Here is a 72089-nt window from a genome sequence, read left to right on the forward strand (position 1 = left end):
CTGCAAATGTAAACAATTATTTCCAAACTGATTTATTCCAAAGTTCCTGTGACATCAAGGTCTTCCTTCTCAAGGCTTTCCGTTTTATATTGAGACTTGTGATCTAAAGGGTCTTTTAGTGTTGAGGTCGAATGGACATCATTCAGCTTAATGGGGGAAAGGAGGATGTGGAGTGGGAAGCCAAGAATAACTGAGTCTAAGTTTCCCACTACTCTCTACAGATTTGTCCTGATGGACATCAATATATGAGACTAAAACTTTCATTGCTGTCCAAATTTAGTCAGTTGTTTCCAGATCAATTTTCTCCTTATGAATTTGGTTCCAAATTTCATTTGTTACTGGATCTATCAGAGGCCCAGAAATGAGTATATAAAAGAATAGTCATATCTCCATTCAGTACCTTTGGTAGAGGCCACAGCAGCCACTGAGAAGAGCCCCCTTTACTTTGTATAGAAAAATTTCAAGGGGGGAGAAGCTGCAAAATTTACTGTGAAATGTGCCTTCACTTTGAAGTTTGAGGAGAGAGATCCACAAGTTGTGAGTTTCTGTTAGGTAAATGGCTCCTATCAGAAGGTTAAGGTCAGAAATCTGTGATCTAGAGTTACATCTGAGAAAGTAGCTACTGACTATTACAGGGATGAAACTCATGTCTGTCATGCTGCTCTCAACAGGCTGGGTATCATTTTACTCTTTGCCTTAAATTATCTGCCTGGTTGGCTCCATCATTTTCTTCAAGAACTTGCTCAAACGTCACTTTATCAGAGCAGCTTTCCTCCCTACATAAAATAGCAAATATACCCCTTGTCTAGTCCCCTACTCCAGAACTCTCTCTTCCCCATCACTTCTTAGTTTTATACACCTTCAAGGTACTTATCATACCTGATATATGTTTGTTTTTCATTTATGTTCAAACTGGAACATAAACACTTTGATGGTAGGAGCTTTATTATGTTTATCTTATATTTCCAGATCCTATAACAATAACTAGTGTTGTAGGAGGTTTTCAAGAAATTCTTATTAAGTAAACTTTTTAGTGACTTGATAACTAGACTGGAAGATGATGCCCAAATGTGGGATATGCATCTTACAGAAGCCAAAATTTTATGATTTTATGAATACTTAAGAAACATGTTATGAAAGATTTTTAAAAGAGGGCAGATAAAACAGGAAGGACTTTAACTTAACTTGGGAAAGTATTTTCTAGGGGCTTCATCTAGTTTTGTGCTAAGAAAAAAATATTTAAAATCTGGGTGAGGCCACAGAACTTTACTACCTTAATCTCCTATCTCACAGAGATCATAAATTCAATGGGGGAAGTTTGAGCACTGGCAAAAATGGTTTATGCTATCCCTTTCATCAAAGAACTATATATCTAATGGAGGCATCTCTCAGTTTCCGTTTTAAATTTTAATTCCATCTGTGTGGCCCAATTATAGCAGTTAGCAAGTGCACTTACACAGATTGTGGAGGTATATAGTTACTCCTCCTAGGTAAAAGCAACCTGTTACCCTAATTCCTACTTCCTCTTCCTCCTAGGAATGGCTCAGGGAATGTACGTTTCAGAAGGATTTGGGGACTTTCAGACAATAACGAAGTGACACATAAGTATTGATACAAGGTCTCGTCTTCATTTTGGATTACAACCAAGACGTCTACCAAGTCTAGGGGATCATTAGGGACCCATCCTTTCCCTGGGTACCTCTTGTGTACCTTGCAATATTCACTTTTTTCCTCAATTTTTCCATTATGCTCAGTCAAGAGAAGTGCAGATTTTAATCTTCTGTGAGAGGAACAATGGCTCTTCCTCTATTCTTTCAGAATGAGAAAGGAAAAAAAGCAGCCCCTGCGATCCAGGAACTTGTCTGATACTCTCTGCTGGGCCATGTTGTTCTCCTCTTGTACATAATTTCACAGAACACCAACCTCAGACAAAGTGACTCTGAGACCACGATAAAGTGAGACAAAAACAAGGTCTCTGGGCAGCCACAAATTACCAAACATCCCTCTCTCTTGTCTAAGGTAACTGCTGCTTTTTTTAGAAAAACCATTACACCTTTAGTCAGCCCTCCTTATAGATGAGATTTACTGAGATAATCATAGAATTGCCTTTGCGTCTTGACAGCATCCAATCCAGAACAAAGCCTTATTTCCTCAGACCCTCCCCAAATTTATCCACCCAAAGCCCAAATCCTATAATAGGTTCTTTTTAACACCCTTTTACTGCATGCTCTCAGCTGCCTGGGGTGTGAGGTTTTTCCCTGAGCTGAAATGAGAAATAAATCCAACTTGTTCTACTACAGGATGTTCCTGGCGGTCTTTGGCTGGAGGGCATTAATAACATCATCTGTTATCCCTGAGGATATCCTCTCCTCCTCATCCCATTAAAAGCCCTCCTTTATCCAGTACCAGAGATCCACTGGGCTTTATCCTAAACTCATTCCAACATCACTGACATTGAGTCAGCTGTTTGCCCCTTGATAGTTGATCTCAGAGTTTCTTATGAGGACCTGAGATTTAAGCCTGCTTTAAGTTTGTTCCCAATAAACAAGCTCATAGTGCCAACTGTCCTGTGATTAAATGTCAACAGCCTTAATTAAGGCTTATTATTGTTTCCTTTTTAACAGTTTGGGAGAGTTGCCTCTCCCATCCCTATTACCTTGATGGCGGGTAGGGAAGAGTTTATGACCTCTTTTCAGGTTCTTGGCTCCTGTTTAACGCACATACTTCACAGATCAGGACCAGGCACAGGTACAGCCTACTGTGTGTACTTGGGCCCTGGACACAGGTTGTGTTGAGGAAAGGCACATGTCTTTGCCCTGTGGGGCCTTTGCTGGACCCCTTGATCTGTTTTTACATTGTACGTTTGATCATTTTGCCCTCTTTTTTTGTCCTCCCACCCTTTCGGCACTATCTCAGATCTCAAATTATACTAAATAATTTTGGCAATCTGTGAAAGTGAGTTATATGTCAAAATTTAGGTAGTTCATGGAAAGAAATTTTTAGTACTTACACGTACATATTTCTTAAATAGTTATATATGTTTGAGTTTCTTTAGTTCAGGTGAATAGAACACTTTAATGGCCCTCAATTGCATACATCTGTATTAACATAATCCTTGGCTCCTAATACTGTCATCACTGGTCAATGTATATACCTTGTTTTTAATTTACTCATTCATTTATTCTATTTATTTCTAATATAATGAACCACCCAACAAGAAGACAGAACATTGACAATAACTTAAACCACCCAAGCTTTCCAACCAAAGAAATGCTTCTTCTTTATAGCATTCAAATGCACAAGAATCCAAATGCATAAGTAGCATTTCTATTAGCTCACTTGAATTAGTGGAGTTTTTTGTGTGTGTGTAGTTAGAAGATCTCTGAAAAGTTAAGAATCACCCACCGCACCTTCTCTACCACACTTGGAAGACTGACCCCAACGATGTGGGTCAAAGAAGGAAATCCTTTTCAAAATGGAAGCAAAGCAGGGGTCCAAAAGCTTTGAAGGAATATAGAACATTGGAGTGAAGTAGTCTTGAAAGAAGGGACAGGGTGTGCTACTTTCATCAGCAAAAACAGTCAACATCTAAGGCCATATCTGGTTACCTATTGGCCTGCTAGGCACATACATTAGGTGAGGTTATAACATCAGGAAGGGACATTGGTTTAGGGACTAAGTATATCAGAGATCGATCTCATGAAGGGGAGATACGACGGATTTCCAATAAATGCAGCTGTTGAAGATTAGCTGTAAGGCCGATACTCATCAGAGAGCTTGCTGGCCTTGGGACTTAGACAACAATAGAAAGTAAACTGATGCAGTAAAGAAGGGCCGGCAAGAGACTAGGAATAGCAGGACACAAGAAACCTGGGAGCCCAGAGATTTCCACTAGATAGTTGACTGTTTCTCCCAAATACAGAGAAAGAATAGCTGAAAACAGATGATGATGTTCAGGCAAAGTGCAAAGAATGTACCAAGGAGGCTGACACGTGGAGGAAAATTCTCTGACACCACCTGGCCTCATTTAAGAGTAAAACATTAAAACTGGCAAATGAATAGGAGTGCAGGAAAGCTTACGGCTCCATTATGGTCTTGAAATGCTTCCTGGGATAGGCACAAATATCACATGCCTTCTTGGAAAGAACATTAGTTGGAAATCTTCATGCAGCACCCTAGTGGGCATTCATTCACTCCACATGCATTGAAAACCTACTAGACAGTAAACTTAATCACCATGATAGACACATGGTGAGATCCGAGGCAGAAGTTGCTTTTTGTGGAACACCTGTAAAAACAAGAGAAGGTGAGGTATATTTGACTAGCTGGAGGATATTTAGTGTGGCTAGAATTAGAGAGTAATGGGGAGATACGATGAGCCTGGACACATCAGGTGGATCCAAATACCTGAGGGCCTTGTAAGCCATTTTAAGGGTTTCGGTTGGACTGCTTCTTAGTCAATATGAAACCACTGAAGGATTTTTATTTGAGTTTATTAAAAATTTTTTGAATACATGCACAAGGTAAAAAATTAAATAGTACAGGACTTAAAATCAAAAACACGGTTCCCCTCTCCCCTCCCCCGGCTTTTTAACTCTAGTCCCATTCCCTAGAGGCAAAGCATTTAACAATTGCTATTTTTAGATCTTTTGATAACTAACTTCCTAACATTAAATAATATGTTTCAACAATAATTTGACTTATTAACTTTAGATAATCTTTAATAATTCCTCATTACAAAAGATAAGGATCTAACTTACACCATCCCCACCTTTGCCTATCCTGTCCCCGATTTTTGATAGATATGTCATTTTTAATACTTCCATTGGCTTGATTTATAGCTTTGAACAGTATGCCAATCCTCTTGTTCTTGTTCCATCAACTGTAGACTTTCTTCTTTCATCCCCACTTTGAATAGGTAAGTAGCCCTCCTCTTCCTTCTACCTCTCTCCCTCCAACTAATTGTCAACCTCTTTCTGCTCTCTTTTTCCTTAACTTCTCAGGATTAATTACTTTCAATTTCAGTTCTGAATAAAAAATTTAAGCCTTTCATGTTTGTCTATCGGCTGATCAGAACACTGAACGCCAATAAATAGCATCTACATTATTCTGGCTATGTAAATACTGTTTACTGAGAGCCAAGTAGAAGCTAAGATATTTTCTTCCACATACATCCAATGCCATGATGCTTGTGCCACCTGAAAGGAAACATACCTACCGCCAATGTCAAATCAAAACACATTCCATGAGCATTTTTTGTGTTTGTTTTATAATTGGACCTGAATTTCTTAACATAATTTTGTTTTGCCTTTCTTTATTGTTGACTAAAGAATGCAGGTCTTCCATATTCCCATTCAGCTTCTCAATGATACTGTGTATGGCACAGAATGCAGATTCTTCCCAGAGAGCCTGAGACTGTGCATTCTCATCTGAAATGGGTCTGCTGGATATCTGTCACTCTAGAGTGAGAGACATCTGGGTGAGATCCACTGTTTTCCGGATTCCATTTCTTCCTTTTTCCTGGTTTCCATCCTCATTTTGCTGGAGAACTTCCTCAAGGTACCTCCTCAATAAGGGTGCAAAGGAGGCAGACTTTCTGAAAACTTGCATGTCAGAAAATGTCTTTATTTTGACTTGCCTCTTGACAGTTTGGCTTGCTATGGAATTCTGGGTACACAAATTTTCTGTAAGATCTGTGAAGATATTGCTCCACTGCCATTTCAGTGTTGTTAAAAAATCTGCTGTCAGTCTATTTCTCATGCCTTTTTAGTTGAGCTAATGATGGTGACCTACTTTTACCTTCTCTCGGGGTACTTTTAACGTCTTCCCTCCATCCTTAATATTCGAAAATTTCACAAGACTGTGTCTAGATGTCGGTTGTACTGGGGCCCCCTGTTCTTCTGTTTTCAATCCTTTTCCTCTTCATCTCTTCACTTATATTTTCTATGTTCTCTCTTCCAGAAACTCCTAATGGTTAGATATGGATTGTCTATGTCTCTTTCCTTTCTTCATATTTTCTGCTCTATCTTTTTGCTCTCTGTCTAGGGAGATTCCCTCAACTTTATCTTCCAGCTTGTCTACTGGATATTTTTGGCAGTTTTATTTCATTTTCAAAGGGTTATTCTTATTCTCAGTTTTTCCTTTCTTGTAGCATCCTGTTTTCATCTGACAAATGCACCTCAGATCTCTCTGAAGATATGGTTAGATTTTTAAATTGTTTTTTCCATGTTAACTTTGTTTCCTCCAGAGTTTGTTGTATTTTCAATTGTCCTAATTCTAATTTGCTGTTTTCCTTACGTGCTTCTCCCCTGGCCTGCCCTATCCCGCTAGATGCCCAGTGTCTGAGAATTCCTAGCTGACCGTTTGCATTTAAGAATCAGAATAAGTGAGGACTTTGATAGGAGCTGGTGTGGGTTTCCTCTGTTCTTGTATGGTTGGGTCTATTTCTTCTATTTCTCCAGTAAGCCTCTTCTAAGACTAGAAGCACTTGTGTACTGAAGGAGGGGTTTTAACTGTCAGAGAATTAGCTAATAGGCTAGAGGGGTCACTTATTTCCACGAAAAGCGAAATTTGATTCTGCTGCACCAACTCCTACCTCCTCAGGCAGTTTGTTCAATTCCGTTACACAAACAATAACAATAACAACAACAACAACATATTTTTAACTGGCAGCAACTGTAGACTGCTGTGTTCTGTGTACAAGGGTTGGGGTGGAATGGGATGGGGTTCAATTTTACAACTGGCATAATTCTTTAGCAGACAGACTTTTCAGGTGCCCAAGTCTCTTTGGGGTTATCTTGTCCTGTCTGAAGGGTGCCTTCACTTTCCTTCATTATCATGCTTCATCTGTTTTCTCTCTTCCAGAAATGTGTTGAGATCCTCTTCACTTATATCCAAATCCGTTCATGTTTCTTTGCTGAGATGTGTCAATTCTCTTTTGCATTTCTTGACTTCCGTTTCAGTGGGGCCTGGAGAGGGAGGGGAGGTAAACTTACATATTCAGTGCATCATCTTAAATTCAAAGTCCCACTGGATGCTTTTAGACAGGGGAGTGACATGGATAGCTCTACATTTTTAGAAGATCCCCGGGGCTGTACTGCTGAAAATGGATTAACAACGGCCAGAAAGGATACAAATATTATTCTAAATGACTGAGAATCTAATTTCCCCTCTGAGAACATGCACTGTCTGGGACATTGGGGAGTCAGACACTTTACGAAAATAACCCATGATTCAAAATCCAATAAGCTAGCAAAAGGCTTTCATGGTGCCCTAGAGAGAATGACTGGAACCTGAATAAGCCAGAACCTAAAAGAATTGCATGATGCTAAAGGGTCACCCCAGCACTGTCTATTGGGAAGCACTTCAGGTGCCTAGCTCAAATTCTTCCTTTGCACTGGCATTTGGGATAAACAAAGAGACTTTTTGTTGTGATAAAATTAGATAAGGGGTAAGTACAAGCAGCCAAAGCTCTGGCAGGTAGGGACATAGAGGTCCCTCTGTTTGTTGCTTGGTTTCTTCATTCACTCATTTATTTGGTTATTCAAAGCACTGTAGTTACTAATACCCATTCTGTAATCAGAATGCCTGGGTTCAAACCCCAGATCCCCCACTTATTAGCAACGTAGCCTTAGGCAATTTACTTGATCTCCATAAAATTCAGTTCACTAATTCCTAAAATGGGAATGATAAATTTCCATCTCATAAGATTATCGTGAAGATTAAATAAAACCATCTATAGAAAGGAACCAGTACAATACTTGGCATACTCAACACTCCATTAATTGATAGTAATTATTTTAAATGTTGAATGAATATTCAACATCTATGTTTAAAACATCTAGATGACAGATATTCAATAAGGGAAAATAATTCTAGACTGAGAAATGACATGATAAAGGAATCCAAAGAAAAACAACATCTAGGTCAAATATTATTGTCTATGCATCTACCCAACTGCCAGTAAAACAAATAAAATGATGTTTTAATATAACCAAGTAAAAAGAAGTTAGCTAAAGGAAAACTTGCTGGATGTATACAACATTAATCCTACAGCCCCAACTCACAGTTAAAACTACAAAGAAATGGGAGGTTCTGAATAAGATTACAAGAAAACCTAAGAAAATCTTTGAATGTGTTGTAACTAGATGAAATTTGGGTCGGCTGTATGCAATTAGCTTGTTGCAAAGTAAAGATTTCTACATGTGTGAGGACTGAATCTGCCAAAACGAAAACTCTTGACAGTGACAGGATCTGTGTCACTATAGAAATATAAACACCATCACTAAGCCGAATGCCCATCATTCACTAAAGACAAACACCCTCATGGAATTATTCTGGTTTCTCAAGTGACTTCCACTCTTGATTTAATTAAAGAAGGAATTTTACCTGAAAGAGAATTGAATAAAGAGACCAAACCCCAAGTAGCTTTTAAGACCCCACTGTGAATTTAGAGCCCTTCCTTTAGATTTATAAAGTGAACATACCAGAATCCTTTCAGAGGTTGGTGTATAAAGGACAGGATGGGATAGGATTAATGACACTGCCTCTGTAAATGCCATCTAAAAGCGAAGTCTAGCTTTAAAATGACATTGAGTTATTAGATAACAATAATGACCGCTAACATTTTTCTCAGTACCTACTAACTAGCACATACTATTCTAGTCACTTTTAGCTGTACTGATTTAATCCTCACAATAATCCTATGAAATAGATCCCACTTTACAGGTGAGGAAATCGATTTGCCGAGAAGTTAAGCAACTTGTCCAGCATCATACCACCAATAGGTGAAGGAACTGGGATTTGACACAGCGAGTCAGTGTGAGAGATGATGATCATAACCTCTAGGCTGTGGCAAGAGAATGAGAAGGAGCACGCTCCCTACTCTGTGCACCAGCACGAAATAAAACAGTCCCTTAGAGTGGGTGCACCGTATTCACAAACCTCTTTAGAATTATCAATCTGAGTCTTCATAACTCTGTGAGGCACGGATTTTTATCCTCATCTCACACACAGAAATGGGAGTACAGACATAAAATGACTTTCCCAAGAGCTAACCCTAGCTATGGGCTCTTTCTCGCACATCAGATTGCTTTTCAAGCTCTTTGAAGACCACTCAAGACGCCAAGTATACAAGCCATCAGGGAGCTGGTCTGGTTATCGTGTTAAATTTCTGTTTCAGTTGGATTCTGTGGTCAGAGTTTTTAGAACTACTGATTAAAAATAAAAGCCCAGAGAGCCCTCAGGATGCCAGGATGAGAACTACCCTCTATGGACTATGGCCCATGATGGTTGAAGCAAGGGGTGTCATAGAAGCAGGTGCCGAAGCTCTCAGAACTGGGCCGATATAGCTCAGAGCAGAGGAACAAGACTCATCCACACAAGGCCCTGCTCCTGAGAAATTCTGATTCCCCTTTTTGCTTTGTTCTTAACCCACTTCCTAGACACAGAACTATGCAATAGGACCCAGGGCCAATGAGCTGGGGGACAAGGCTAGAACCCTAAGAGACAGAGGTCGAGGAGTGAATCCCCATCTCTGCCTACCTCCCCAAACCTCTCTACCTGCCACCTCGCTGGGCACTCCTTACATCTGTGTGAGGAGGTATAATTTCATAATATTTTCCTTCCATTCAGGCAGATAGGCCAGGCTGGTAGCCACTTCCTTCTGGATAGGCCAGGCCCAGGCCTCAAAGAAGGGAGCCAGATTCTTCTGCACTTGGTGGGAGAACATCTTCACCCACAGATTCATTTTGTCAACATTGTCTGTGGGCAAGTTGGTCTGGTTCCGATACTCGGTGAAGAGACGGATGAATGGCTCCCACCCAAAGGCCTCCTGGAGCTGGAAGAGAAAGCAGCAATAGGATGAGACACTTCATCTATAAAAAGAAGATGCAACAAACACTCTAATCAAGGAACTGAAAGCATTTAACTCTTCGGACGCTGCTTTCATATCACTGCCCCCTCTCCTGTTTACCTGCTGGCCCTACATGCTGCTCTTGCATATTCTAATCTTAAGAAGGGTCTCTGAGCTAGCACAGTGCTTGACAAAAACGGACACTCCATAAATGATGTTGCGGTCATAACTGCCATGATTATTATCAGTATTTACCACCAATTGCATTATTCATATATCTCACTAGATTATGAAAGTGGTGATCGGATATTACACAAGGCTTCAAAACGAGCTGAAGTGAGAAAAACCTTACCTCTTTCATAGTTGCAAATTTAAACCCCAATAACTGGGGAACTCCTACTCTTATTGTGACACAATCCTCATTAATCATAGGTCTGTGTGAATTTGCAAGGCTACTAAAATTGCCTTTGGGGAAAAAGGTGAGTCCAGTAGAGGCAGAAGACTATGTAAAGTCTAGAATTAAGAGTAAGGCATAATTTTAGAAAAAGGCAGCCATCCTGAGGCCACTGGAAGCAGCCCACGTTAGGCTGTGTTATGGACCTTTAGGGTTGAGAGGGACGTTGGCAGTTCCCGAGACCAACCTCAACTTGATCTCACAGATGAGGAGCTTCTATCCCTGGGGTGAAGCAGCCCCAACGACAAGGTTAGAGTAGAGTCGCCCTGGGGGTTTCACTGTCATTCTCGTGGCAGTGGGAATGAGCAGAGAGGAACTCAGGCAGGCAGAAGAACCAGAATAGAGTGCGCCTGGCCTGAGAGTGAGTTCCAGAATCCCAGGTGATGACACTCTCCACAGTGAGCTGGGAATGGATCCAGGGACTCAGGGGGACGGACGTGGGGTGCTGAATGATAATTCAAAGGCAAAGGCAACCTCCATGTCCAGGCCAGTGAGGAATCCTGGGTTGCCTACAAGGTGGAACCCGAGGCACTGCCAAGTCATGATGAGGACATGGTATACTCATCTAAGGAAAAAACATAGGTCCTATCCCATGTATTGAGTATGTGTGTAGGGGTAGTTTGGTTTTAGACAGTTTTAAATAGCATAGTTTGGCTTCAATCTCAGGTCTATCTGTGTTTAAAGCCGGTGATCGTAATTATATTTATACTACATTTGCCTCCAAAATTTTTTAACCTTTCTTAGTGCTTTCTGCCTAGTCTCACGAATCTCTTCAAAATCATGGGGTGAGGGTGGGGCTGAGGCAATTAAGGCCACTTTAGAATCATGCTAAGTGATGCACTGAGAGGCATCATCACATAGGACTGTCACATGGCTTTGTCAGGGTCTCCCGAGGCCTCGTGTGGCAGACGGCCATAGTGGAAGGACTCCTGGGTCACTAGACCACCACGTAACAATGCTGCTCTGGTGAGCCCCACAGTAGGGGGTTCCCATGCCTCTCCATTCTTGCGCAGTACCTGTAAATACGTTTCCAGTGCAGTCCACGCATTCCAGTTTTTCACATTGGGACCCTTGCCCAGGTAGATTCTGACTCTTTTCTCCCGAACTGGGGGCCACAGAGCAATATTGGCACGGCCTCGAGGAATGCCCAAGACCGTTTCATGCACATAAACACACCACAGGTTGCAGGTGGCCTCTGTGGTGTGTGGTGGGAACTCCCACTCCTGCCGCTGCTGGTTGCGGCCGAGCTCATGCACGGGGCCCCACAGCCCCTTGGTTCTGATGAGTTTCTCATTGATGAGCTCTTGCACAGATTCCAGATGGCACATGATGGGGTAGCCTGCATGCATCCAGCCTGGAAAATGCAGGAGGGAGGAAGAAAGGGTTAGAGCATTCTCCATCTGTCTTACAAAATTCTTCTCTGTATTGTATCTCAAAACAACCTGTAGCCCCCGATGACTTCAGGAACCCCATAATGCTCAGAAGGGCAATCCAAACTGAGCCCCTCCTGGGCTTTCCTCCTTACCCTCCCATTCTGTAATAACGCCTTCATCCTCACTCTGACCTGAGAGTGTGGCTACAGGAGGTGATGCAGGTTATAAATAGCCATTCACGTTACTATTCAATTTTTCTATTTGTAAGAGAGTGCTTTGTGCATATGAACCCGTGTCATTATACTGTTTTCTCAAAATTAAGAACTTTCTTCTTTTATTTTTTTTGTGAGGAAGATTGGCCCTGAGCTAACATCAGTGCCAATCTTCCTCTATTTTATGTGGGATGCCGCCACAGTGTGACTTGACAAGTGGTGCTAGATCTGCACCCAGGATCCAAACCTGCAAACCCTGAGCCGCGGAAGCGGAGTATGCAAACTTAACCACTACGCCACGAGGCCAGGCCCCTCAAAATTAAGAACCTGTTGCAGGTGGTCCCCTCTCATTATTTAGATATCGAGTCGCCCACACTGATACTACTTTATCATGATCATCTATGGAAGCCAAGAAGATTAGGGTCTAGGAAGATGGCCATGGTTCTTTAATTTCTATATACCCCCTCGTTTTTTAGGCCTCTTGACCCACTGGCAAACATTTCTTTATTCATGCCTTCTCAAAGTTGTCAAATTCCTTCTCCCAACAACTGTGACCCAGACGGAGGCCCTCCACCATTTCTACCCACTCCTGAAGTCCCTGGTGGACATCTGTGAAGCCCAGGACTTGTTTTCCGTATCATTCCCACTGTCTGATGCCGTCTCTTGACATGCTGCCTTCAACTGTTACGTCTATTAACAAACTGCATAGATACACTTCTAGAGCCTGCTTTTTTGGTCACATTTCCTTATGCTATCGAAATATCACTTTAAATGGCTTCCTTAATCTCCATTTAAAGTTCATGATACCTTACTTAACCATTCCATAATTATTGAACATTTATGTACTTTCTAATTTTTTGTGGGGGGAAGTGGCCGAGTCTTTTTTTGGTGCATGTTTTCATTTCCATTTAAATCACAAGGATTACATCTTATGTCTTACTAGAAAAATATTTTTACCCCATTGGCTGCCCACTGCATGGCTGTTGAAGGAAAAGGGAGGCCCTTAGGGGCAGCATGCACAGAGGGTTGGTTCGCCCAGAGCACCCACCAACTGAGATCTGCACATCGGCAACAATCCTCTGAGGCAGGCGCAGAGGGAAGGGCTCGGCCCCCAGCCGTGCCACAGCCTGCATCACCTCGTCCCAGAGGCGAAGCAGCGGCTCAGGATTCTCCAGGGTTCGGAGGTTTGCGGTTGGCACTGTCAGGATGATGTTGTCTGTAGCCAGCTCTCCCCAGGGACCTGGATGCTCCTGGATACGCCTCTTCCACTCCTCCTGGGATGTCTCCCCTAGGAAGAGAGGCCATGGAACTTTAAACGCACGTTCCCAAATCCCTTACACTAAAACATACAACTTGAACCCCAGGAGGAGAACATCAAGGTCATGAGCAAACATATCCCCATCTCTACTCTATGAAGTCCCCATGGATGGAGTTTGGTCTTTATTTCCTTGGCCCCAAAGCTGAATCTAAGGAAGCTGACCTTCCTTCCCTCCCCTAATCCAAACTTTCTTCTTACACCAAACAGTCCCAAGGGACCTCCTCACCCGCAGCTCTCCCCTTCCCTCGGGGTTCGCTCCACAGCTTCCACTCACCCAGCTTGTAGTACGGAGCATGCACAGCCCCCTTAACGGTGACGGGCACGGAACCCAGTTTGCTGCTCTGAGGCACGATGATATAGAGGAGGCCACCCCAGAGGCAGGTGATGGATTTCGTGGGCTTGTCCAAGCAGCACCGGTTAATCACCAGTGGGCCTCGGAACAGCTTGCTGGCCCTGGTCAGGTCATCAGTGTGGCAGCCAATCTGTACCTGGAGCAGACAGATACCCCCCCAGAGTCACCACGAGAAGAGTATGGGCAGAAGGGGAGAGTGCCCAGGAGGGGAGGACAGGAAGGGTCATGGCCACTTATGAACTGTGTGTGCCCCATGAAATTGGATCATTCCTTGAGGTTGCATGCAGCGAATCATGTGTAAAGATCCTGCTAGGGGGGTCAAACAGCTCCACAAAGGGTCATGGTGACACGCTGATGTGAGGGGCACCAGAGGTAACCCACAATCCCACAAAGGGTGCCTGGGTGTCTCTGCAACAGATGGAATCCTAGGCTGCCTATTCCACGGTGGTGATTCTGGCATTGGGAATGGAGCACTGGTATCCTGCCTTTTGGGTGCTACAAGAAAGGAGGCCCAGTGGAGGTGGTGTGACTGGCTGATGTAGTGGAGGGTTGATTCAGTCCCTCCTTTCCCCAAGGTCCCCATTCCTGGGCCGATGGAGTGACCCCTGTACTCAGTGGAATCCGGGATTGTTTCCCTGGGTGTACGCTAAACAAATTCCAGGACAGACGAAGCACAGAATGGACCCTAACCATCACAATGACCCTCAAGGGGGATAGAGCAGGAAAACTTAATTTTGTGAATAGAGTGTGTGTATGTGAAACTGACAGAGCCAAAGGTGGCCTGGGCAAGCAAGGAACAGTCTCTGGCATCCCAGGCCAGACTCAGAGAGATCTTGTGCTACAATGGGAGATGCATCTGGGGTGGAAAGTGAACTAAGATTTATTGAATTCTCCTCCATGTCAGGGTGGCTTCCATTCGCTACCTTTCTTAGTCCTCACTCTACGACATAAATTAAAAGCACAAAACCTGAGCCAGAAGTTGGGTAGGGTGGAGTCCTCGGCTCTGAAATGTATCAGATCTACACATTTAAATCAATCACTTAGCTATTCTGCACCTTAGTTGCTTCATCCTTAAAATGAAGGGAAAAGCACATGCCCTGTATTACCAATGGGGTTTTTATGAGGATCAAATAAGACACCAACTGTGAGAGCAAGACTATTCAGGTTCCATGTTACGTGGTGAGATGGGGCATGGCCTTACCTTCAGGTCAGCAGAGGCAGCAGCTTCAGGCAGTGAGACTTCTATAATTTGCCTCCCAGGGATGTAGAGCCCGGTACTCATCCAGCAATATCTGGTGCCTGCCAAAAGCATAGGAAGAGCAGACTTTATCCCTCCTCCGCAGTTCCATCTCCACCCAGCATTCCCAGAGCCCCTTCATGAGCTCTGCACATCTTTCCCCCTCCATGCTGCCCTGACTTGGCTCTTGCAAACATTACCTAAAACCCCAACCCCTTTCTCCTTGAAAGCACATGGCAAAGGATGGAGATGGCCCCGTGGAGGTGATCAGATCCCTGAAATGAGGTGCTGAAGCCATCATGCCCCATTCCCCCACTTCCCACAGGCTGAGCTCCCACACCGCCTTCCGTACCTGGATTGTTGCAGTTGACCTCAACGGTGATAGGAGTTTCTGAGGGGCGCAGGTAGGGGCTGCTGTACATATCTTCAATTTCTGGGACTAACAGAGAGAGGTCGCTTCCCGAGTGGGCCAGACCAGTGGCCAGGGAGAGCATGGCGCCCCTGCAGCAGTCGTTGATAACGGGATTCTCTCGGGTTGCTACTGGGAGCCGATATCGACTCAGCAGCTTCCTCAGGAGCCGGTGCACAGACATGTAGGCAGGGATCTCTTCCGCAGGGATCTGCAGGAACGCGGCGCCATCTGGGCCCAGCTTGGCCAACCAGCCCTTTTCCACATTCCCTCTCTTCCTGCCCATTATGACCTGGAACTCGGCCAGGGTAGAGCGGAAGTGATAGGTCCTTATCCCTGCTTTCGGAGTACGAAAGGGCCCTGGATTGAGACTTTGGCTTGTGATGCTGATGCCAAAGGGATTGAGGAGGAGGTTTCCTGGGAACCGAGCCAAAGGGGACACTCCAGGGTTCTTGAAGGCCCACCACCAGGCTTGGGCGCCAACGAACAGGCCCCCACCCTCTGCTACAAACTCCTGCAGCTCTTTGACTCCCACATCACTCACGGGCTCAAAGCAATAGACACTCGCGTCACTGGTCAGGTGGGGCTCGATGCTGGTGTCTATGCCCCCCACTGCGAGCAGGCTGCTCAGTGTCCTCAGCTCTGTTTGCACCACGATCTTGCCTCGGCGGCCTCCGTCCAGCCAGCGCACAGCATTGAGCAGAAAGGGGCCCAGTTTACCAACGGTGAATAATACCTTGTGGCCAGTCACGACCACCCGGCCCCGGCCATAGCGGGCAGCTGCAATGACACAGCCATGGTAGGAATCTAACCCCAGGGGAAAGGCTAAAGCCCCATGGACTAGCAGCTGGGATGGGAAACAATCCGAGTTGCTGATGTCCAGCTCTGAAATCCCATGCAGGAGCTCCTCTCTGTCCTCAGAGAGGTCATCTTCACAACTGCAAAAGATATGTGTGTTCTGTATTAAAGGAGCGACTCTACATAAAACATTTAGAACAGCACACAGCATACAGCAAGGGTCAGCTCTACTAATATTATGATTTTTTAGCTCTTACAGGAGAACCTGGAGAACAAAGTGGGCAGATCTGACCTCATAGGGTATGAAGTGGGAGGACAGAGTGACATTACTTCTGCTCTGCTCATTTTCAGAGTACAAATTCTCCAAAAGAAATCTTGAAGGAAGCCCTGCTGTTTACCCAATACTGTATCTTAAATATTCTTGGCTTAAGTGTTTATTTCAGCCTTTTAAGCATTATATAAAGAACTGAATGGGAAATCATGTTTTCATTCTTCTAAGGAGTCTTGTTTATAAATAATAAAATTTGCAGCTAATTTTCTGCAAATAAAGCCAATGGAGAGCTGAGTTTGTGGTGCCAGAGAAGAGTTACATTATCTCAAAAAATGGGACAGGGGAGCTGACTGGCCCCAACTCAAGTGAGACTCTCCTGTTACTTGAACCCAAGAGGACTGACTGTCTACACCTAGCACTCCACCCCTTCATTGCCGGCCTAGAGGAGTGATGCATATCCATGCTGTAAGGTTTTTCTCAGCATCATCTGTTACTGTCTGTGGGTAACAAACCCCTATAAGACCTCAGGACACCAATGAACCCAAAATGGGTGACGCAACCCTGGATAAACAGTGGGATTATTAGGTAAGGAGTAGAGTGACCTCTGTAAGTTTGAGATCCAGGGCTGGCTCGGCCCTCTTGTCAGAGGAAGCTGTGGCAACTTCACGGTCAGAAGGCAGCTGTGAGGAAACACTGAAAAGCAGGGGTCAGGTGGACAGCTTATCTGCAGTATTTGCGTCATACTCGCTGGGACTAGTAGAACTCTAATCAACTGATGGGGAAACTAGTCCTCCTAGTAGGTGCAACCTTTTCGTGAAGATAAAGGTATCACCCTACTAGACGACTCTTCAGCTCCTTGAAGCACTGACCAGTAAATCATTCCACTAGCTCTTCCTGCCCCAATTCCAGGTTTCCCAAACAAACTTGTGATTATAATCTTGCTTCTGATGATCATCTGCTAAAGAAAGAAGTCATTGGCCAGGCCAACCAGAATGTTGTAGTTTCGTGCCATTTATGTTTCTCAAGAAACACCTTGTACGGTCTATCTTTAATTTGGCGATTATAAAATAAAAAACATTCATTTTGAACATTTTAGTACTTTAAACGTATACAAAATTAAATGAAAAATGTGTTTTAATTCTTATAGTAAGGAGTTCTGCTTATAAACTTCAGGCAACTAATTGTTTTACAAATGAAGTCGGTGAAGAGGTGGGCTATTATGTTTTAAATTAATACATTGGCATCAAGGCTTATACACTAGCCCGTTATGACAAGATGAGCGATACCAAATGTCAAAGTTGAGACCCAGACACTGAGTCACTAGAAGTTCCTCTAGACAATGACCCCAGGTGAGTCCTGCTCACGCTGAGCCAGGGGGAAATCCTCAGAGACATCTGTCTGTTATTTTCAACAGCCATGACATATGTGGAGGGAGATAAATAATTGTTTTGTAAGTTGAAAAAACCTGAATTGAATTTTTACTTCTCTTTCCCATTCTCCTTTGAAATGAAACAAAAGTTATTAAAATAATAATAAACCCATGATAGCACTGGATTTAGAGAAGGGTACAAGCAGCGAACTGGGACAGTGAGGAATTGATAGAAACTATAAATCAAATGAAATCAGATTGACTAGAAAGCGATGAGACTAGAAGAATGTGTAACTGCATATATGTCAAAAAGAAGATCAAGAAAATAAAAAAAAAAAACAGGGATTATCATTTGTCCTGAGAAGACACACTTCAGTAACCAATGATGATCAATCTAGAATTTGAATGCCATTTAATACTGAAGTAAACAAGAATCACCAAATATCTGATGAAAATTAACAGCATGAAATAGAAGCACCAAACTAAGCCAAGAGAAAACCAACTTCCAAGGAACTGACAGTGGGAATTGGCAAAGAAAGTCCTAAACAAATACAGTAAACCATTGAAGAGTTTTGAGATACTATATTATCTCTCTATAGCAGGGACAGGCTGCTATAAAAAGTTACTAATTAGAATAAAAATGTAATTGCCAAACAGATAATTCCAATCTTAATACATGGGCAGAAAATGAGTCTTGATGTAGATGAAGACCATGAATAAGTCAACAGGAAAATTGAGTCAAGTGATTCTTCCAAAGAGCAGTGCTCAAGGTCAAACAGATGACCATTATCAGAAAAAATGAAGCGGTAATGAAGGACAGATATGAAGATCTAACCTCCAGCAAGTAGGAGTTCCAAAAGCAAAGAAAAAAGAGAAAAAAGAAGAAACAAACATAAAATTAGATGAAAACTTCCTTGCGCTGAAAAATAGATTGGAGTTCTTAGAATGAAATGACTATCTGAATGCAAAGCAGGGTAAATGAAATGCAGTACAGTATGTGGTTGATTACTGGTACGTTAATGAACTTCAAATATAAAGACAAAGCCTTAAAGGCTGTCAGAATGAAAAAAAAACCCACAAATGACCCAGAAAGAAACAAATGCCCTAAAAACATTTTAGGCCAGTGAACATACTCTGTATGACACACAGCTGCCTAAGACTTTTCATTGGCACCATGGGGATACTGAAACAATGTCAAAGGGCTTATAAAATTTACCACTCATGAAACTTTTCCCAAAAAGTTACCTGAGGTTATGCTGTAGGTCTAAAAAAAACAAAAACGAATACAATAGAAGAACAAATTGGCTGCACAAAACAGTAGTGGGCAAGGATACCAGTATAACTTACAACTAACGCTGAAAAACTCTGAGAAAGGTCCTGAGACACTGGATGCGACTGGTAAGAAATAATTCCAATTAGTAGAGCCATGATATTAAAAACAAAGAAACAAACAAAAATGAGGCAAAATCAAGTTGGAACCAAAATACTCGATGACTTCAACAAAATATGGGAGATAGGGGGTGAGCATGGAAAGTGCAAGAATGAGACAAATGAAGTTCTTGTTTTGAATGGAAAGGTAGATTATAAAAACCAGTTAATTCTCAACTCAGACATAAAAACATAAGTTAATTAAAAAAACAAAGGTAACAGTAAATATGGCTATTAGTATATAATAAAGGTGGTGTCTTATATTACTGGGAAAAGACAGATGTTTTCATAAACATTGGGACAACTGGATAGCCATTTGGAAAAAGATGAACTGGACCCGTTCACACAATATACAAGAAAAGATTCCAAATGCATCAGAGATATAAATTTAAAAAATGAAACCAACCAAGTACTATAATAAACCAAGAGTGAAATCTTTTCTAATCTGGTTGTGAAGAAAGGCTTTCTAACTAAGACTCAAAATCAGATGTGCTAATAGAAAAGATTGATAACTGTTACACAGCATTTTGATTACTTTAGCTTTCCACTGAGTCTTGAAATTAGGTTATATTAGTTCCTTTCAATTGCATATAATTTTAGAATCAATTTGGACTTTCACTGGGATTGCACTGAATCTACAGGTCATTTAGGAAAAAACTGGTTTCTTAAAAACATTGAGTGTTCTGATCCATCAGTATGGTGTATTTTGCCATTTCTCTAGGTTTTATTTAATTTCTCTGTGTTTTCCAGTTTTTAGCACATAGGTTGTGTGAAATACTTAGTTAAATTTATCTGTTAGTATTTCATGATTTTGGGCCCTGTTTTAACTGATATTGTAGTTTTAATTTCAATGACCAATTTTTGGCTGCTAGTAGATAAAAATATAATTGATTCTTACATAGTGATCTTGTATCCTGCAACCTTGCTAAACTCAAATTATTATACTAGCTTTCTTGTAGATTTTTAAGAATTTTTTACATAGATAATCATGTTTTCTGCACACATAGGTTTACTTCTTGATGTTTAATCTCGGTGCCTTTTATTTGCCTGATGGCACTGGCTAGGACCTTTAGTATAAAGTTGAATAAAAGTGGTGAGAGTAGGGACCCTTCCTCATCTTATTCTCAATCTTAGGGTATTTCACCATTAAGTATGTTCTTAGCCATAGGTTTCTCATAAGATGACTCATCACGTTGAAGAAGTTTCTTTATACTTCTAGCTTATTGAAATGTTAGCAGGATTTTGTATTGAATTTTGTCGAAGACTTCATGTGTGTACATCTGTGAAATTATATGATTTTACTCATTCATTGTTAATATGGTGAATTACTCTGATGTTTGAATGTTAAACCATTCCTAGGATAAACCCTACTTATTTGGTCATGATGTATTATTCTTTCTATATACTGTATTTTATTTATAATATTTTATTAAGAACTTTTCCATATGTTCATGAGGAGTATTGTTCTGTAGTTTTCTTGCAGTGTCTTTCTCTGGTTTTGGTATCAGAGAAATACTGGCTGAATAAATCAAGTTGCAAAAATGTTCCTCCTTATTTTCTGGAAGAGTTAGGTGTAGGGTTAGTATTATTTGTTTCTTGAATGTGTGATAAAATTCATCAGTGAAACCATCTGGGCCTGGAATTTTCTTTATTGGGATTTTTTGTTGCATTGTTGTTGATTTCAAATAAAATTTTTACTTTGAAATTAAAAAAATATAAAAGTTGCAAATATAGTACCTACATACCCTTCACCAAGTTTCTCTAATGTTAACATGCTATATAATCACAGTACATATGTCAAAACTAAGATAACATTGGTAAAATACTATTGACTAAACTCTGGACTTTTTAGCAATCCATCAGTTTTTTCACTAATATTTTCTAGGATCCAATCCAGATACCACATTGCATTTAGTTCTTAATTGCAATGTTTTTAATCACAGTTCAACTCATTTAACACATACATTCTGTTTCTTCTTGTGGCACTTTTAGTAATTTGTGCCCCTCAGGAAGGGAGGGAAAGCTCTTCTTCACAAAAGGATGCCATCCAATTCTGGGAGAAACCTAGGAGTAAACGTGCACTGAGCTGGGGTCAGCACTCGTGTCAGGTTGCTCCAGGATCACAGAAAAGAGGCATCTATTTCAGAATGTAAGGGCCGTTGGGGGAGGTTTCCTGGATGAGGTGACACTTGACAGGAATCTTTAAGAAAAGAGCAGGAGCTACTCAAGTGGTAGAAGAAACCACTTTTGTAAATACTGACTCAGGCACAGATCATCGAAAGATGCTGAAACCACTGGCTGAAAGGCTCTTGGTGAAGAGGATATGAATAGTCCCAAATTGTCACACCAGAGATTAAATTAGTTAAAAAGGGGGAAAGGGACTATTACAATAGGAAAATCTGGCACACTCCAATTTACCTACAAGGCCAATTCTAACATCACCAATAAGAGGACAAATTAACCTCATGTGCCTCCCTTTTCGATACATTGTGATGAACACGTCACCTATGTAGCATTCTTGCCAAGAATGTTTGATTACAATCTCATGAGTGTAATCATGAGAAAACAATTAGACAAATCCAAACTGAGGGTGGATGCCTCAAAAATGCTAATGTCCCAAAAGATAAGAAAAGGTGGGGAACTGTTTTGGTTGGATCCTATATTTTAAAAAAAATCTAGGGGCCGGCCCTGGGACAAGTGGTTAAGTTCGTACACTCTGCTTTGGCGGCCAAGGGTTTCACTGGTTCAGATCCTGGGCGCGGACATGGCACTGCTTATCAAGCCATGTTGACATGGCATCCGACATAGCACAACCATAGGCACTCACAACTGGAATACACAACTATGCATTGGGGGCCTTTGGGAAGAAGAAGAAAAAAAAAGATTGGCAACAGATGTTAGCTCAGGTGCGAATGTTTAAAAAAAGAAAATCTAAAAAAGACATTGTTGAGACAATTGGAGACAGTTGAATACAGACATTAGACAACAGAATTGTACCAATTCTACATTTTGTTGATTGTGATCATTGAACCGTGGTTATGCAGGAGAATGCCCTTGTATTGAGGAGATACATGCTGAAGAATTTAGGTGTGAAGTGTCGCAACGTCTATAGGTTACTCTCAAATGGTCAGGCAAGAAAATCTGTCCTGTGGGTTTATGTAGTGTATGTGATGAAATCTAAACCCTGGTGAATCTAGGTGAAGGGTATTGGTTATCATTATGTTACTCTCCCAACTGTTCCATAAGTGTGAAAAATTTTAAATAAAAAAGTGGGAAAAAATTAAGAATAACTACGAGAAAAACAGAAAAATTATGTGTCATTTCCAATTAGCAAGAATGAAAAAAGAAACTGAACCAATTGAGCAAAAGGCAGTAAAGGAAAATTTAAAAAGACGCAAAAAGAAAGTACGATAGAAAGAAATTGAGCAAGACGACAGCAACTAGAACAAACATCAATTTTCTTGATGATAAAAATGGATTACTTCCCTTGTAAATGACAGCGGTTCTCTCATTAGGTTAAAAAAATCATATTGATGTTAAGATAAATCTTTTTAAAAAGAAACAGAAAGACAGAATAAAAGAATCAACAGAGAAACAAATAAAGTAGGAATAGTAATCATAATATTAGACAAACCAGAGTTAAGATGAAAAATTTAGTTGCAAGAAAGGAGGATATTTTATACTGACAAAAATGTATAACCATAAAAAAGAATCGTGAGTTTTTAGAAACCCAAAATACAGCTTTGAAAAATATATAGTAAAAGCCAAATTCAATTCCAAAATCATACTGTGGGTATAATATAATTGTTTTAGAAATCTTTTAGGTCTAGTATATAAAAATTAAGTAATTCATGAAAAATAAAAATAATCTCGATAGTCTAAGGAATAAGTATAGAGAGATGTACGTAACAAACAGGGCTACTTACAGAATGCTCTCACAAAATGACAGTGTCATGGACATTGTTAGGTCAGAAAAAATAACGTTATTTAAAAAAAAGATAACAGCACTGCGGTTTTATTTAAAAAGCAGTTTTTATCTTTCAGAGATACACTATGGATCCCGGATCATCATGGATGAAATGACGCAATGTCAGGGACTTGCATTCCCCTGGGTGGAGAAGGAGTGGGTGGCGTATGAGTTGATACCAGTGAGCCAGGAGTTGACAATTGAGGCACCTGGTGATGGGTACATGTGTGCACATTGATTTATTTTCTCTTTCTGTATATGTTTTAAGATTTCCAAAATAAGATGTTTCTAAAAGGAAACTGTCAAGTATTTAAAATGAATAGGTATATGTATATCAAACCTACGGGTTTTAGTGAAAGGATATTCACTGTATCATTATTTATAAGAGGAAAAATTAGAAAATAACCATAATGTATACTAATAGATGGATGGTTAAATGACTTACAGAACACTCCGACTGTGAAATGACATACAGCCCTTACCAAAGGATGATGCGCACCTCTACAGAGGCATATGGAAACATAGTCAAGATGTATTGTGAGCAATCAAGCTGCAGATCACTCTTTCTCTGTCTCTCCACTCCTCCAGCATTCCTACCCCAACCCCAATACACATACAGGAATGCAGACAGAAGTCAGAAAAGACACAGTCCAAACTGTTAGTAGTGATTGCCTCTGGGGAGAAGACTGAAATCAGCAGGAGGTAGAGGGAGAGGTGGAGGACGAAGATCTTTCACTTTTTACTCTGTACATTTGCGGATTATTTCACTTTTTTCCCAAAAAGCATATACTTTGAAAATGAATAAAGGAAAATGTTCATAAAAAGGAAAAAAAAACGGAATTGCGATTTAGCAATTTATCTTCTAAAGTGGCATATCTTCCCACTCGCATTCCCTCTCTAAAAGCTTCTGGTTTGTTTTGCAACAGTTAACACAATTTTACCCTACACGGCTAAGAATGTACTAAGCAGCACACAGCATGAGTTAGCTAAGCACCCCCCACTGCCTGGCCATGATCCCGACATAACATCCATGATTAGCATTCTATATATTCCTAACATACAACCAGCAGCGACCTCCAAGGATCTGTGGATCCTTGTTATAAATAAGCTTATTAATATCTGCTCAAATATTTGTTTTCCAAACTACTAAGGGGAGTTATATTCACTTTTATCTTCAGTAATTTGGCAGTTTTCCTGTTTCATTTGAGCTCATTTCAAGTAGATATTCAATTTTTGAAATTCTGAAATCTTAATCACCTAGAATTCAAAAGAATCTTGGTGTGTAATATCCTTTCGCCATCTTTCAAAATGAAGGGGATATATATATATCGAGAGAGAGAGCACATCAATTAATATTGTTTGTCAATTCAGGTTTTGCAAGGGTGTTTTCAAGCCAAGGAATTTGGAGCATGTGGACATCTTAGAACATGACCATTTGTGCAACATTCAGGGATCACTGAAGACTGAAAACCAGTCTCAATGGAGCAATAGCTAAAACGAGGACACGGACCTTCTCGTCCAGCACCTTCTGTTTAGAGGCAGAAAGGGAGGTGAAAGGACATGCTACGGTCACACCGTGCAGTTACAGGCAGTAGATCCCTGGTTTCCAGGTTCTGCTGAACCACAGTATCACAGCCCTCTTCCTACAACAGTTATTTTGGTTTTTCTGATTTCTTCCAGGTTTGGTTACTGAAGATGTTTCTGTATTCCTAATTCTCAGATCTTTGGAAATCATTTTATTGAAACAAGAAATAATGCCTGGGATATAGAATACACTCAATAAATGTTGTCTAAATGAATGGATGAAAGAACAACACAGTTAGAACGCTGTAAGAGAAACCTGAGATCTGGGTTAAAATGAAACAAGAGGCCTTCTTATCCAAAAGAGAGAGTACACAAATTATTCTGGTTGATTCTCTTGAAACCTCCTAAAGATTGCTTATCCAACGATGTTTAATCTGCACCAAATCCTTTGTTGGTAAAGGCAATTCAGTCCCTAGTACCTGTTTTGTTAAATGTATAAAGAGGGTAAAAGGTGGCAGTCGATCATAACAATGCTGCCTCTGTTTGGTGAAGGAAGTAGGAAAAAAATACCAGTTAAAATGTCAGTAACTTACACAATTGGAACAACAGGTATGAGTGGGGCAAAGCAACATAATGACGGATGCTAGGTGATTTTCAGTGGTTGGGAATGGTACTGATGACATCATACACTTACATACCACAGTGTAGAGGCTGGATGTCAAAATAATTAAAGTATTTTAGGTACTTTGAGCATGTTTCTTGATTCATTTAATCCTCACAACCAGCCTGAAAGATGGTCATTATTAATCCCTCTTTAGAGACGAGGTTTAGAGAGGACAGCTATGGCACAAGGTTACAGAACAAACAGGAGACAGAGTGTGGCAACTGACTAAATATAAAGTCAGCCTTCTCTAAAATCTGCTTTTTCCAAGATTTACAAAATCTCTTACTAGAATCTAGAGTCCTGTAATAAGGCTGCGAGTAGTTTATGACAATAGACCCAGTGTCTGTTCAAATAAAATACCTAATAGACAGAACGTGGGATTAGTCCTGCACATAAAGTACAATAGCCACTGCCCTCAGAGCTGGAGGTGTGGCAGAAGCCAGTGAGGAGAAAGCTGATGGAAGAGCAGAAATTGCTCAGGAAGCAGACTACAGGCATGTCTGGACATGGAGGCAGCTCACGACACCTTCCAGGCAGGAGGTGAGGGCAGTGACTATGAGGCTCCTGCCCTGACTTCTATGGCTATTCTCACCAGGCTAAGAGGAGATCATCAGGTTTTATTACTTAGGATTTTATTTTTCTGATCATAAAAGTAATAACTTGTTCTAATAAAAATTTGATTCATCTTGAAAACACCTGTAGACAGTTTCCTCTTTCAGAAGATTGAGAGGATATCAGGATCATATTTACAATTTCATTTGACCGTCAGAAATGTGCAAGCAATAGGTTTAAAGCTATCTTAATTCATACTCACACATTCAAATAAGGGTTTAAAAATAAATAACAAGACACTTTGACAGAGTAACTAAATTCATATGGGCTTTTAATCTGAACCTCACTCAGCCTGTGATGGAAATAATCTTCCTTCTTGAATCCTAATAGAAGCATCTTGGTGTCTTGTACAGTATTACCTATCATAAGAGTGGAGAAAGATCCAAATATTCAACAGTAGGCAAGTGATTAAATAAATAAGGCATACACACTAAAATCGTATGAAATGAACCTAATATAATTTTAAAGATTATATAGAATAAAAAATACTTTTGAGAATTCAAAATAGCATGTATATACTATGATGATAACTGTAAAATTATGAAAGAATGGGAAAAACAATATGCAAGATGAAAAGAGTTGTATTGTGGGTTTATGAATGAATCCTTTTTCAAATGAAAATTTAAAAAATAAAAGATCTAGCAATATTGAAAAAGTTTAAAAAGAGTATCCCATGAAGAAGAATCATAATCCAAAAGTACTGGCAATACTATATACATATATATATACACACACATACACACACACATATATATCACAGATATTAGAAAGTGAAAAAAGTGACCTATTAGGAGAGTTAGAATTTTGTTTTATATTTTCTGTTTATGTAATAGAAAGTGTTGTGTTGTACACATGTGGAAGATCTTTAATATGATTTCTGAATTATTTTTTGTCTTTTAATGTTCTTGCATCTGAAGAGAGGTAATGAAATACATGCCTTATTAATAAAATTTGATAGAAAGTTTTCCAAATAAAGTTTAAAAATAAAATCATCTTCTGTTATTCTACAACCCAGAGATCTACCCATTACTAACATTTTGGGCTTTTTTCTTATATATTTTCTACACACAGCTGTATTTTTTGAACAAAATTGGGAATGTTTTGAACAAGAAGTTAGCATCCTACTTTATTTCATTTAATATTACTCTCAAAAGATTTCCCCCATGTCCTTACACATTCTTGGGAAAATATTTTTAATGGTTGGTTAACAATCCATCACATAATGGTCTGTAATTTATTTAATTATTCTACTCTTCCATATAAGAAATAATGCAGAGCTGCAATCCTGATACATAAATCTGATTATATCTCTGACTGTTTCTATACCTTTTAAAGTTTTATTTTAAAAAAACTATTTTAGGGGACCAGCCCGGTGGCATAGAAGTTACGTTCACAAGTTCTGCTTTGGCAGCCTAGAGTTTGCCAGTTTGGATCACAGGTGCAGACCTAGGCAACGTTCATCAAGCCATGCTGTGTCAGCCATTCCACATGTAAAGTAGAGGAAGATGCGTACGGATGTTAGCTCAGGGCCACTCTTCCTCAGTAAAAAGAGGAGGATTGGAGGCAGATGTTAGCTCAGGGCTAATCTTCCTCAAAAAAATAAAAACATTTTTAAAGGTTTATTGAGGTTTAATTTACATAAAGTTCATTCAATTTAGGTGTACAATTAATGAATTTTGACAAATATGTATGGTTTGGTGACCACCACACCACCAGGCGGGAGAAAGACAGCTTAATGTTTCCCTCCCAGCACTGGGTACTTGAGAGCTAATACTAAGAATACTGGGGGGTGAGGAGAGGTTTTTTGTTTTCTCTTTCCCTACTAATCTCAACCTATGCATTCAAGCAGTATTTCATGTGACACACACACACACACACACACACTAACACCCCCTCTTGCACCTTTTACTTTATTCTCTCTGCTTCATCTCAGCCAATTAGCTCAGGGAAATCAGGAAAGTCACTGTCGCCATCTTCAATCCATCCACAATTCGAAAAACGACCCACCTAACATGACTAATGCTAGGACAGACCAACTTGTATATGCAAAGAGAGTCAAGAGTTGTGATGCAATCTTACCTAGTAAATAATCAGTACTGATAACCCACAATCTCCACAGTAGATTCTATATACTGCCCTTATTAGGTCTGCTTTTTTCCTCAAGCATTAGCCTGCAAGTTGATTTCACATGCACACACACACAAACTCATGCACATGCACACACATACACACACACCCCCTCCTAATTTCCCCCCAAATTCAGATTCAGTGATGATGAGAGATGATTTAGGCACAGCCAAAGAAAAAAAGGTATGGTTTTGGTAGAGAAAAACGTATTTTAAGGCAACTAAGGGGGATTAGACTGTTAAAAAAAAAAAAGAATTATGGCCAAGTCTTACCTTCCTGTGCCTTAGGATGAAGATTATTGGTTAACCGAAGTTTGATCAATTTGATCAATCACTATGGTTCTGAACACCTGCAGCTCTCCTCACTGCACATGTGAAATGGGAGCTGTGGGCTGCTCCAGGAGTGCCATGCCAAGGAAAGTCCACAGCTCATTCCCTCTGTCTCTATACTAACCCTGATGTGCCCTCCCAAGCTGGTCCTACCTTACTTTGTTCCCATCAGTCAGAAACATCAATGCTCTTTGCTCCAAGGATGCTGAGAGTTTCAATGGACAATACAGGGTGTGGCCTAGTGTGCTTTTTCTACTCCTGGGACTACTCTAGCTTCTAATATCTCCCATTCATCTATCCAATCATCCATCCAACAAATGTTTACTGAGCACCAACTAACTTGCTCGATGTTCAGCACTGTATGAGGTACTGGAGCACACTGTGAATGGCACAGGCTGGGCAATGCTCTCAAAGAACTTTCAGTGTAGCCTGTCTCTGTACCCGTCAACCACCTCCTTCATTCTCCATCATCAGGACTTTTGCCTCCAGAGATAAAATCCTCTCTTACTCCTAGATTTCACACATAGAACTTGTGACATCTTTCCTATCTCAACTTCTGAATCCTCTAGTGCTTACTTCCATCCTAATCCCAGGTACCTGGACATTTCAAAACCTTTCCCACAGCTCTCTAGACTGTCTCGAGGAGTCTCTCATGTCCATTTTCCTTTTCCATACATTTCAGTTGTAAGCAACCTTCTGCTATGAAGTGTCCTGGATTAGCAATGCCAGCTCTTGGATTCAGCAACCTATTTTATTAAGCTAAGACACTGGGGGACATAATGGTCACTAAGTTTATCCCCTCAAAGAGCTAAGTGTTCTGGTCTGAGGAGGCAGCAGCAACCAGGACCCTGCCCCTCCTGTGCCTTGGGGTATCTTAAAAATCTGTTCGATTTATGGTGAATTCATGTCTGAACACCACATTCTCTTCTGCTAGCCTAGGAGTAACCTGAAGACAAGAACCGTGTCTGCTTTTTAACCTGGGACCAACTCCCCACTCACACTCACCTAACTAAGACTGGGATCTTGGGCATCTTCTTAGAGACTTTAAAGAAACTCGTGTCCCCTTTGTTGTCAGTGAAGTACACGCCGGCCACGCTGGTCACAAGGTTGCCAGGGAACGTGAACAGAACTCTTTCATCATCACCCTGGTTGGCCCAATCCCAGGCCTGGCCTCCGATGAGCAAGCCCCCTCCACGTTTCATAAACTTGACCAACTTTTCAGTCATGGTTTCATTGTAGGCATCAATACAGTAAACCCCCAGGGAGTCTTTCACTTCTGGCTCAATCTTCGCCTCTAGGCCAGAGCCCTCGAGAATTTTGGCCAGAGGTGCCAAGGATGGGTGTACACCAATGGGAGCCCCAGGGGAAGAACAAAGCCACCCCACTGCATTGAGGAGAAAGGGAGTGAGCTGGGCTTCCACCAAGTAGTCCTCGTGGGACACCACCACCAGGCGGCCTCGGCCATAGGAGGAGGCAGCAATGAGGACCTGACCCATGTCATTCACCATCACCGGGAAGGAGGCTTCTCCAATAAGAAGCAGTTCACATGGGATGGCATCTTCAGGGACATCCCAGCTTGTCACTCCATTCATAAGGGCCTCAAAGGCAGCAGAGGGAGTCGCCATGGCTGGATCAGTTTCTGCAGAGAGGAAAGCAAAGACTTAGCTTGGTGAAGAACAACAAGGAAACAAGAATAACAAAGATACGCAAAGAAACAAGTCAAGCAGTTCATTCCTCCACTAGCTGCAGCAATTCTTTCCAATATGCAGATGAGACTGACATTGTGAAACGATTCAAGCATTCATCAAGGGTGTTGGTGTCTCTCATCTGGCAGACCCCATCACCCCCTGTCCTCTTAAACTTTTATGGTCAAACTCAAAGAGCTCAACACTTTTCTGTCACAGAAGGGAACAAACATAAGTGAAGAATGAGGGCCGAATTGTGTTCCCAAAGAGAGATGTTTAATCGTAACCCCCAGTAACTACGAATATGACTTTACTTGGAGATAGAGTCTTTGCAGATATAATCAAGTTAAGATGAGGTCATACTGGATTTGAGTGCATCCTAATCTAATGACTAGTGTTCTTATAAGAGGAAATTGGGACACAGACACAGATACACAGGGGAGAATTCTATGAGAAGACGGAGGGAGAGATTAGAGTAATGCATCTGTAAGCCGAGGAATGCCAAAGATTGCTGGCAAACACCAGAAGCTAGGAAAGAGGCATGGAACAGATTCTCCTACAGAACTTGCAGAAAGAACCAACCATGCCAACACCTGGATTCCAAACTTCTAAGCCTCCAGACTCGTGAGAGAATAAAGTTCTGCCGTTGTGAGCCACCCAGTTTGTGGTAATTTGCTATGGCAGCTCCTGGAAACCAATACAGTGGTGTTACCCCCGCTCCACCCCACTCAACTCTCACATTGATCTTCTTGATCTCAACTTGGGGAACCCGGACTTTTAGTCTGAAAAGTCTGGTTCTCAGAGAAGGTTCTTTGGTCACAGTCACAGGCCATGTAAGATAAAAGCAGAAGTTCTCTGAGGCTTGAATCCAGGTCCCAGGCAACCAGAAGCAGGAGGTAACACATCACGAAATTACGGCAGACTCTTACTTGTATCTGGACACAGCGTAGAAAGTGTGTCTGTCTGTGGATGGAACTCACAAAAGTCCTCTGCTTCTTCATGAGCTCCCCGCTTAAGGACGCTCTTCAGTCTGACCTCTGCTATACGTACTTTATCAAATAAACAGATCGCTCAAGGAAGACATGTTTTCCTAATCAGGACATCGAGGGCTTGTCATCCTCACTGACCACTTGGCGGCACTGGACAACGCTGCTCTCCTGGCCCCTGAGGCTCTTACCACCTCTATGTTATGGCCCATGACAACCTCATCATCTTCAATCTCTTGAACCACTTACTTTCTATCCTTCCCTCATCTCTTCTGAAAATGCAGATAATCCTTGTTTTCTTCAGCCCTTACTTCTTTTCTATTTCCCTTGTCAGAGAATATGCTCACTCTCGAGGTAATAGGGCAAAGTTTCACAAGCTCGGGCCCTGGAGTTAGGCTGTCTGGGTTTGAATTGCAGGTCTGCTGCTTATTAACTGTGAGATCGGACAACACATTTCAGACTTAGTTTCCTGATTTATTGAGTAGGGATAATAGTACTTACCACATAGTTTGTCCTGAGAATTAAAGGAAATACCACAGGTTAAGTGTCTTTCCATTATTTTATTATACATATATACATATATGAGTATTCAATTATTTATTATATATATGTATATATACACACACAAATACAAATATATATTTGCTTATAATTACTTGGTTAAGAGTAAACTATTTAAATTTGTGAATAGAGAATTCTTAAAAAGTAAAAAAAACACTAACCTTATGTCCCATTTCACAAAACACTGGATTAAGCATTTATTGATTCTGACCTTATAGTTTTCATATTTTAGAGCCAATATTAATACGAATTTTTACTATATTTAGTTCTCAAGTATTTCTATGGGCCCTTGAAAAAGGCCTTGGCAGAGGGCTTCCCTGTGCCTTCCCCAGGCCATGGACGAAAAGGTCCTGGTCCTGACGTAAGGAATAAACTGAAGACCCCCACTCAAAGGGCACACTCTACCATTTGTAGTGGTCTCTAAAACTAAAGAAGTCTTAAATTTATTCTTTTCCTCCAAACTAGCTCCTCTGAGGTAAATGACATAAGCTCCATGTCCCTGGTTGTTAAAGAGGGTAACCTCTACCTCAGAGAACTAGTAAAAAGATACAATCAGTGAACAGCTGGTTAATCAGAGCTTGTCCCTTCCCTGCTCCTCCTGGTGTCCACAAATAACCAGGACAGCCAACCACACAGAGTCACAGTTGTGTCTCTGCTCCCTTCTCCCTCTGCTCCTTATCCAGCTGGTCACAAGTCCCGTCAATGTCGTTCACAGTTTCCAATCATGCTGCCGTTAACCTAGTTGGGGTCCTCAGTAACTCATTCTAAGTCACTAGTATCAGTTCTAGCCTTTATTATTCTAGAGCCACTGGTGGTATTATTTCCCAGAAAAGAAGTCCCCGCAGAGCTTCGCCTTTGCCCACAGGGGAAAGTCTGAGCCTCATCTTGGGGTTTAAGGTCTCCAGGGCTAGCTGTTCCTCACTCTTCCAGCGTATCTCCTGCCACCCAACCTCTCTGCAGCTGCCAGAACACCTGGCATCGCTGACATGCCCTGCTTTCATTTTAGATCCAATCTCCTTCCTGTTCCCTCTCCCACATTTTTCTATCTGTTGAAATCCTATTTTTCTAAGAGAAGATAATCACAGAAGAGAAAATTTAAATGGCCAATTAGTCGAGGAAAACATGCTTAATCTCACTAATCGGGCAAATATGATGTATGAAAACATAGTGGATCTTGCCCATAAGATTGTCAAAAAAGATGGCAAAGAAGAAAGAGGAGGAGGAAGAGAAGACAATGAAGGCAGCAAATAATGTCCAATATCCAAAAGGCTATGGGGACATGATCACAATCTGCAGGAAACACTGAGAATCTGAAAGCAAGCTGATCGTGGCAACTCAGTTTCAAAGGTGTGCCTAGCCTTAGACTAGCAACTCCTCTTCTAATAACCTTTCTTACAAGAATAAGAGCAGCAGTATTAAAGACACATGTACTAGGATGTTCACCACCACACAAATGGAGATTGATAAAGGTAAATCTAGAAATGGAGATAAGTAAATGACAAAGAATGTTCCCTAGAATCATTTTTGACTCCTGTGGGTGCAGGATCTCTAACCCAAAGCCACATCTATCCACAGATCCCAAGCCCCTCACAGCCCACTATTCCCATCATAAGACCCTGGGGCACAGCCCCCAGCCAGCCACTCTACACATCCTGTAAAGAGCTTCCCATCAGACCCCTTCTCTCTGGGCCTGTGTTGCCACCAGTGTTGATGCTCCAAAGACACCCACAGCGGGGAACTCACATCCTTGTAGCTCTCCCTGTACTCTGAGCTAGTCCACGGGAGAAGAAATATCTGTGGAGAGTGACAAAGGGATGGGCGGGTGGTCTGGAGATGTGAAAAGCAGGGCCCAGAGAGGACAGGAGCGCTTTTCCTGCCAAGTCTCCTCTTTCGGCCTGTCTCCTGGGCCAGACTGGAGGCCCGAGGGCAGCGGGGTTTGGCGGCGAACAGCTGGGCTCCCGTTCTCTCTGCTGGTTTTCCCCTTTCCTGCATCCTGAGTGAGACCGACACCAGTGATGTGCTTGTGGCAAGACAACTTTTGAGAAGGAGAATGAGTGAAGTGTAATAATCTGCATAGAATATCACATGTAGCTACTACAAAGGATGAGTTAAATCTATTTTGCATCTACCTAGAAGAATGTCCTAGGTATGTTTTAAGTGAAAATTTCAAATCACCATAATATGTAGGACACAAACCCATTTTTGTGTTGACAAAGACCATAACAATAAAGGTAGTCCTAGTAATTTTAGTAGTAGTAACGACAATACAGTGCCTACCAGATTCCAGGCATTATTGTAACTGCTTGCATAAATTATTTAATCTTGACAAGAAACCTATGAGGTACATACTAACACTACCCCCATTTTATAGATGGGCAAAAACAAACAACCTGATGGCCAGAGAATCTGTCACTTGCTCAAGTCACAAAGCTGGTAAGTGGTGGATTCAGGATTCAAAACCAGGGAACCTAGTACTGGATTCCACCTAGGCACCAGAAATATAGAAGCCTGTTAAGTACCAGGAATTTATATACACAGAAAATCTACAGAGGCCACGTTTCAACCTGTTACATTGATTGCATCAGAAAGGTGAACAGGATTCCTTCTCTTTATTCAAGTCCGCATCGTTTGTACTGTTGTACATATTAGTATCACAATTAAAAATAACACAGATAATATAAATTCAATCAAGTAAACACACATTAAATGATTGCATATATAAATGATCAGATCGAGCAACTGAGCCTATCTCGCTCATCCTAAAACGTCTGCCTTCATCTCCCAACAGGTTGAACACTTGCCCACTGTAAGTTTGCCTTCCTCCTCCATGGGGCTCCTCGAACTGTGCAGCTGCGGCTGTTCCCACTTTAACCGGCTATCAGTGACTCCAAAAGGACTTTTGAACTAAATGCTTCCTCTTTCTGCCTGAATCTGTTTGCGCTCTCAGCCTGGTGAGATCAGATGGACACTGCCTGGGGGAATCACTTTTATTTCTCCTCCTAAATTCTTCATCCCTGGTTCTCCTTCCATGGATCCTGCTTTCTCCTCCCATGGGCCCATTCTGGCCCTTTCTAGCTCGATGGAACCAAACGCACCACTAAGGCAGAAGGTACCTCAGGCACAACCTGTAACTCAGGGAGAGAGCTTACAAAGCTTCTAGCCTGAAACCCTTTACAAAGCGGCCCCTTGGTGCCCAAACGCGGTTTTCCGTGGAAGGGAAGGTGAGCAGCAGGCCCATTTTGGATATTACATAACATCCTGCATTATAGTTTGATTTCAAATCTCCAAGGTAGGGTAAGTGTCTGAGGCCAGGGGATACATTTTCTTCTTTGGATTTCCCAGGGGAATAAGCAGACACTCCATGATGTATGACTGAATGTTGGATGTGGGTTTACGGGCAAACCGAGGATCACTTCTTCAGCAAACAGCTACCCGACCTTGTCAAACGATTAACGTCATAGACATCCAAATCTACAGTCTTCTCTTCATGTTCTTTTCTTGCATGAACCTTTGTTTTTTTTTTTATACGTCCACTATCTTTTCCAATGTCAATCAACTTCTACTGAGCCAGAATTGGGGCAGGTTCAACCCCTTCTTTTGCATCGTGTCTTACAAATTCCCAGCTTGATCTTATTTATTTGATTTTCACTTAAAAATGGTTTAATTTATACTTTTAAAAGAATATATAATGCACGTGGAAGGATATAGACAGTAAAATAATAATAATTCTAAAAATTAAACAAACTCCCATATACCAAACACCCAGCTGAAAAAACAGACTGGACCTTGGGAGTATTATGCTAAGTGAAGCCAGACAAAGACAAACAGTGAATGATTTCACTCATATGTGGAAGATAAACAAACACACGGACAAGGAGAACCGATTAGCAGTTACCAGAGGGGAAGAGGGTGGGGGGAGGGCAAAAGGGGTAAAGGGGCACATATATATGGTGACGGATAAAAACCAGACTACTGGTGATGAACACGATGCAGTCTACACAGAAACTGATACATAACAATGTACACCTCAAATTTTCACAATGTTATAAACCAATATGACCTCAATAAAATAATTTGAAACTCCAAAAAACAAAAACACCCCACACCATTATTAATATCTTTGAAGGCACTCCTGTGGCCTTCGGAAATCAATCCTTCCCCATTCCCATAAAAGGAGGCACGATTCAAAATTTTGCTTTTTCCGTTCCCTATTTCCATCTTACTGCACTCCCTTCTTAATTCCTGAGTTCCCCTGGGGCTCTCTGTCTGTCTCTCATTCACATTTGCTCACTTCTCTCACCACCTAACTCCCGGGAGAACAGCATAATGGAGGAACACTAGTCCAGGAATGAGAAGACCTGTTGTTGTTTTTTAAAAAAGATCCTGGCGTTTGACTCCTACTAGCTGTTGATCAGCCTGCCTCAGAGGGTGTTCTATCAAATGGACAACGTTTGAGACAGGACGTTCCCAACTCCGAGGGGCTGTTAAGACTAAGTTCTGGTGTGGGATCCCTTTCTCCCGTTTCCTCTCCAGGCCCTCACCAAGGCCACACTTTCCTCCCTAGCCCCAGAGCCAGTCTGCAACGAGCATGTCGGTGACGTCAAAGGTGTAGAGGGGAGGGGGCTGGAGTGAGGGTGGGGGAGGTAGCAGGGGGAGGAGGGGGTCCTAGCGAAAAGCTGGGGTTGGCATGGAATGAATTCTCCAGGCCCTCTGGTACGGAGATCTGGATGGGGTGGCGGTACACAGACCACCGGCCCCTCTTACACATTTACACACACACACAGACACCAGTCTCGAGGGGGCCACTGCGAGAGGGCGAGGGATCTTAGTACCAGAGACGGTGTTTGCACAGATCAAAGGGCAGTAGGGCAAGTGATGCTCAGTCACCAGCTACCTGGGTGGCGCTGAGCAAGCCCTGCCTCCTCCCTGAGCTACAGCCTTCTCATCCGATAAAGCTGCGCATTAGATGATGTTTCTCTAGGTCAGGCCTGTGCGTAACTCGACTACACAAAGCAAGCAAATAAACATCAGATGTCAGACCCCGGAGAGGGAGCTATGCGGCAGGAGTGATGCAGAGCCCGAGAGCAGAGCACAATCCCTAACAGGAACGCGGACGCAAACAGCGAGGGACTCCGGTCCCAGATCTGGGCACTCCCAGCCTCACGGCGCCAGCTCCCGCAGGCCCGCCCGCGCCCCCTCGCCCTCCAGTACCGCCCTCCCCCAGACCCCGTCACCGCCCCTTCTCCAGCCTGGAGGCACTCGGACAGGGCCACTCACCAGGTCGCCCTGTCACTTCCAGGGGGGACGTGATGGGGAAGGGCTGGGTGCAGACAGAGACGCACAGTCAGGCGAGGAAGGGGCTTCCCTGCAAGCAGCGCCCGGGCGACCGAGCAGGAGCTGCGAGGAGACGGAGCGGGAAAAGAGGAGGGGCTCCCGAAGAGTCTCCTCCTCCCCACTTCCTCCCGGGCGGACCCGAGCCCGAGGGGGCGGCGCTTGGCAAGGGACAGCGCTTCTTTGTGTCGCCGGCGCTGTGGGCTGGGCATTGCGGCGGTCCCCATCCTGGCAGTGTGCATGGCGGCATAAACTTGTCTGACTATTCATTTATAAGGAAAAGGCTGAATAAACTAGAGGACACATTCTATGGAATATTATTCAATTCTTATGAAGAGCTTAGATCTCCATTCAGTTGGAGGAATGTACTTGAAATATTGCTAAGGGGAAGATAAAAATTGTTGAAATTGTTGAATATATACTTTTATTTTTACACTAAAACCAGCCCTATGTATATTTGTGTTATGGTGGGAGAAGGTTAGGATACATCTCTACTTGTTAATATTGTGTAACCTGAGCAACAGCAGAGGGCAGCTTTTACATAGCTCTGCATTGTCTCCACTGTTATGTGTGTTACTTTTGTAAATTAAAAATAAGGATATTATATATCAAACAGGTAGCTAAAATTTATTCTTGTGTCCATTTCAAACCCCATTTCTTTCCTCAAGTCCTTTTCCATAATCAGTTGACAGGTGCTCCTCCCTTCTGTGAATTTTAAGTTCCTACTGTGTGTGGTGACTTCACCTGGCTCAGGCGCTAGTTCTAGCTTGTGAAATGCAGGGTAGTATGGTGGTTAGGAACCCAGACTGTCACCAGATGGCCTGCATTCAGATGTCAGTGCTACACTTTACCAGCTGAGAGACTCTGGGCAAGTTACTTAATGTCTCTGTGCCTCAGTTTTATTACCTGTAAAATGGGAATAGTAAAATTAGTACCTATATTTGAGATTTATTGTAAGGTTTAAATCAGGTGAGTGAACACTTGTAAAGTTCTTAGGTCGATGTCTGGCATCCACAGTAAGACTGTATGAGTGCTTGTTCAATAAAATAAATATTCAGGTAGTCCCAAGACTCAATACTTCATGTTTTAGGAAAATGTATACCTTTTAATCCTGATTACGGTTTTGGTCCAAATCTAAGCCGTATTTCCTCTCCCCATCTCTCTTCAACCCCCTTTCCCCAAACTGACTCCTATGAGCATCAATAGGGGCATGTGGGTAGGTGGGCTCAGAGGCAGGGCTTACACAGAGGAAAGGCTAGGAACAAAATCAAGAAGACTTGAATTCAGGATCCTGCCCCTTCAAGGACCACCTGAGGGACTGTGAGCATGCCCTTTATCTTCTCCATGGTTCAGGGTTCTCAGCTAAACAAGGAGGGCTGGTGACGTGCTTGCTAAGTCCCTTTGGGTCTGAAATACCAAGATTAATAGCACTCCAAGGTAAAACCTCAAAATATTGAGTTTCATGAAAAAATTTAAAATTCAAAACAAAAACGCATATACTGCTTACATAAACATAAATAATGAAAGGACAAGAATATACATACGTGAGAAAGATTACGATCTAATTTACGTCTGAGGATGGGGGCATGAGATTTGATGGGAAAAAAGGTTTTAACCGTCAGGTTTTGTTTCTTAGAAAGGAAGAGAGAAACACACAGAAGGAGAGAGAGCGAGAGCTGAAGCGAAGATGGTAAACTGTCAGCATCTGATAAATCTGTTATTTTCTGTACGTATCTGCAGCTTTGAAAGACTGCATTATGAAAAATATAATCAAAAAGGGCAGGAATGTATTTGACTCTTGATGGTTAGGTTAACGGAGGAGAAGAAACGAAGCACGAAATAAACAAGAGCCAGAGTGGTAGAAATAAGCAGAATCAGAAAGAGAGATGGAGAAACCGCAGGGAATCCTCTTTGAAAGACATCTGCCCCCGCAGGCCCCAGCGATCTCAGGCCCCAAACCCGACCACTGTCTCGTCCCCGCAGGGCCTCCTCCTAGGCGCTCCCCGGGGACCCCGGCCGCTTCCTCTCCCACGCACTGGGGCCGCAGCGGACTCGGTAGGCGCGCCAGGGCCTGCCCCGTTTCCAGAAACCATCTTTGGACAAGACTCACCCGTTGTCCAGAATTTTCCACACCGGACTACTGCAGAGGGGGAATGGACTCCTCTGCAGAGATGTGACAAGAAGACGACGAGGCAGGCAGACTCGGGATTTGAAAACCGGTGGAGGCGTTAGTGGGAAGCTTGTTGGGGGAGATGGGCTGTGGTGCATGGCGAGGTGAGGATGGAGCCGTCCCGGGAGCTGATTGGCGGCCGCGGCAGAGGGGCGGAGCTTGGCTAGCCACCCCCGGACTGCTGAGGCCCGGCTTTGTGTCTATTTCTCCGCGAAGATGTCGTCCCTCGTTAAGGATGGAGACCCGGGCGTCCGCCCCGGGAGAGAAGCAGGGCAATTTGTTAAAAAATAAATCCGTGAGGCTATTTACCAACATGGGAGTGATTGATAAGTAATGATAGATCTTTATATAAAATAATACACCGTTATTTCCAAGGATGAGTTAAAGCTGTATATTTTTGCCAGGAGTTAGGCTATATATTTATATTTTTAATAAACATTTAATGTGGTAGTAAAATGGAAAGTCTGCATTTTTGTACGAAAAATTAAAAAAATATTTTTATATACTTATATAAACACAGAAATTATATGGAAGACATACATCAAACCATTAGAATCAGTTACTTCAAACAAGAAAGAGTGGATTACTTGTATCTTTCTTCATATACCTCATTAACATGTCAATAGTAATATGTATTATTTTGTGATAAAAATAGATAAATTTAATCAACTAAAAAATAGATAAAATATCCTTGCTCAATCAGCTAGTAGTGAGCCCTGTATGAATATGATTTCGTATATGAATATGATTTCAAGAAACTCTATGGGGGTTTCTTGAACTTTGTTCCTAGTCTTGATTCATTTTAATCACGTAAGAGAGGGATCCAACATTTGACTTTTGACCCAGGATTTGGCTTCATGCCTGACCAGGTCTTGCCTTTAATTGGTGTCTGCTCATCTGGCTTGGTGAGCTCAACTTTGAAGCTAGGGGAAAAGCCACTTGCCCCTTTTTATGTCTGGCCCCAAAAGCCTGAAAGATTTGCATGGCCTTTGTACATTCTCCTGTTTCCTCAGCCCTCACCACTCTGGCCCCTATTGGCCGGCTACCCGAGGTGAAGGTGTCCCCAGACGAAACTCTCCTCAAGAAGAAGTTATTATAAAGCTTTCTCCCTTGCCAAAAAACAGTGTCCAGGCTGATCCTTCCACGGGAATGTGGATTCAGTGGTGAAGGGGATGGAATACCACATCTGCTATTACTTCAGGGCTTCATCACAACTCCCCAAACTCGAGTAAGCATAAGTCAAGAACCACGTTTTATTCTTCTTTAGATTCTCCACTTCACGTGGCCATAAAAAGGTGCCCCTGTAATGTCCACTTGATGCGTGGATGGACACGAAAGATGAATGTGGGGTATGGAAGGCAATCCTAGGATCACCCTCAACAAAACAAACAGATTGACGGAGAAAACTGATCAAATTACCAATTTCCTGCACTGTAAGTGTTCTCCTTGTCTTCATGCTCCTTTCTTTTAACTTTCTCCCTTAAGCCTTTTGTTTTCTTCCTTTATCTCCTCAAATTTCAGTTGGTTCTATCTTCTCTCTCTGTTTCAGACTCTACATTACTAGTTCAGCTTTAAATCCTCTATCCTTTCTCATTTCTACTTCCCCTAGAGTTTCTCTTTTTCTTTCCAGTTGCTGCCCCAAGTAATGGAGACTGCCATGAAATCCCGAAAGCACTGAAACAATTTTTGAGATATTAAGTTCTGTAAACATTCAGAACATAGGAATGAATGAACAATTTATTAAAAATCTATACTGCAAAATACTATGCAATTCTTAAAAAGCATGAGCTCAAGTCATATGTGGAGGAATGCTCTCAATGTATATTTTCAGTGAAAAACTGATGATCCTACTTTTGTATGTTTATGTTTATCTAAGGATAGGAAAAATAAGGACATATTTGGCTACCTCAGGAAGTGGGGAGGGTTGACCAGTGAGTTTTTTCTTTAGACATTTTCTATTCTAAAAATGTTACAAAAATCATTTTGACATAAAAAACCAGGACTGTACAGTAATACCACTCTTAGGTATATACCCAATAGAAATGCATATACATATCACCAAAAGACATGTACTAGAACATTCAAAACAGCACCACCCATCATAGTCTAAAACTGGAAGCCACTCAAATGCTGTCCTCTCCACTTTGTCATCCCTAGTGCCACCCTGGCACTACCTTTTACTATAGGAGTCTTAGAGAGGTTACTTTCAGATCAACAAATAACTAAGAATTTATTATTGAAAGATCTGCTTTAAAGGAAATTCTAAAGGATGTATCTCAAGAAGAAATAAAATAATCTTAGATAAATAATCTGAGATGTAAGACAAAATGGCAAGAGACTTACAACTCCAGCATTAAGAGAATACCTTGTTTGAAACAACCCTCCCACTGAGAACAGCAACAAAAGTTTGACAAAATACAGAAAACAATGGAAGACTTAGAAGAGCAAACAACACAAGCTGGATTGAGAAGCTACAATCCCAAGGGAAGGAAAACACAGGACATGGGCTCCACATTCACTATGACTTCTTCCTTTGGGGCATTTTCCAGTTCACAATCCAGGGTAACTTAGGCCAAGCAGAAAGTGTCAGTCTTACTGGTTCCAGATTACCAAATCAACTGGAATTCAAAGGGCAAAATTTCAGACAGGAAGAAATCTCAGACAAGTGAATCTAAAATCTAAGTAAAAATTCCCCTTAAGTCACTGGGTGACTTCTGTGCTACCCATGCACAGGGACAGACCCCCAAAAAACTTGCAGAAAAATAGTGGGTAACATGGTAAACCAACTGAACAACCATTTCAGTAGCTGTATTGTTCTGGGAATAAAGCAGTGGAGGTCAAGCCCCACCAAAGTAGATGATTCTTATCAACACACTCTGCTTTCAGTTGAGACATGACAAAATTCATGGCATATAAATAAGAGTGACATTTTAGGAATAGGGACTATGCTCCTGGAGACAGAAAAAACCTGAAATGGACCACTTCTAAGAAACCTTAAATCTAACTTTTGATAATATGAAAGTAACCTGCTGATAATTTATCTGTACCCCACTCCCAGAAAATCCTCTTTAAAAAACAATAACAACCAGAACTTTTATAATTTTTCATTCACGATGTCTTGCATCCAATCAAACATTTAGAAGGAGGCTAAAAATCAGGATAAACTGCCAAGAACTCAAGAGAAACAATGAATAATAGACACAGACTCACAGGTGATTCAGACGTTTGAGTTCTTAGACAAGGATTGACTTTAAACAACTGTAATTAATATGTTCAAAAGTAACAGAAACAAGGCTAGAGAATTTCAGTATAGGACTAGAACTCATAAAAGAGTGAAACATAAATTTTAGAAATAAAAATATAATCACTAAAATCAGGAATTCAACACTTGGCTTTAAAAACATACTAGACTCAAATGCCCAGAAAATTTGTGAAATGTAACAAAGGTCAGTAGAAAGTTTCCAAAAATAACACAGAGGGAAAAGAAGATGACACACGAAGAGATGAAAAGATATAGAAAGAGTATAATAGAATTATGAGACATGGTAAAAAGTTATGATATGTGTAATCAGAGTCCCAGAAGAAGAGAAAAGAAAGAATGAAACAGAAGCAATATGTTAATAATTACTGACTGAAAGTTCCCAGAAAGAGATGAAAAACACCAAAACTCAGGTTGGAAAAACCCTACATTCCCCAAGCAGAATAAATACAAAGAAAACTATAATCAGGTACATCGTAGTCAAACTGCTAAAAACCAAATTCAGAGAGAAAATCTGTAAATCAGCCAGAGATAAAGGATACTTTCCTTTCAGAGGAGCAATAATACAGCTGGCTTTTCAAAAGAGATGATGGAAACCAGAACACAATGGAATGGCTAAAAAAAAAAAAGTAGAAGATAAAATCTGCCAACTAAAAGTCTATGCACAGCAAAAAATATCCTTCAAAAATGAAGGCAAAATAAAGACCATTTTAGATAAACAAAACCTGAGAGAATCTGTTGCCAATACACTATAGGAACTATGAAAAGGCATTCTTCAGGATTAAGGAAAATTATCCAGAAAAAAAGCACAGAACTGTAGAAGGAATAGAGAATACTGAAACGAATAAATACATGGGCAAATATAACTTAATATTGACTACTTAAATTTTTTAAAAAATGTCTTGTGGGACATAAAAGCATAACAAATAAAATATACAATAACAATAGCATAGCTACAACTCAAGGATTAATGAAGATAAACTATTTTAAAGTTATTGCACTGTTTGAGCCTTACTCTTACTCTGATACCAAAGTCAGACAAAGACACTACAAGAAAAGAAAATTATAGGCCAATACCCTAGATGAACATAAATGCGAAAATCCTCAAAAAAATATCACCAAACTGAATTCAACTATGCATTAAAAGGATCATACACCATGATCAAGTGGGATTTATTCCAGGGATGCAAGTATGGCTCAGTATCTCCAAATCAATAATTGTGCTACACCATATTTACAAAATGAAGGATAAAAATCATATGATCATCTCAATAGATGCAAGAAAAACATTTGACAAAATACAAAGTCCTTTCATGACAAAAACTCTCAACAAATTGGATATATGATGAAAATAGCTCAACATGATAAAGGCCATATATAGGAAGCCCATAGTTAACATCATAATGAAAGGTGAAAAGCTGAAAACTTTTCTTCTAAGATCAGGGACAAGACAAGGGGTCCCACTCTCACCACTTTTTTTCAACATGGTACTAGAAATTCTAGCCAGAGCAATTAGGCAAGAAAAAGAAATAAAAAGCAACCAAAATAGTAAGAAAGAAGCTAAATTGTTTCTGTTTGCAGATGACATGATCTTATATATAAAAAGCCCTAAAGATTCTACCAAAAAATGGTTAGAACTAATAAACAAATTCAGCATGGCTGCAGGACACAAAATCAACATACAAAAATCAGTTGTGCTTCTATATACTAATAACAAAGTCTCTGAAAAGAAATTAAGAAAACAAACCCATTTACAATAGCATCAAAAACAATAAAATACTTAAGAACCAATTTAATCAAGGAAATGAAAGATCTGTACACTGAAAACTGTAAAACGCTGATGAAAGAAATTGAAGCAGTGCAGTGGTTAAGTTCACACATTCGGTATCAGTGGCCTGGGGTTCACTGGTTCAGATCCCAGGTGCAGACCTATGCACTGCTTGTCAAGCCACGCTGTGGCAGGCGTCCCACATATAGAAGTTAAGGAAGATGGGCACAGATGTTAGCTCAAAGCCAGTCTTCCTCAGCAAAGAGGAGGACTGGTGGCAGATGTTAGCTCAGGGCTAATCTTCCTCAAAAAAAAAAAAAAAGAAAGAAATTGAAGACACAAATAAATGGAAAGACATCCTGTATTCATGGACTGGAAGAATTAATAATGTTAAAATGCCCACATTACCCAAAGCTATCTACAAGAGTCAATGCAATCCTTATTAAAATTCCAATGGCATTTTCCACAGAAATAGAAAAAAATCCTAAATCCATATAACCCAGAAAAGACCTCAAATAGCCAAAGCAATCTTCAGCAAGAAGAATAAAATTTAGGCATCACAGTGCTTGATTTCAAACTATACTACAAAGCTATAGTAATCAATCAAAATAGTATGGTACTTGCCTAAAAACAGACACATACACCAATGGAACAAAATACGGAGCCCAGAAATGAACCCACACATTTATGTTCAACTCATCTTTGACAAAGCTGTAAAGAGCATACAATGGTGAAAGGATAGTCTCTTCAATAAATAGTGCTGGAATAGCTAGATATCCATAGGTAGAAAAATGAAATTGGACCCTTATCTCACACCATATAGAAAAATCAACTAAAAATGCATTACACACTTCAACGTAAGACCTGAAACTGATAAGCTACTAGAAAAAAAATAGGAAAAAAGCTTTTCTTCTTTTTTTTTTTTTTGAGGAAGATTAGCCCTGAGCTAACATCTGCTGCCAATCCTCCTCTTTTTGTTGAGGAAGACTGGCCCTGAGCTAAGATCCATGCCCATCTTCCTCTACTTTATATGTGGGATGCCTGCCACAACATGGCCTGCCAAGCGGTGCCACGTCTGCACCCAGGATCTGAACTGGCAAACCCCAGCCACCGAAGTGGGATGTGCAAACTTAACCGCTGTGCCACCGGGCCAGCCTGGAAAAAAGCTTCTTGATATTGGTCTGGGCAATAATTTTTTGGATATGACCCCAAAAGCATGGGCAACAAAAGCAAAAATAATCAAGTGGGGCTATATCAAACTAAAAAGCATCTGCACAGAAAAAGGAAACAGTCTATGGAATGGGAGAACCTATCTGCAAACTATATATCCAATGAGGGGTTAATATCCAAAATATATAAGGAACGCAAACTCAATAGCAAGAAAACAAATAATCCAATTAAAAGGTGAGCAAAGGACCGGAATAGACATTTCTCAAAAGAAGACATATAAAGGGCCAATAGGTATATGAAAAGATAATAAAATTCACTAATCATCAGGGAAATGAAAATCAAAACCACAGTGAGCTATCACCTCACACCTGTTAGAAGGCCTAGTATCAAAAAGACAAAAGATAACAAGTGTTGGTGAGGCTATGGAGAAATGGGAACCCCTGTACTGTTGGCGTGAATGTAAATTGGTACAGTCATTACAGAAAACACTATAGAGGTTCCTCAAAAAATTAAAAATAGAACTACCATATGATCAAGCAATCCTACTTCTAGGTACACACTGAGTGGAAATGAAATCAGTTTCTGGATATAATATCTGTGCTCCCATTTTCATTGTAGCATTATTCACAGTAGCCAAGATAGGGAAATAACCTAAATGTCTATCAAATGAATGCATAAAGAAATTGTGGTGTGTATATATATATACAATAGAATTTATTCAGCCATAAAAAAAGAAGGAAATCCTGCCATTTATGACAACATGGATGAACCTTGAGGGCATTATGCTAAATTTCAAAATAATTCAGACAGACAAAGACAAATACTGTATGATCTAACTTATACATAGAATCTAGAGAAGTCAAACTCATAGAAGCAGAGAGTAGCATGGTGGTTACTAGAGGCTGCCGAGCGGGGGAAATGAGCAAATATTGGTCAAAGGTTGCAAAGTTTCAGATAATGTAGGATGGGTAAGTTCTGGATCTCATGTATAGCATAGGGATTAAAGTTAACAATACTGTATTATATACTTGAAGTTTGCTAAGAGAGTAGATCCCAATTGTTCAGTGGGAGGAGGAGAGGAGGTAAACTATGTGCGGATATGTTAATTAGCTTGATTATGGTAAGCATTTCACAATGCATATATATATATCTAAACACATCATACACCTTATATATTCAAGTTTTATTTGTCAATTATACCTCAATAAATGTTACGTTAAGTGTTATACAACTAGAGTATTCTTAAAAATAGTCAACCTAAAACATTAGAACATGTAACATCCAAATAAGAAGAGGAATACAATGGGGAAACAAAGAAAGAAAGAAAAAGAAAGAGGGCAGAAGAATGAAAGAGACAGATAAAACAGAAGAAATACAAAGCAAATAAGACAGTAGAAATAAATCTAACTGTACTACTAATCACAATAAATTAAATTGGACTAAATTATTAAATGAAAAGTTATAAATTATCAGACGATAATTTTAAAAATCAAAGATTCTTAACAATACAGATAAGTTTACAACATATATACTTAAAAGATAGATTCAGAAAGATTTAAAGTCAAAGGATGAAAGAAAGATAAAAGAGGTAAACATTAATCAAGGAAACTTTGATATGATATTTGAACAAATTAGGAATTTGAAAAAGCGTGGATAGGTAGTCATAATATTGTATCCCTACATTATGATAAAATTTTCAACTTGCTCCAGTTCACTAATAACATAGCATCAAAATATATAAAGTTAAAAAAAGCAGATCTACAATGAGAAATTTCAAAGTCCACCATCATAATGAGAGACTTTAACATACGTATTTTTGTTATTGATAATTCAAGCAGATAAAAAATGGATGAAGATATGGCAGATTTGGATTGCATAATTAACATACTTGTTTTAAAGGTATATACATAGGACATTATATAATTAGAGGACCACATTAATTTCAACCTCACAAATAAAAATGATCATGTGCTAGGTTACCAAGTTAACTTCAATAAATCCAAAGGAATTGGTATCATACTTTCTTTGATGACATTACAAATTAGTTAGGCAACATTTACCACAAGATAATAAAACAATCTTCATGTGAGTGACTAGAAATTAAAATACACACTTCTAAAAAATTCATGACTCAACCAAGAAACCACAATGGAAATTACACATACTTAAAGCTATATGATACAAAATATTCATATCAAAACTTGGGAGATACTGCTAAAAAGCAGTGACACAAATTTATAACCTTAAGAGCTTACATAAGAAGAAAAGCTGAAAATTAATGAGCTAAGTATGTAACTCAAGAGTTTAGAAAATAGGGGCCAGGCCAGTGGCACAGCAGTTAAGTTCGCATGTTCTGCCCCAAGGGCCCCAGGGTTCACCAGTTCCACTCCTGGGTGCGGACCTGCACACTGCTTGGCAAGCCATGCTGTGGTAGGCATCCCATATATAAAGTAGAGGAAGATGGGCATGTATATTAGCTCAGGGCCAGTCTTCCTTGGCAAAAAGAGGAGGATTGGCAGTAGATGTCACCTCAGGGCTAATTTTCCTCAAAAGAAAAAAGAGTTTAGAAAATAAATAGCAGAAAAATTCAAAGAAGGCAGGAAGAAGTAATAAAATAAATAACAAGTAATGAAAAGAAGAGACAGTTTGTGTGTGTGTATGTGAAAGAGCTAACAAAGTAGTCCAAGTTCTGGCAAACTTAATCAAAGCAAAAAAAGATAGATACATATATTAGTAAAGAAAAGGGAGTCATAATAATAGATGATTAAAATATTTAAACAGATAAAGAGAGGATATTATGAACAATTTTATTCTACAATGTTTGAATATATATATATGAAAATATATATATATGAAATGGTTAAATATCTTGGAAAATACAACTAATGAAACCTGATTCCATAAGAAAACCTAAATAGTCCTATAATCCTTAAAGTAAGTGGACCAACAAGTTTAATATCTTCTGACAAAGTAAACTCCAAACCCTGAGGGTTTTGCTGTGATTTGAGGAAATATTCAAGGACCAGATAATTCCAATCTTGCACACATTCTTCCAGAGAATAGCAATAGTGAGAATACTACTCATGTTACCTCATGAGATTTTATCAACAACAGATAATGTTAGTACCAAAAAGGATAATTACAGGCCAATCTCAACATATATAGATGCAAATATCTAGTGCTTATCTTCATGTCTATATCTATACATAGAGGTTATTGCATATTTACCAAAGAGGGTTTATTCCAGGAATGTAAAGTTGATTTAATATTAAAAATTGAATACTATACTACACCATTTTAACATATTTACAGGAAAAAATTATATGAGAAAGTCAATAACTACAGAAGCAGCATTCAATAAGACATCTACTCATAATAAAAGTGTTTACCAAAAGAAGAATCAAACTTTCTTCATGGGACAAGACATTTATAAAATAACCACTGTGAATGCAATATTTAAAGTTAATATAGTGAAACCTTTCTCTTTATTATATTAAGGATAAAACAAGATCCCCCTCCCTATTTTTATTCAATATTATACCGGAGGTCCTGGCCAATGCAGTATGACAGGAAAAAGAAATTAAAAATCTAAGGACTGGAAAGTTACGACTGCCTGTGTAGCAAATCTGAAACACCCTATAAAGTAAATTTAGAATTATTAATGGAGTTTATCAAGTGTGATGCACTGGATTTCTATACACCAGCAACAATAAGCTACAAAATATAATTTTTATAAAAGAAAAACATTTACAATAATAGTAAAAATACAATGTACTTAGAAATAAATTTAACAAAAATGAGCAAAAGGAAAACAATGAAAAGTATTACAAAACATTTAAAACGTTAAAGGTTAGCTAAATAAATAGCATTATATACCAAGTTCCTAGGTAGAAATATTCAACATCTTAAAGAAGACATTTCACCCCAAATTGATATATAGAATTAATGCAATATCCATCACATTTCTAGCAAGTTTGTTTGTTTGTTTCTTGTTTTGGAGAACTTGAAAAGTTTATTCAAATATTTATATGGGAAGTCAAAGGAGGAAAAACTGCTAAAATACTCTTGAGGAAGAAGAATAAAGAGGTGGGGGGATCTTTTTTGACGGATTTCAAGAGTTACTATAAAACTATAGTAGTTAAAAACAATTTAGTATTGGTGCAGAGTTAGACAAATGGATAATGAAAGAGAGGAGGGAGCTTAAAACAAATTCATGCAAATATGGAAAACTTGATTCATGCAGATGACCGGCGCTGGGACAACAGATTATTCATATGGAACAAACAACATAAAAATCAATTTCCAGGTGGATTAAGATGAATCGCCAAATGCAAAACTATAAAAGCTTTCAGAGGAAAACTTAGTATAATTAACTTATTATCTTGAGGAAACAATTTTTCAAGGCAAGAAACATTATAAAAGAAAATATTGATTAACTTGAAATTAAAATCCAAAAGTTAATTCACTGAGAGAGACAGACAGATATACAGAGAAAGAAAAGCTAAGCGCCAAACTTAAAACTGATATTTGTGGCATATGCAGCTAACAAAGGATTGATTAGCATCCAGATTATATAAAGAAAGCATTCCCATGAGTCAATAAGAAAAAGAGAACCCAATATGAAAATAAGTAAAAGATAGAACCAGAATTTCACAGAGAGAAAGCACAACAGCTCATCAGTATATGAAAAGATGGTCAACTTCATTAGTTACCAGAGAAATGCTAATTAAAATCACAATGGAACGTCATTTCATGCCGCCAGACTGGCTAAAAATAAAATTTGATAATACTAAGTTATGACAAGTCTGTGAAGCAACAGGAATTCTCATCTGTTGATGGAAGGAGTGCAAACTGGCTCAACACTTTGGGAACAGCTGGGAAATAACCTAATAAAGTTGAACATACACAGATCTTACAACCCAGTAATTCTACACCTGGGTGTATACTCTAGGGAACCAGAGTGAACCTGTGCAAGTGAACCAGAAGGCATGTACAGGAATGTCAGAGGACATCACTTGCTAACATCCCCTGGAGTAGGCAACCTTTAAAATGGCCCCTAATTATCCCTAACTCCAGATATTCAAGATCTTGTGTAATCCGCTCCCTTGAGTGTGGGCTGGAACTCACTTCTAATGAATAAAAGATGGCAAAAATAATGGGATTAGGTTACAAAAAGAATCTGGCTTTCATCTTTCTCTCTGGGAGCCTTAACTCTGGGAGAAGCAAGCTGCCATGCTGTGGCTAGCTCCTGTACAGAGGCCCATGTGACAAAGAACTGATGTACCCAACCAAAGCCAGTGAGGCCTGCCAACTGTCATGTGAGTAAGCTTGGAAGGGGTTCCCTCCACCCCCAGCCTTGAAATGACAATAGCCCCAGCCAGCACCTTGCTTACAGCCTGTGAGAGATACCAAGTCAGAGACTCTCAGCTAAGCTCTTTCTGGATTAGGGTTTCCTTTTGTTTTGTTTTCAGCTGCTAAATATTGGAGTAATTTGTTACACCTCCACAGATAACTCATACATCTCCCAAACCACCAACAACTAAAATGTCCATCATCAGAATGGATAAATGATAGTATATTCAACCACAAACAATGAAAATGAAGGAAGCATCAACAAGGGTGAATCTCAAAAACTTAAGAATATGTGCAACAGAACGCCATTAATAGGAAAGCAAAACAATAGTGGAAGCCAAGACACATATATATGTGTTTGGAACACACACACAAATGATAAAACTATAAAGAAAACAAGGAAACGATTAACAGAAAAATTAGGAGAACTGTCACCTCTCCGGGAAGGATGGGCCTGAGCTGGGACACACAGGCACCTTCTAAGGTACTGCCACGTCCTATTTGTTGACGTAAGAGATGGTCAGGCATTCAATTCATTATTCTTTAGACCGTTCTCAGATGTTTTACATACCTTTTATTAATAATTTTTTAAAAATCAAAGCCAAAAAAAAGAAAGGAAAGTATTGAAGTCAATTGACAGTTTGGACTATGACAGGATGGATGGATGAATGGATGGTCAGCTAGACAGATACATTTTGTCTTTTATGTCTACGTAGCCCTGCACTTCTTCCAAGAAGTTTCCATTATTATCCTATTCCTAAATCTTTTTCTGCTATACTTAAGGCCTTTTCCCTCCATTTGCAGGTTGAGCCCGCTCAGTGGCCAGCTCGGGGCTGTTTACCTGGGAACTGTATCATCCAGCACTTACTGCTTCAGACCAAATGCGTCCCAAACTACACGTTCCGCCCGATCCAGGCACCCCCTCTCATCACCACCCCACCCGCACCCCGCACCTCGCACCTCCCTCCCCCACCGCCCTCTGAACCCGTGGACGCGGAGGGCACTGGGTGAGGTGAGGCCTTTCAGCTAGCGGGCTCTGCAGAGGCAAGCTACCCCCAAAGAAAAAAAGAGCAAGCCCCCAGGAGGTGAGACGTCGTCGCCTCCGCGGTTCCCTTTAGCTCAAATCTCAATGGCTCCCTGCAGAGCACAAGAAAATGGGGTCATCGCCTCCTGACGAGCAAGGGTGAAAGACGATGCGGCAAATAGGAAAAAGAGACCGAGCTGCAGGGAGACACCAGAGAAGGATGCGGGAAATAAACAGCAAGCAATCCTCCGCGCAGCACGTCTGCCACCCTCCCCTCAGGGACACGCAGAGGACCGACGCCCGTCCCCACCCCTCTCCACCCTATCCAAATGCACCGACAGCGCGGACCCATCGCGCACCGGTCTGTGGCCTGTGTCACCGCCAGGCCTCTCCTGGTGCAGAATCCATCGCTGACCGCCACTCACCGTTTGCCCGCTGTTTCCTGCAGCGCAGGTTCGGGGCAGAGAGGACTGGCTAGGAGCGGGCGGCGGCAGTTTCCAAGGGGAAAGAGCTGCCCAGGCGAGAAGGGACTGGGCTGCGGATGAGGCGGGGGACGTGGAAAGTTGCAGGCTGACAAGGGGCCAGAAGGGAGCTGAGGGGAGGGCCGTCCCGGGAGCTGATTGGTGGTCGCGGCGGTGGGGGCGGAGCTTGGCCAGCCACCCCCGGCCCTCAGAGGCCCAGCTTTGCGTCGGTTTCAGCGCGATGATGCCGCCCCTCATCCGGGATGGAGACCCTGGCGCCTGCTTAGGGAGGGCAGCAGGGCAATTTATTGAAAAATAAATTTCTGAGACTATTTATGAAGTGAGAGGTTGACAAATAATTATATATTTTTATGTAAGATAATGCGCAATTATTTCCAAGGACGAGTAAATCTAGGGGTCTTAGATTTGTTTTTAATTAAAAGAATAAAGTTGCATTAAAACGGAGCATGTGATGACACTCTTTGAAGAAGAAAACAATCTTGCATTGCTCATGTAAGGTGCAGGGCTGAGTGAAGAAGTTGGCTATTGATACTTATCTTCATAACCACTGAATTGTTTTAAAATATCACCTGTGTAGTTTTAGAAATTAAATAAAACAAGAAGGTGTTAAAAAGTTTACTAACCAATAAATAGGTGACAGATATTGGGCATGAGGGAGCGACAGAAAGTTGCGGCTCTTAAATGCCAGGACCCTGAAGCCACTGCCACACCCTCTATTTACCAGCTATGGCTGTGGTAAGAAATTACCACAGACTTAGTGGCTTGAAACAACACTCTTATTATCTAAACAGTTCTGTAAGTCAGAAGTCCAATGTGTGCCTCACTGGATAACATCAAAGTGTAGGCAGGGCTGGGTTCCTTCTGCAGGCTGGAGGGAAGAATGCATTTCTTTGCCGTTCCCAGCTTGTAAAGACTGCCCAAGTTCTTTGGCTTGGGGCCTCTTGCTCCATCTTCAAAGCCAGCCATCTCATCACTTGGACCTCTACTTTTGTCGTCACACCTCCTTCTCTGCTTCTCCTCTTTCACTTATTTCTGGACGAGTTTGACCTGTTCATTACCTTTCTTCCCTGGATCCAACAGGCCTCCCTCCATTCTAAATCCTACTCCTCTTTCTATGCTCATTTCCCTTAGGTCTTTCTGTTCATCTTTTCTCTCCTGCACTATCTTCCTCTCCTGATAATTTAGTTCTTTACAGGTACAAATGTAATGGGTAAAACACCTTATACACAGAATACTTGCGTTGTCCTCTGACTACCACTTAAAAGTCTGCTGTTTTTCAGACTCGTTGAGACACATGTGACAATGTGTGGGAAAGGACAGTCTAAACTCCAAGCAGCTGTCAGTACTGGGTTCCCAACCTGCTGGGCTCCCCTCTCTCTCCTTTCCTCTCCAGGCCCTCACCCAGGCCCAGAGCCAGTCTGCAAAGAGCATGTCGGTGACGTCAGAGGAGGAGGAGGAGGGGGTTGAGGTGAGGGGAGGCAGCAGGGGGAGGAGAGAAGCAGAGCAGAACAGCCTGGCCCCCGCTGGCAAGGAATTTGCTGGCAGAGGTCTGTGTAGTCTTCGTGTGCTTGCAGGGGGGAGGAGGGTCACAGACTGTACTGGCCCTGTTTCCTCCCAGCCCCCTAAACACACACACACACACCCCCTACACACCCCCGCAAATCCGAATGTCAAGGTCATGCTCCATCTCTGCCGCACTAACCCTTTCTGCTGCCTGCATGTCAGTATTTCTTTTTTGATAAAGGAGGCGATTGGATGAGATGTTTCACCTCTGAAACTCTGACCAATTGCACAGCAAAAACAACACCGACTAAAAATGGTGGGCTCTGCGGGTGTGTCTGGGGAGAGCGGGGGCGGCAGGCCTGTGTCCTGTTGACTGTCAGTTTCTGAGAGGAGGAGGGATATGGCAAGAGAGAAATGCAGCTGTCTTGGCAGAGAGAATGAGAAAGAGAGAAAACTCAAGGCCAAAGAAGCTGGGTCTTTTAGAAACACTGTCTACAATCCCTAAACACCCATTGACGCCCCAAGTCCGGCAGAGGCCCCACTCAGCTGCACAGACATGCCTAAATACTGGCTTTGCTTCTCAGCCTCAGAGGACCTTGTAGTCAGAAATCTGTGCCTGGGTAGCTGGGCTTGCTCATGTCTAGAGACCATTGGGAAGTGACCCCGCTGTCTGCCCTCCAATCTCAGGCCGGGCCTGGCAGGCTGGTTCTGAGGGAGCTTAGACTTGGGCAGGGAAGCGAGGAGAGGACGCGCAGCTTGCAGATTTAGAGTAAAGGAGGCGAGGGAGAAGGGAGCCGTGGCTGTGCCTGTGAACAAAATGCTGACCCTCCCCTGAGTAACAGAGAATTCTCCCTGCCTTCAGAATGGGCCACTGCCTTTTTTCCTGCCTTCGGACTCGAACTGAAAGTTCAGCTCCTCCTGGGTTTTGAGCCTATTGGCCTTCAGACTGGAATAACGCCATCAGCTCACCTGGGTCTCGGCTTGCTGGCTCACCCTGCAGATACTGAGACTTGTGGTCTCCGTAATTGTTCAAGCCAATTCCTTACAATAAATCTATCTCTATCTATCCGTCTATCTATCTATCTATCTATCTATCTATCTATCTATCTGTCTAATCGCCTTTTGGTTCTGTTTCTCTGGAGAACCCGACTAATACAGGCCCCCACCCTACCCTGGCATAATGTGCCCCTCTCAGCTGCTCCCGCCTGCACGTGGCTTTGCTTCTGTTCACTACTGTAACCCCTGAATACAAGCCCTCACTGGGGGCTCTTCTTTATTTACAGAAGTAGAGGGTGAAGTGGGACAAGACTCACTCCTGTGTGTTTCCTCAGGCTTTTTTTTCCTGGCCACTCCTTTAAAGCTCTATGTTGTATAACAAAGGAACTTCCAGTGTGGGGGAGGGAGTGAGTACACTGAATGTAAGTAATTCTTCCTCACAGTTTGTGATAAACACCTCCAGGAAAATAAATCTGCTGTGGGAGGGCCTTTATGGCTGCTTCTCCTACCCCATTTCTTCCTCACCTCCTCACGTGTCTCTCCCTGTGCACTTTTATAGGGACTGAAATAAATTTGTTAAATGGGATTATGACAAACACAAACAGGAAGAAGAAAAATTTTAAAGCTTATGCTTGGAACATTTTGTGTTTGGAAATAAAATTTGCTCAGAGTCTGAAGTAGGAACTTTATTGAGAAATAAATATAGTCAAAACAGAAGCAGTGGGAGGATGGAAGAACACTGAAGGAAGACTGATTAAGCTGGAGAATTTGTTATTTTTAAAAAAAGAAAGTTTCAGGGCCGGTCCTGTGGCCGAGTGGTTAAGTTCGTGCACTCCACTTCTGCGGCCCAGGGTTTTCCCGTTCTGGATCCTGGGTGCGGACATGGCGCCACTCGTCAGGCCATGCTGAGGCGGCGTCCCACATAGCACAGCCAGAAGAACCTACAACTAGAATATACAACTATGTACTGGCGGGGTCTGGGGAGAAGAAGAAGAAAAGTAAGAGAAAGTTGGCAATAGGTGTTAGCTCAGGTGCCAATCTCGAAAAACAAAAAAAAGAAAAGTTGTGTTATCTTCTGTTTTTAAGATGATGACTTCCTTATTTTTATGAAAACAATTTATTTATCTATTTATTTTTTAAAGATTGGCACCTGAGCTAACAACTGCTGTCAATCTTCTTTTTTTTTCTTCTTCTTCTTTTTTTCCCCACAGCCCCCCACTACATAGTTGTATATTCTAGTTGTGAGTGCCTCTGGTTGTGATATGTGGGACGCCACCCCAGCATGGCCTGATGAGTGGTGCCATGTCTGTACCCAGGATCCGAACTGATGAAACCCTGGGCCTCCAAAGCAGAGCGCATGAACTGAACCACTCAGCCACGTAACCAGCCCCAAGAAAGCAATTTAGTTCATGAAGAGATGGAAAGAAAGGAAAAAAGAAAGAGGATCATACTGAACATACTTTTTTTAATTTAAAGAGTATTTGTCTTGGTCAGTTTGGGCTGATATAACAAAACCACTATAGGCAGAGTGGCTTAAGCAACAAATTTATTCCTCACAGTTCTGGAGGCTCAGAAGTCCAAGATAGAGTTCTAGCAGATTTGGTGTCTGGTGAGAACTCTCTTGCTGGTTCATAGATGACATCTTCTCTCTGTGTCCTCAAGTGGCAGAGAGAAAGAACTCTGATTTCTTGAAATCATCTGCTTACAAGGGCACAAATCCCATTCATGAGGGCACCACCCTCATGACCTAATGAACTTCCTAAGGCTCCGCCTCCTAAAACTATCCCATTGTAGGGTATGATTTCAACGTATGAATTCTGGGGGACACAAACCTTCAGTCCACAACAGTATTAATTTTAAGTTAACTTGAATTCAACAAAGAAGCTAAAGACTCACTCAGGTAAATGTTTCTGCACAAGAACATCTGATACATTGCTAAGTACTCTACACAAGGTTTTCTCCACTTAGCTGGGTTGATCTTTATCCTCTTCTCACAGGACAGCACTTTTTTTTTTTTTTAAACTGAAGCACAATTGACATCTTGATTTAATAAATATTTCTTTTTGCTCTTACAACTTTCTTTACATTAATTTCATTAGATACTGATGGAGGGGAATTTTGTGATCTGGCCTCCTTCTTTCATCCTTTTTTGGAATTCCTGATGCTGAATTCTTGCAGAAATAAGCATTCATGCTAACCAACAGATTCTTGGAAGGATTTCACTTGTTTTCTTTTACAGAATTCACAAATGTTTAGTTTTCACATTAACTTAAAAAATTTTACAGGCCTTTTTTTTCCCTGATCACTCATATATAGCCTCTGAACTCTAAATCTGCAGTCTATTTCCTGCTGTCTGTCTCTGTCTATTTAAATCCCATCTAGGAAATTAAAATAGGATGGTTTGGAGAAAAAAAACAATGCCCTAACATCCTTCTAAGGGAAGAAAAATAATCTATTTTAAAGCAGGATCCAAAAAAAGTCTCAACAACTCTGGCTCTGGCCTGGACACTCTTGGGGGGTTACTGTTGGAAACTCTTTGACTTACAAAAGTTACTGGTGAGGACCTGGGTGACAGGCACTAATGACAGAGAGCCCGGGTACATGGGACCCCCAAATTTACCCAATTTCCTCTAGCTAGCTTCCTGCTAGGCTCCAGTTCCCTCAGATCCAGGGCCTGGATTTTAGGCATGTAACTCCTGGGCAAGTCAGATTTAGGCTGGCCATCACTATCATGAAGACGCTAGGGGTCTGGCAAAACAGAGTCAGGGGCAAGGGAGGCCTCCCAATCCACCCACCCCTCCTGAGCCAGCCAGCTGCTCTGTCCTCATCTCCTTATTTCAAGGGCCTGGATGCTGGGCAGGCAAGCCCCAGAGACGCTGGAAGCCGACCTACGCTCATGTGTTCTGAAAGGCAAGAGACTCTCAACAGACCGCTGGGTATAAGGGTAGCCTCTTTTCTCAACTGGCTCACAAACCTTGAGCTAACTGCAAGTTCTGCCCCCAGCCCATCACACTCTAGGGCTTCTACGTGGGACCTGGAAGCCCTGGGTAGGTCCGGTGATGGCAATTCATGCTCTTAGTGATCCCATTCTACCTAGGAGGCACCGGGGCCTGCTCTCAACCTCTCCTGTTGCCAAAAACAAAACAAAAAAACCCCAACCCCCCATGTTTTATTTGCTTATGGTTAGAAAAATTACCATCCTCACTGAGTTAGATACCCATACAGATTAATAAAAGAGCATTCTTAAGAAGTGGTGCGAACTACCAACGTGACTGACCAATGGCAGGTGCAGTGGGGCTGAAGAGGTCAAACCAAAGCCGGGTATGTAACCACTGTGATTATGTGACGTTTTGACTTGACACTGCGTGGTATAAATGCTATTTACACCTGCTCTTTTTTCACATAAAATATCATGTGTGTCTGTGTGTGTTTTATTACATCTTCCAACTGGTCTGAAGGAATGTCACTGATTTTTTTGAAAAAGAAATTATTAAGTGTGATGTTAGCTATTGATTTCAAATGGAGAGAGAGAACATTTATCATATTAAGGAAATATCTCTTTAAAGATATAAAATCTGCAATGGGCAAAGCATCTTATTGAATTTCTTCTTTGTTTATTGATCCAGTAGATTTCCAAATTTTAACTTCTTACATTGGTGGAATGTATGCACTTGATTATGGTAGATTCTGTTTTCATTAAGCTGTTAAAATTACTCTACTTATGCTTTATTTAGGAGTTTTGATCTATTTTTCTTTTTAAATGAGCTTTGTCTATACAGCATTCCCCACGTTTTCATTCTGTGAAACGGTGATCAGGAACGTATTAGTAAGTGAACCATGCTCAAATAACTTTGGGAAATTCCTTGTTTTACCTCCCTTTTTGCAGATTCAAAGCTGTATCGGTATATTAAAGGCCCTGAGAAGGTCTGCAGTAAATTATACTCATTAACTTTATTTAGTGCACCATTGTTCATATTTGCTTAAAAATGAAACTTTTTTTCTGGGATACCTATTAAAATGTGTGGGACAGAGTTCAGCAGAATACCAATTGAGGGACACATTGATCTGGAAATTTCTTTTCCTATATTAATTTTGCCACTTTTAGTACCAGAGCTATGTTAGTTTTATTAGTGTCTGGACATGAATAAAATTTTGTTAATATTTTGGCTTATTTATATTAAAATATCATATTTTTATGATTATAAAAGTACTACATCTCCATTATAGAAAATTGGGAAAGTACCAAAAATCGTAGAAAAAAATTTAAATCACCTATACATAATTCCATTAGAGATAACCATAGTTAACATTCCAATCAATGTTCATGTATCTCTATCTATATATCTATATATTTCTGTATGTTCAGATATTTATAAAGTTGAGATTATTTTGTGTATTGTGTACAGTTCCATGTTGTATTCTTTTCTCCATGATTTATATCTTGAACATTTTACCATGCCTTTAAACTTTTAAACATTCTTTTGTTTTGTTTTGCTTTTTGCTGAGGAAGATTTGCCCTGAGCTAACATCTGCTGCCAATCTTCCTCTTTTTGTATGTGAGCTGCCGCCACAGCATGGCCACTGACAGAAGAGTGAGGTGGTTCCACACTCAGGAACTGAATTCAGGCCACTGAAGCAGAGTGTGCCAAACTTAACCACTAGGCCACTGGGGTTGGCCCTAAACATGAACATGGTTTTTAATGGCTATATAATAGTTCAATTCATTTACTAATTATTTTTTTCTATTTTGGAAATTAGATTATTCCAAAAGTTTGCTACTCACAATAGTCTTATCAAAAATATCTGTTTTACTTACATCTTGATTTGCATTTTTGGTTATAGGCTGGATTCCTTGAATTAGAATTAATGAGCCAAAAGCTTTAAGGTTCAGAGGGTTTTTCATACATAGTGTCAAATTATCCTATAGAAATGTTTTATACATTTATACTCCAAACAACTCAGTATGAGTGTCTCCATCTGGACTTCTGGTACACTGAATACCTTCTTCTTTTCTAAACATTATATTAGGCCTTTGCTTCCAGGAGCCCAACACACACAGAGCCTACAATGAGAGAAAGGCATATTTTGAAATATAAGCCAGGATATGGGGAGTTTAGGAAGATTTACAAGCTTAAAATTAGTTATTTGCAGTTCATAAGTCCATATATCTTTTAGAGAATCCTTCCAGAGGCTGGTTTCAGCAAGAGTCCTTCTCCTTACCCTTCTCCATCTCATTGTCCAAAGGACTCCCCTTTCCCCCATCTCACCCTCTTAGTATGCAGGGAAGCTGAATGGAGCAAGAAAAATGGCTGAAAACTAGAGCTGAAGGCTGGACACAAAGGACTTTGTGGTGGGCAATTGGAGATAACAGGACCAGGGGCAGGGGTACAAAAGAGGGAGAAGCCCCAGGAGGAGCGTTTGCTACTGATAGCAGGGGCATGCTTGAGATAAACCTTGAGAATTTGGGACTAAGGCCCTGTGCTCGTGGTGGAGTGTGGGAACAGGTTGAATACAAAAATGAAGTTGCTCCAACATCTCTGCATGGACTGGAATCTCTCACATCCTCCTGCAATAGGAAATGACTAGTCTTTCTTTGGGATTATGGGCATGTGTTGGACTGGCTAACCCGAAGGCTGTTTCTGTTGTTGTCATGTGTTGCCTCACAATGTTTGAATACTGTCGGATCATAGAAGTGAGCCAAGGGCATTGCTCCACCATGGCTGTTAAACCATTAAAAAGATAGTTTCAAGGAGCCAAAGTAGATCCTAAGAAAGTGATAGTGGTACTTAAAAAATGTGCTCTTGGGTAAAGAAGCTGCTGTGATTTCCATTCTACAGACTAAGTCTGTAATTTATAGCTGATGCTTCAATCAGAGAGTTGGGATTTTTCTCTGTGTTGTGACAGATGCCAGGGATTGGTTGTTCATCGCAGGGTCGGCGATGGGTGCTGGTGAGACAAGTCCACATCAATTAACATATTTTGGGGGAAACACAAGCAGACTATTTTTGGAGGAAGAAGTTAGATCAATGGGTAATGTGATTGTGCTGGCCAACAAACCCAAAGAGAATGGGATTTGCTGGTTTCATTGTCAGAATCATGGGTTCTTGGGCTGTGATGAACAGCAGGGCAAGCCGTCCATCCATGTGGGATGCTACCAAGTCCAGAAGGTCAAGGGTGTTTATAGGGTGCAGAAAAGGCAGTGCAGAAGTAAGGGGGAGTTTAAACTATGGAGTGAATCATTAAGCGTCTAAGAGACAGGGGGCCGGCCCCATGGCATAGTGGTTGAGTTTGGTGCATTCTGCTTTGGCAGCCCGGGTTCTTGGGTTTGGATCCTGGGTGCAGACTTACACTGCTTGTCAGCTGTGCTGTGGAGGCATCCCACACATAAAGTGGAGAAGGATTGGCATGGATGTTAGCTCAGGGTTAATCTTCCTCAGCAAAAAAAAAAAAAAAGAGAGAGAGAGAGAGAGTCTGAGAGACAAAAGAATATTATGGGCAGTTAGCAGAATCTAAAGGTAATTCCTGAACTGAAAGCTGTGAAAGCGATGGATCAGTGCATTATTGGGCACTAGTCTTAAAGATTTTGGAAGAGAGAGCTGGGAAAATGCATGCCAGATTTCTGACTATCAGGGAATGGGCAAAAAATTCTAATTATGTAATGAGATTACAAAAACTTTTTTGTGTGGTAATAATAGAGGCCCTGAAAATATGGCCCAGTGCAACCAGTCACCGATAAGAGGCATTTAAAGTCAGGCATGGCTGACTAACTCTGCCTGCATAACCAGCCTGAGATCTGTCTGGGGTTCTTTTTGCTGATGTGTAATTGAAGTGGAAGAGGAGGAAGCCAAAGCCAGGGAGAATTCGAAGACTCAGCCTAGGGCTGTTGGGACTGCATCTTGGACCAAAGCTCCAGTCTCGGGAGATGCTGCACAAGCCAACAGGTTGAAGTGATAGTGGGTGGCTCTTCTCCTCTAAAGGCAGCGAGAACAGAGACAGCAGACTCCTCCTTGGCCAGGGGGAGGATGCAGGGAGAAAGGACACCTCAGCTTTGGTTATTCATGAAGATGGGATGGACATGAGATCACAAACTTCACTCTTCCGTGGGGATTTCACTTTAGGGTTGAAGTTAAATAAATGTCTTAATAGTCAGTTGGATGATTTTGATCCATAGATGTTGAACATTTGAATCCGAGTTCTGCCCAATTCACTGTTGCTCACACAACCTCCCTGACCTTTGGAGATTCCATCATCTCATCTGAGGGATTTGGCAGCACGTACTCCTTTAAATGGAATTACCTGGAATGTGTGACTGGTAATGCTTTGTCATGCATCTTGATGACAAAATGCATCTTTATCTCTTTGTGCAAATCTGTTAGGTCCTATCAAGCACTTGGTTGTTGCCTTACAAGAAAATATGAAAGTTTGTGAAATATTTTTCTTAGGAATACTTGCTTCATTTAAAATAAATTTATACTCCACATCTCTACTTAAATGTTATTCTATATATATATAACATTTCAATTAGAATTTTTATTAAAAATTGAATTTTAGAGCAGTATCTCTTAAGAAATTTTAGCTACAATTAGGTTTACAAATTTAATTTAAAATTCAACTGCCATGTTACTATCCATGTGAAGAACTCAGCTAAGATGACAAGATCATTAAGGCCCACCTTTATTTTTTGAGGAAGATTAGTGCTGAGCTAACTGCTTCAATCCTCCTCTTTTTGCTGAGGAAGACTGGCCCTGAGCTAACATCCATGTGCATCTTCCTCTGCCTTATATGTGGGACGCCTACCACAGCATGGCTTGCCAAGTGGTGCGACATCCACACCCAGGATCCAAACCGGCGAACTCCAGGCTGCTGAATCGGAACATGCACACTTAACCACTAAGGGCCACCTTGTGCATGGTTAAATTCATACATGCTCAGGCAAAAATGACTCCACCAGTTTACTCCTGTGCCTAGAAGATGGCAGGTTCTTTTCATATTAGATACTTTAAAGTGTGGAGAAATCCAACTACCATTTTATTAGAAATATGGAGGACAAACAAATATGTAAAATGGCACCATAAGGATGCAATCAACCAGTCCAAATTGTGGGAAGCTCTACAAGAGCTTAAAGTGCACAGAGAAAATATTTTCCCTAAACCATTTAAGAGCAAGGTGCTAATATAATGCCCCATCACACCTGAATATTAAGGAGATTCTCCTATATGAGCACCATATGACCATCCCAATCAGAAAAATTAACATCACTACCATCTAATCCTCAGACCCTTTTTAATTTTGCTAATTATCCCAATAATGGCATTAATAGCAGTAAGAGCTAGTCTAGAGTCATACGTGTTGCATTTAATTGTCATCTCTTTAGTCTTCTTCAGTCTTTCCTTCACATTATGACCTTGATACAGCAAGTTATTTTATATATCCTCAATTTTGATTTTCTTCTATATTTTCTCATGATTAATTTCAGGTTATACATTTTGGGAGAGTATCACAGAAGTCATGCCAAGGTCTTCATTCTATTGGATACCAGGTGATTTCAACTTATCCTATTACTAATGATGTTCATGCTCATTACTTGATTAAGATGGTGTCTGCCAAGCAATTGAGAAGTTGTTTATTTAGCAAAAATCTCTAATTTAGGCCTCCTCTAATACAGTTCTCCAGTGCTGTTTTAGTTTAGTACACCCCACCTTATAACCCCATAAACTCACTTTTCCTGAATGTGGTGGCAATGGCATAGCTAAGGCCACTGACCTGTCTTTATATTTGCACAGATTTTGTGTCACATTAGCCTTCTTATTTGATTATTCAGAACATTTCTTTCACTTTTTTTTTTTTGAGGAAGATTAGCCCTGAGCTAACATCTGCCGCCAATCCTCCTTTTTTGCTGAGGAAGACTGGCCCTGAGCTAACGTATGTGCCCATCTTCCTCTACTTTATATGTGGGACACCTGCCACAGCATGGCTTGCCCAACAGTACATATGTCTGCACCCGGCATCGGAACCGGAGAAGCCCAGGCCATGGAAGTGGAACGTGCGCACTTAACTGCTGTGCCACTGGGCCAGCCCGCTTGCCTTTTTTCTTGGTATGCAATATTACTTGTCTCTAATTTACATGTAGGAACATCGTACCATTGGTTTCGAATATGTCACTTTGAACATATGCATTAATGTGCAGTAACTATATTTCTTCAGGCTCATACAACCCTTTGTATGGAAGACGACTCAGAAATCCTTTATCCTGTATTAAAAACAAAATCAAATATATATATATTAGAATTATTTTTCTAAGTGTTAAGTTTTTAGGAAATTAAATATAAAATGAAATTTTTATTTTCATAAGAGGAGGAGAGGGAGTTGATGGGAGGAAAAGGAGAAGGTGGAATGACGAAAATAGATGGGAGGGGAAGAGCTGTGTCCACACCTGCCGTCATGAGTTGAGCCTGCACCAGGTCTGGGTGCCAAGTGTGAGTGCTGGAGGTGGATGGCCACCTCCTGCCCCTCCAACACGGGAAGCCAGTGGGTGAGTGGACTCAGCTGCAGGGATTGTGCATCTGAATGAACAGAGGGGAGGCAGAGAATTGGGGGAGTTCAGCCTGTGCTGTCATTAATTCCTTGTGTGATGATGGGCATCTTTTTTCTTCTCTGGACCTCAGTTTTCATGAAATGAAGAGAGACGATTCCCTCTCAGGACAGCAAAAGAATAAAGGAAAATATCAGGACTGTGAAATTGTGCATAAGAAATAAGGCACAAGAGTAACACAAGTGAAGTGAAACAGAAATGGATAATCCTCAAGAAGACGTTTGTCCCCTTTGGGTTCAGAAAGAGTCTCTAACTCATAGACATACCTCCCTATGTTTCACACATTCGCAAAGACCCTCTGTTCCAACCACAGGGACCTTTATAACTGCTTCCCTCCCTGCCCCTTACTCAAGGAACTGTCCATCTGCCCTCTCACCGAGATGCCTGTTGAGCTAAACTTGCCACATTCCAGAAACTCTTAGAGGTAAAAACTCCCTCGTCTGTGCCACTGTTTTGTTCCAGGTCAGAACATGCTTAGAAGGAGACTCATCTTCAGAGAAGTGCTGAGGAGACAGATAAGCAGGCTGGAGGTTTAAAAAGTAGGAAAAGAGAGTGAAAAGGAGAATTATCGTCCGTAGAAGCGTTCTTCCTTCTTTCTGGGCTCCACTGGAGCCCCGAAGGGGCTGGAGCTTTTGCTGTAGAGGCACTCCTGATTCAGTAAAATTTATAGATACAGCTTGTGGGGCTCCTATGCTTGGGAAACCCATACAGCTGGGTGGAAAGAAATTACAAAGCCATTTTAAAATCTTTTAGTCTTGTTAAAATGTGTTTTTTTCCTTTTAAAGGGTCAAGTTCTTTCTTAGGCATTGGTTCTTGACACAGCTTTCTCAGTGAAGTGCTATCGCAGACACTCTGCACAGCTGGAGGTTACTAGTTCCAACAGGTTTTCGAAAAATTATCACCAAGAGGCTATCATGGAAAGAAGCATACAGGAGAAGGAAGGAGGTTGTTTTGCATTAAAATAAATAAATAAGTCCAATGTAAAAAGCTGAGTTGCCTTTTAGGAATGGAGAGAATTGGTCACGGGCTTCCCAATGGCATTGGGAGCACCACGCCCTTACATGCGCCAAGAGCTTCTCTTTCTGCTTCAGGCGGATGGAGCAAGGAGAAAATATTTCCTTTAGGCAAACCAGCTAAAAAACAACACAAACCAGATCTGCTCTTTCAATGAACTTTAAATGCCAAGCAAGACAAATTGACTATTGCAGTGGCAGGAGACAGGCAAGCAGTTGAGAAAGGCTGTCTAGACAGACTATTGGTATCAGAAAACTGCAAAGCAGCCTTGCTGTTTATCCACCTGGTTCACTATGTTCTGTGGACATGCTCTCACCTTCGTGCAAATTGGGGGCTCGGTTTAGGGGACTGGAGGTGAGGAAAGGTGCTATCTTTAAATTTTGAGGATTATTTGAAGGTCTCCTTCTGTGGTAGGAGATTTGAAGAATATCTAAAGGAACAAACCAAAAATTAGAGCCTAAAATTAAGTTTTTTCCAATAAGAATTTAAACATCTGTAGAAAGATAAAAATAAATCTCCCATCATTACAAGGTCCAAAGAAAGCTACTCTTAACATTATTAAATACTTCCTTCCTTTTTACTTTTTTTTTTAAGATTGGCACCTGAGCTAACATCTGTTGCCAATCTTTTTTTTCGTTTTCCTTCTTCTCCCCAAAGCCCTGCTGTACATAGTTGTATATTCTAGTTGGAGGTCCTTCTAGTTGTGGCATGTGGGACGCCACCTCAGCGTGGTCTGATGAGCAGTGCTAGGTCTGCACCCAGGATCTGAACCAGCAAAACCCTGGGCCCCCGAAGTGGAGTGTGCAAACTTAACCACTTGGCCACAGGGCTCGCCCCTGTTCCTTCATTTTTAAATCTCTATTTTTAAAAACATAGCTGCAAATTGTCCTTAATTAATTAAGCCATTCAACAATTTTAAAAAATTTTTACTTTGAAATAATTATAGATTCACAGGAAGTTGTCAAAAAAACGTACAGGGAATTCCTGAGTACCCTTCACCTAGTTTTCCCTGATGGCAACATCTTGCAGAATTATAGTGCAGTGTTACAACCAGGAAGCAGACACTGCTATGATCCACAGAGCCTATTCGGATTTCACCAATTTTATATGCACTCATTTGTCTGTATGTATATGTATTTCTATGCTATTTTGGTACATGTTGATTTGTGTATCCACCACAATCAAGATACGGAGCTGTTCCACAGCTACAAGGCTTGCGCTACCCCTTTGTAGCCACGTGCACCCTAACAACATATAGTTACAATGTCGGTACACTTTCTGTGTGCCAGGCACTGTTCTGGGCACTAGGAATACATCATTGCATAAGCAAAATCCCCTGCTCTATTGAGAAGAGACAGAAATAAACAATTTTTAAAAATGAATATATAACCTATGCTAGGTGATGAGTGAAAAAAGTGATACCCCAAAGAATACATACTGTAGATTCCATTTTTATGAATTACAAGAGCAGGAAGACTAATATGAGTTGTGATAAAGAGCAGAAAGTGGTTGCTTCTGTGGGGGTATATTGTCTGGAAAGGGGTGGGAGGCACAAAAGGAGTTTCTGGAAATGTTTTGCATCATGTTTTGGGCGGAGATTATATGGATACATACAGTGTCAAAACACAGCACTCAACACTCAAATCTGTACATTTTATTGTATGCAAATTATATCTCATTTTTAAAAAGTAACTGCAGTGGCAGAAACTATTTAGCTAATATTAATCCTCAAGCCACCGAGCACATTAGGTTAAAATGTTCAAAATAATCTGTTATAAGCAAATGATTAGTCATTTGGTCAATATTTATATTCTAGATTCCAGAGACTAGAACTTATCTTTTAAATGTGTCACAATGGGAAATCTCTTCATTTTGATCCTGAAAAGCAAGAAGATGTAGTTTTCACAATGTAGTATCCAGCATATGCACATTTAAAATTACAGTTTGAATGCCTTCACTCATGAGTAGACTTGCATTTTGACCTGAATTCTCCTTAGAGGATGTTCTTTGTGACCACATTCCTCCAGCCGTGAATTAAAGGATTTAGCAGAGTTGAAAATGCTGTAAAATTTGAGTTTATTTCATTCTAGTTCAGAAAATGTAGGCACATAGCTCAGACATGTGCGAAAATCAGCAATATGGAAACAAATGAATAAACACACTAAGCAAATTCAGATGAGATAAGAAGGTAAAGAAAGATTTCTTTGGTATTTGATGGGGGTCTCATCTCCAGGACAATGGGGATAATAAATATATTCCTTCCCTTATTCCTTTATTCATTCCTTCGTCAATTACTTATTGCGCACTTACGTATGCTATGCATTATGTAAGAGATGGTGATAGATCAGTGAATAAAACAGACTAAAATCCTTTTCCTCAAAGTGCTTATATTCTATAGGGAAGATACAGATAATAACAATAGTAAGGAAAGGATATGTTAATTTTAAGGTTTGTTAGAAGATGATAAGTCTATAGAAAAAATAAAGGAAAGGAACGTAGGAAGATCAGATGTGTGGAGGGGAAGGAGATCCTGGTTACCTCACTGAAAATATAGTGTTTGGGCAACACTTTGAAGGAAATATGGAATGAGCCACGTGGGTCTCTGGAGAAGAGAGTTCCAGTTGAGAGAGCAGCCAGGGCAAAGATGCTGAGATAGATGAATGCTAAACATGGTTAGAGAATAGTATGAGCTGGGAGAGTGAGGGGAGAAGCATCAGGAGATGAGGCCAAGCATTAGGGTGGCAGAAGTGTGTGCAGAACGCAGAACCATCCAAGATAAGAAAGAAGAACTCAATAAAAGAATTTGCTGGTGAGTTCCAACTCAGTGCATAATTAAGCAACATCGATTTCTCTTCCTAAATAGACTTCAAATTCATTCCCTTTTCTCCATGGCCGATACTTTGCCCTAGTCCAGTCTGCTATCAACTCTTGCCATGGACCACCATACCTTCTGACCTGGTTGGCCCCATATTCACTCCTGTATTCAACAATTCATTCTCCACACTGCAGCCGGGCATATAATCATGTCCTTTTTGGTCATTAGAGACTAAAATTTTTTATGGTCTTCCAGTTCTGGCACCTATTCAGGCTCATCTGGTAGCGCACAGCTCTGCAAAGCTTCCCTCAAAGGGCCTTTACAGAAGCACTAGCCTTTACTAGATATCAAGTTGTTGTTCATTTATCCACTTCCCAGAGCTCCCTCCTCGCATACATCAAATGAACTCCTGCTTATATTTTAGATATTAGTTCACAGGTCCATTTTTCAGGAAAAACTTCCCTGGCACCCATCACACGGATGTACAGTTTGCATATTATGGCTCTTTATTTTGCTGCCTATAATTGTGGTAGATCATTAATTTAAAGTCTGTAGATGCGCTTTCATGAGTTTCTGTTCTCAGAAATATTGGGGAGTTAAAATGGAATCTGCTGACTTCAAAATAGTGTTTGAATATTATGTTAAAATGATTTGTTATTGGAAGGATCCAAACTTTTGGCTAGATCTCTGATATAAATGCTATTATGAATAATTTGCAGAAGTCATTGTTTACTAATTCTAAAGGTTTTCGAAAAGTGTTCTTAAATGCTAACAAACTCTAAACCAGAGGTAATCAGGAAAACCCAAATGCCAAAAGAAAGGAAGTTATATTTCATTTTTTAAAAAAGGAAATAGAAAATCGAAAGGCCTTTAGGACTGGAAAGAACTAGCCATGGGCGTTTTCATGATTTTAGAAATAGCATGCCTCTACAAATCTAAGAAGCTTCCATCTGGGTTTCAAGAGCATAGGATAAAAAGCTTGAGAAGATTGAGAGAGAGGGAAATACAAAGAATTTTCCCAGAGAATAAAGGTAGCTAGAAAAGCAAACCAAATATATCTTTGCAATTAGCTCTAAAAGCTTGAGCTAGGAAAATTGACCCTGGTGGGGACAGCAGGCTGGCTTTGAAAACTGTACAGAGAGGCAATTGCTGACAGACAGCTTGACGTACTTTCCTGATTATCTATGGTGAGTCATCCTTTCACAGGGCAAAGCTATCTCAGTGCAAATCAGGTCACAGTAGAAGAGTGAGTAGGCAGGTGCCTTGAAGTTTCAAGGGTTAATCTTTGCAATCATTCTTTGAGGGTCTTCTCTCTGTGGTTATAGCCTGGGCCAAGCTTTTTAAAGAAAAATCAGATGAATAAACAAAAAGGGAAACCTGTATTTTTCCTTTTTCTGTTATGATAGTTAAACAGAAAAGTGGAAAAAAGGGAAAAAACCCACTCATTGTACCACTCCTGTTATTTACCAAGTTTTCATGTATCATCATCATTCAGTGATCATAGTTGCAAGCAATAGATCAATGTTTGGCCAATTTAAGCAGAAAACACATTTATTAAGGGGTACTAAATAGCTCACAGAAGCTCCGAGAATCAGGCTTGGAGTTGACCAGTGTAGTGAAAAACGGCCAAGAATCATTCCGCAGAACTGGTTCCACAAGGACCCCACTGCAGTCCCAGATTGTGGAGTGTACCACACACACCCTCAGTGCAGTGTTACCACTATTAATTCTGGAAACTATACTCACCACTGCCTCTAGTGCCAGCCTCATCACGTTTAATTCTAGGAGGTTCCTCCATCTTTGCATCACTAGTCCTTGTACTGAATTCCAGCACAAAATCACCAGAGTGACAGCCCAGGTCACAAGCCTGTGCCCCTGTTGCAAGGGATGATGAGAACATTTTAGTTTCTCCTGAGTAAGGATGCCCCAAACATAGAAGGAAGATTCAGATGCTGGGTCAAAAAAAATCGTGACAGATAGCAGATTTCACGCTCTACTCTAAGACAGCATATTTCCTTCTTCCCACGTTAACAAGTCCTCCCCTTTAAGAAAGCTCTCATCTCACACAATGCGCAACTTGAATTCAACAGCTGACTTCTCAGATGATGGTGTCAAAGACTCATCCATCTCCAAGACCAGAACTCCAGGACGGGCCCTATTCCTCCTTCAGAATCTCAAACCCCAGTCTGGATGTTCTGTAATCTTTGGACTAATGTGAAAAATATGCCATCAAGAGCACACTCTATACAAAGTAGGAGGGGAAAGGAGATGAAGGAAGAAAATGAGTCAAAAATACAAATATACACAGAACACATCAAGGAGGAAAACGTGTGAAGAGGCTGTATCCTCATTTCTGTGACTAGTCATGTGGTCACAGTGTTTGTGACTTTTCTCCAACACCCGTCCCATGATCCCTTTGCCCTCACCAGCTCCTCAGTTTGTTTCAGTTCTTCACCCAAAGGGTTCTCCAAATCTTCATTCTGAGAAAGCAGAAATGTTGACAATGGGCATTCGATATATAGAAACATAATATGATGTACCTCAGAGTCTATCTGATAAATTTCTGTTTTTCTCTTTTTCATTTTATTGGCCTTATTTTTTTCAGGGCAGCATTTTCTCAGCCAGTGACAATCAATTAAATTACTGAGGGCCACCTAGAGGCCACAGGCATTCTTAATAGTAGCTGCTTATGAAAGAAAAGACGGTCTGGACCTATAGGAGAGAGAAAAGAGTTGTTGATGCAGGGGCAAAATAACATGAAATTCTAAACAATAAAGCCATTAGGAAAAAAACTTGTTTTTTAAAGTTGGATACTGAAAAATATTTGAGAATAAGAATATGATTTAGTATTTAATAATCATAAAGACATCCTTGAAGTTTGTCTGTAAAACAAGCCCTTTGGGGACATTTAGGCTTCTGATGTTGACTTATTTCTCTTGTGGAATGTAACATTTAGTCTCCATAGGCCTTTAGGATAATTAGTCACCATGAATAGTGATACATAAATTAATTTGTGTAAACTTAAAAATCTATGAACAGTCATGTCTTTTGTTAATCAAAAATATCTCGATCCATCTTTATATTTTCTCTATGCATTGAAAGGTAAATAAACGATTTTGGTAGATTCCTAATTTTAAAATGATCCATTTGAGTTATTTTTGATATGACAGGTATATCAGTGAAAAGTACTACTCTCAATTTTCTATTTGGAACCTGTATATGACCGATCTGCCTCTGGAAGAAACAGCACTAATGCTGGTCATAGATTAGAGAGCTTTCTCAACCTTGGCACTGTTAATGTTTTGGGCTGTATAACACTTGGTTGTTGGAGAACTGTCCTGTCCATTGTAGGGTGTTTAGTAGCATCCCTGGCCTCTACCTGCTAGATAACTAAATGTCCCCTGGGGGGCAAGCCACCCCCAGTTGAGAACTACTGGATTAGAGTATATACAACAAAGAAGCTCACAACATATTGTTTCCCTGTTGGAGACATCCCAATTCTTCAATAGACTGTGCTACCTGAATAATGGGTTACATGGTGAAACTCGCGAATCTCAAGCATTAGACCATCTCCTTATTTCTTTTTCTGAGCAATACAAGTAAAATTACGAGTTTTGAGTTCTTATGAGGCATGGCTGGAAGCACTTTTCACCTGTTAGCTCATTTAGTATTCAGTGTTACTGTGGGGGGAAGGCACTTTGCTTAGCCCTATTTTATAGAAGAGGCGCCTGAGGCACAGAGAGGTTAAGAAACTTCCTTAAGGCCATGCTGCTAGTAGGGGATAGAACCAGGATTTTGGAAATTGATTTTTTGAAACATATTACTTTCTTTTGCATTACTTGTGGCTGACAGAATTTTTCCAACAGTACAAAAGGCTGCATTATAAAATATAAATCTCTTCACATCTACTGCAGCATTTTTCCAAGGCAAATACTGTATGTATGTATGTCTGCATGTATGTATAGTCCCTTTTAACACAGTTGGTAGTATACCATTTAAATGCTTTATATCTTGCTTTTTTTACTCTACAAAGTGTCTTGGAAACTATTTTGTGTTGTTAATATAGAGACGGCTACCTCATTAT

General features: G+C 40.9%; 1 protein-coding gene across 5 annotated transcripts; it reads right to left on the bottom strand.

The window, feature by feature from the left end:
• Positions 1–4482: 4482 nt before the first annotated feature.
• Positions 4483–52159, bottom strand: TCAF1 (TRPM8 channel associated factor 1). 5 transcript variants are annotated; one of them, XM_046668821.1, is made up of 9 exons: positions 52029–52159; positions 29303–29936; positions 15152–16146; positions 14764–14861; positions 13485–13698; positions 12941–13180; positions 11324–11661; positions 9588–9838; positions 4483–6968 (listed from the first exon to the last, which is right to left on the bottom strand). In XM_046668821.1, exons 2-9 carry the CDS (start codon positions 29920–29922, stop codon positions 6959–6961), a joined length of 2766 nt encoding a protein of 921 aa, XP_046524777.1. In that variant the 5' UTR covers positions 29923–29936; positions 52029–52159; the 3' UTR covers positions 4483–6958. The 5 variants fall into 5 exon arrangements, with proteins under 5 accessions (XP_046524777.1, XP_046524779.1, XP_046524778.1 ...); XM_046668823.1 differs by having other exon boundaries at positions 51963–52081; XM_046668822.1 differs by lacking the exon at positions 52029–52159 and adding an exon at positions 38971–39137.
• Between the last annotated feature and the right edge of the window lie 19930 nt (positions 52160–72089).

This window comes from Equus quagga, chromosome 8 (genome assembly GCF_021613505.1).
Source record: "Equus quagga isolate Etosha38 chromosome 8, UCLA_HA_Equagga_1.0, whole genome shotgun sequence".
NCBI classification, from domain to species: Eukaryota; Metazoa; Chordata; class Mammalia; order Perissodactyla; family Equidae; genus Equus; species Equus quagga.

Excerpts from the sequence above, each read along its gene's own strand:
- TCAF1 (XM_046668821.1), bottom strand. The coding sequence starts at position 29,922 with ATGGCGACTCCCTCTGCTGCCTTTGAGGCCCTTATGAATGGAGTGACA. Across the intron at positions 14,862-15,151 it reads GGTCAACTGCAACAATCCAG|GCACCAGATATTGCTGGATG; the intron begins GTACGGAAGGCG and ends TGCTTTTGGCAG. Across the intron at positions 13,181-13,484 it reads TGCTCCGTACTACAAGCTGG|GGGAGACATCCCAGGAGGAG; the intron begins GTGAGTGGAAGC and ends CTCTCTTCCTAG.